The following is a 72,089-nucleotide window of genomic DNA, read 5'->3' as shown; positions in this document are numbered from 1 at the left end:
CGGGGAACAATAGGTTCTTTACCTCGGCCACATCATCCATGGGCAGGGTGTAACAGTTGATAGTTCCAAGATTAGGCTATAACAGAATGGCCCAAACCTCAATCTGCCAAGGCCTTACGCGGGTTCCTCGGTTTAACGGGTTGCTACCGCAAATTTGTACAGAACTAGTGTTGGCAGCCTTGTTAACCAACCTGTTGAAGAGAAACTCCTTCCGGTGGGACGACGCAGCTGATGAAGCTTTTCTATCACTGCGAAATGCACTGTCTTCAACCCCTGTCCTGCAATTACCTAATTTCGTCCTCGAATTTACAGTCGAGTGCGATGCTTCCGGAGTAGGTATCGGGGCCGTACTACAGTAGCAAGGGCACCCGATCGCTTTCTTCAGCCGCAGATTGGCCAACCGGCATCTGAAGCTTCTAGCCTATGAGCGCGAACTAATCGGCCTTGCCCGAGCCATCCAGCACTAGAGGCCGTATTTGTGGGGGCGGTCGTTCATCATCAAAACTGATCATTACAGCCTCAAATACCTGTTAGAGCAGCATCTCACCACTTCCCCTCAGCAACATTGGGTTAGCAAACTGCTTGGGTTTGACTTCCGGGTGGAATATAAGGCGGGATCCTCTAATCGCGCAGCTGATGCCTTGTCTAGGCGAGAAGAAGACGCGATGGTTCTATGTAGCATTTCCCAACCTCGGATCTCTCTGTTTGACGACATTAAGAAGGCAACACCACAGTCCTCGGAATGGTCGCTCTTACTGCAGAAGATCCAGACCGGCACGGCCGACCCCGATTGGTCACTTCATGACGGGTTGGTACTGTATAAGGGACGAGTCCATCTTCCAGCAGACTTTCCGTTGATTCCCACCATCATCACCAACATCCATAACTCCACCCATGAGGGCATTCAAAAAACACTACACCGTGTCCGGACTGATTTCCATTGGCGAGGTATGAAGACTTCTATTCAAGATTTTGTCCATAATTGCTCCACATGCCAACAGCACAAATGGGAAAACCTACACCCGGCATGCCTCCTTTAGCCCCTTTCCATCCCATCGCAGATCTGGGCCGACATCTCCATGGACTTCATTGAGGGACTTCCCAAGGTAGGGGGCAAATCAGTTCTCTTTGTGGTAGTTGACCGCTTCTCTAAATGCGCGCACTTCATTCCTCTATCACACCCGTACAGTGCCACTTCGGTTGCCCTCGCCTTCTTTACACATATCTTTCGCTTACATGGGTTGCCGGAATCCATCGTCAGCGATAGAGACCCGGTCTTCACTAGTGCCTTCTGGAAAGAGTTATTTCGACTACACGGCACCACCCTGGCCTACTCATCAGCTTACCGGCCACAAACCGACGGTCAGACGGAAGTGGTTAACCGCACTATCGAGATGCATCTCCGCTGTTTTGTAGGCGATCAACCTCGATGGTGGTTGGAATGGCTTCCTTGGGCCGAGTACTGCTACAACACAGCCTACCATTCCTCCCTCGGCATGACTCCCTTTCGCGTCGTTTACGGCAGGGATCCTCCCTGCTTGCTGTCCTACGAGCCCGGATCTACTCGCTTGGACGCAATCGATCACTCCTTACAGGACCGCGACGCCCTCCTCGCCGACATCCGCATTCGCTTTCAGCAGGCCCAGCTTCGCATGAAGCTCCACTATGATAAGCACCACCGGGAACTGTCGTTCGATCCAGGACAATTTGTTTGGTTGAAGCTCCAGCCCTACCAGCAGCGCTCCTTGTGCCACAAGGCTGCCCCGAAGCTGGCCCCTAAGTTCTATGGGCCCTACAAGGTTTTGCGACGGATTGGCAGTGTGGCCTACCAGTTGGAATTGCCAGAGACTAGCCGAATTCATGATGTCTTCCACATCTCCTTGCTGAAACATTTACGGGTGTTCCCCCGGGCCAAGTTCCCTCCCTGCCACCCTTGAAAGATGGCAAACTGGTCCCCCAGCCTAAAACTGTCACCCGCTCTCGTTTCAATCGTGGAATCCTTGAAGTCTTGGTGGAATGGTGTGATCTACCACCAACAGAAGCCACATGGATCCCATTGGCAGAGTTCCAAGGCACATATCCAGCTTTCGAGCTTGAGGACAAGCTTGTAGTCTAGGAGAGGAGTAATGTTATGGACGCCTTCCTCGGGAAGACGTACCATCGCCGCCGGCAGCAACAGGCCCCGGGCCCACCGCTAGCAGCAGCAAGGATTCAGTGATGCTCATCCTACCCAGTTCGGCAACAACAGCCTTATCTAGATTAGATTAGCTCATTTTGCTTGTTCTTATCTTATCTTGTTAGTAGCTTATCAGATTAGGATTAGCTTATCTTATCTTATCTTGTTAGTAGCTTATCAGATTAGGATTAGCTTATCTTATCCTTAGCAAGATAGAACTGGAAGTCTCCCTATTCAGCAAGGAGACTCCCTTTGATTAGGACTCTTGTAATCTCCTATTTAAGGAGACCCCATTATTGAATGAGATATCAAATTATTCAGTCAAGAGTGAGGTAGGAGAGTTGGTGATCTCTTGGACAAATCACCGAAGGCGCCAAGATAGGTTCATCACGAGCAAGAAGGAACAAGGGAAAACAGGAGGTTTTCCCCGTGGACCGACCCGTGGCGAGATCCTATTCCCGGGCCCTCAACAGTGTGTGTGTGTGTGTGTAATATAACTATGTGTATATATTATATACAACTTTATAAAGTTTATAACTGATAAATTTAATACTTTATACTTATATACATTTATTATACATGTAGAAGTTAAAAGTAATTAGATTTTATAACTTTTTTGTCATTTTAAACACAATAAGATGGATGCGGATTAAATCCAAATCCGATGTCAGGATCCAAAGGTTTGATAGTTGGACCGGATGAGGATGTAGCTGGATCCAATCAGAATCCGATCCAATTACAGTCCTATAAACCAACATTCGCCCTTAACTAGATCAAATTCAAATTCAGGTTCAAACAAACAGATTCCTTTTGCAGCCATTTAGCAATTTGTTGGTTGAACTAGTAGACTTTCATTTTCCATATCTGATTTTCCTTTCCCTAACGGATTTTGAATCTGTGAGCCTGGATCATTTGGTTTTCTTATTTCAAAGTTTTTCTTTTAGAAATAATGTGCATACTTCTCTTTGAAAAATGAAGGGAAATGTATATTTGCCCACCTGACTTGTCAATATTCAACTGGTAGGGCTACATCAGGAATAAGTAGCCTAATTAGCATAACAACTATAATACCTGGATATGGAAAGGACATGGATGGACAAAGTCTTGGACATGGAACTTACATTGAATATGGAAGTGTCTGATATGATATAGCACTCATCTAGAAATATCTGGGGCTATCATAACATAACAATCCCTTTTATAAAATATACTTGACCTTTTCTTTGAAAAAAGAATTAATAGTGTGTTTTCTGTAACATCTTCTTGCCAATGTTATTTCACTTGTATTGCTTTTATTCATCCAAGTTTCTTTCCCTCTTTCCTCTGACATAAGCCAATTTGTATAATTGTTTTAAGAACTCATCCTAACTGCTGATGACGTGGGTGATATGGGGCAATACATAATGGCCATGCATATAATGTTAAGGTCACAACTTTTGTCATGTTGCTATCTTCAGATATGTAATTCAGTAAACAGTGATTTATCATTTCACTCCATCTTCCATCAGAAATTATAGTTCGGAATTCAAAAATCTCAACTGGTCATTTGTTGTTTGGATTATTACACAGCATGATGTTTTCTTGATATTCAGCAATGCCATGCGTTTTAATTCCTCAACAACCATATTCTTCAGACAGGTATGCTCATCAACTCCCTGCTAAGTGGGGTATAATGAAAATAAATAGAAGTTTAAGCTACAAAGAAAAAATCTTACTTTATGGCACATAACCTTGTATATTTAGGCTCTTGCCATACAAGAATTGGCCAAGAAAGTATTTCAAGCTCTGAAAATTGATCCTGAGAACTTTGCGATGGAATTCTTGGTTATGAGACGAAGACATGGTAGAAAGCCTCATCATGGCACCAGATGTTCAAATCTTAATGCAGATAAAGTGAGGCCTAATAGTATGACCATTGATGTTCCATTAGATGGTAGGCCCTGTTTCTTACATGGTCCATCAAGTCACAGGAAAAGCTTCCAAACATACCGTGGGTCCTCCAGTGCAAATCACATTGATAGAAGAGATTATGAAAAACAATCTGGTATGAACTGGAAAGAGATCTACTACTTGCTTTTTGACATGTTCTCTCTTGCATTTTCTAGATTGGACATCAATGCCAGCATTTAATAAATTTTCTATATAGGAAACATATACAATGTGTTTGTTGTATGTTTGTCTCACTTTATAAGATGAAATACAATCCTCCATGACTTGTATATCTTTTAGATACACAAGCAAATGGTTCAGATTTTATAAAGCATAAATAAGAAAAAAGGGGCCCTATACAAGGCACTTACATAAGAGAAACCATTTATGAAATGTGCACGTATGGGCCTTTGTGTATCAAAGGTGATGTCAACACACCAAATTGCCTCTTTATGTACATGTATAATAACATATTACTAAGTTTTTTTTTGTTGATAAAACAAAGAAATGTAGTTTAGTACATGTTCCGATGCCTGTTAATTTTCACATATAATTATGAATTAAATGGTTACATTTGTTCTTATAAGATCTTCCACTCTGTTAATTTTCACATAAAATTATGAATCTGTTTATATCACCACAGACATATAGCCTCAACACTTGTTTAAATGCATCTTAATCCTCAATAGGATACACACATTGTTAGAAATTGCAAGCTATCATCCAAAAAATATATCTTTCTGTTACTCTAACCAACCAATCACTTTATTTGCTTTTGGATAGGGGATAAGGTAACAGGAGTATCTTAGACAAATGGTTAAGCTCATCCTATTGGTATGACTACCAGGATACAACCCTTGGTAGTTTATCCAGCTACAGTGCAGCAATAAATGCCCCACTGTAAATTCAAATATCTGGTTAATATCTGCCTTAAGCAGGAGTTCATTTCACATATGGATATACGCATATAATATCACTGCTTTCTTATCATATCTTGGTTTACTGCAATACTGTTGCTACTTACATGATCAGATTATTATTTTGTTTGCCTGTTTCATCTTGGGTTTCTAGAATGCTGATTTATTTATCTCATTTTTTTCTCAGTTTCAATATCAGAACCCCGATGTACATATAGCCCTTGGACATCTTTCCTTAATGAGAACGAATCTATAGCTTCAACAATTTATTATAGCTCAAAACAACTAATGCAGGTAAATTGTTCATATTTATCTTTTAATTTTCTTTTGTTTTCCTATTTTTCTGGAGTTTCTAATGCACTTTGTCATTTTATGCTGTTTCTTAAAATGTGATTAAACTTTTGCTGGAGTCTAATTTCTAAATTTAATGTGGTTTTGTGCACATGTAAATTACAAAGTACACACTCGCTTTATCTAGATATTGTTTATGCTAAGAAGCATATTTTGTATCTTAGAAGGAAAGGGAAGAAACAGAAAGATCAACTTGTCATAGTGTTGTACAGAGATTGGCCCACTAGTTGTTCAGTTACCCCTTCTAGATCTACTTAAAAAATTGCCTCATTGCTTCTACACTTTGTTCTAGAGTTATTCCTTTTTAACTATGCAGTAAAGTTCACCTGATCATTCTTAGTTAGTAGATAAGTGTTGGGCGTGAACACAACTTTTCACTATGTGACATAAAGGAAGTTTGCTTGAGTGTCTCATCTGTTTTCAGTACTTAGTTCCATTTTGTTTAGTAGTACTTTCTAAGATGTTATGTCTTCTTTTGGATGATTCTGGACTCTGAGGCAGCTGAATGACTTAAGGAGGCAAATAGAGAATCAAGGAAAGCCAGAAAATCCTTTCTTTTGTTCTTTTAAAACTGAGTAATGATTTTTTTCCTGTCCTGATTGAATCAAGTTTAATCATTGTTCTTTTGGATGATTCAGTACTTGGTGCGCATTAAACTAGGGCCATTGACATCTTCGTTCAATATGCATAAAATCAGAAAATCTCCAGGAATATGTTTTCCTAGTCAAAATTTTTGTCAGTATTCCTGTTATTGATAAAAAAATTGTCAGTATTTCTACTTTACTATTACATTTCTCTTTATTAGCGTCTTTCTGTGCCCAAGGAAAATATTCATCAATCCAAATTGTCCAATAATAGGGTCCAAGTTGGTCCATTGGCCAATGTTAAGTTGATTGGATGACTTAACCATCCGATAAATGGTTCCATATGTTTTTGGAAGTTTCATTGGGCAGATGTAGAAACTGAGAATCGAGGATTCATATTTTGGTACTGGATTCATATTTTACCAAAATGGATTGAGGATCAGCTGGTGAAAACTGAGAATTAAGGATCAGCTGGATTCATTTATTCATCAATCCAAATCCAGCACCATTTGTTCACTACTGGTAATGGATTCATATTTTGGAATGATGTAGAAACTGAGAATTGAGGATCAGCTGGTGAAAACATGGGGTTAAATTGAATTTACCAATCTTATATAAAACCCTCAAATTTATGACACTTTAGACAGAAAATATTATATGGGAGGAACTCAATCTTTGATCTCTATTTTACAAATTCTTAGATGCTTATGATCATATGGATTAAATTTTCTTGATTTTGCAGGTCAATCATAGAGGTCTTGGATACAGGGAGAGTTTAAAGAGGTTCATCAAAGATTTGGGACCAACAGCTCAGAAGGTGGCCAATCAGAAATTGCAAGAATGTCAAGTTCGGAGTAGAAATTATCAGGTTCTAGCACAGACTTCAGTGTGCCAGAATCTGAGTCTGAAAGATCAGGTTCCAGGAACATATTTGCAACAGGAACCCATTTCAAATGGTGAGACCAAGAGTTCCATGTCTTGGAATATCCTTGACAAGTTTTCTGAACGTCCAACTGTCCTTGCTGATGCTAGGGAAAGAAGCCATCTTCTTGGTGCCATCAGAGGAAAAGTGGCGCATGAGAATCAACCAACTGAGATTAAATTGGGATCACATTTCCCTGTCACTTGTGTTGCGGCTCCAAGATTTCTATCTATCGGTGAAACCCACCATAGCAATCAGTATTCACGTATGGTGTCAGACTCTAACCAGTTGGGTAAAGGGGTCCAGCCAGCTGATTTGGCTTCAACGTCTCCCCAGTCAATGCTGGCTAATCAGAATGACATTACTGAGCTTCATTCGGGTTTGCATTTCCCTGCTGGTAATTTTAGAGCTCCAAAAATTCTAACTATTGGTGATACCAACTCTAGCAATCAGTACTCAACTATGATGGACTCCAAGTTGGATAAAGGGGTCCAGCCAGCTGAAATAGCATCTGTACCTTCCCAGTCAAGAATGGATAATCAGAATGAGACGACTGGGCTTCAATCAAATTCGCATTTCCCTGTTGTTAGTTTTGGAACTGCGGAATTTCCAGCTTCTAGGATCACAAACTCCTTCAACGAACATTCAACCATGATATTGGATGCCATCAAGTCTGATAAATGGGTCCAGCCAGGTCATTTGGGTTCTGAGCATTCCCAGTCAAGGTTGGCTCATCAGAACCCAATAACTGAGATTCAACTGGGTACATTCTCTATCGCTGATTACAGAGCACTGAAATTTCAACCTTTTGAGGTCACAAACCCTGGAAATGGGTACTCAGCTTTGATGGTGGACTCTAGTTCAAATAAACAGGTTAAGCCAGCTGAATTAGGTTCAACAAATTCTCAGTCAACAAGAACGTCTCATTTGATCACAAACACCAGCAGTGAGCACCCAGCCACAATGGCAGACCTCACCAGTTCAGATAAACGGGTCTATGTGGCTAAGCTCGGTTCAGAGTATTCTCAGGCAAGGTTTCTTGGCTTTTTATCTACAAACAACAACATTACTGTTCCATCTCCATGGTATTCAGAATTCATTAACGTATCTAGTTCAAGCCAAGCTGCTGACCCTGTCCATGGCTTCCTGTTAGATTATTTGGATGGAGAGAATCATTCCATGGGTTCTCCAAGCCACAATTTGAGCTCATCTCAGGGAGGCCCATTTCCAGGATATAGTCAACTTGGATGTGGAGAGAATCAAGCCATAACTGCACCAAACAATAATTTATGTTTGGTTATGGAAGAGCAACTTGCAGAACGTTGTCAGCCTAGGTCATGGGGCCAGCAAGTTGCTTTTGATGCTTCATGCTTGCAGTCGAGTCTCAGTCAGCTGAACGTTAATTCATTGAGCAAGGATGCTTTCATGCAGCCAACAGGCCAGGATGTATTTGCACAGCCGGATTTGCAGCTGGGTTTGGGTCCTGAGGAAGTGTTCGTTGATGCAGCAGCGAGGTTTAACAGGGTTTCAATAAGCAGCCATCAAACAGAACAAAGTAGTCAAGTATTTATTGACAATCGGCAAATGACCTTATTGGATAATCACCAGCTTGATTTGGCTCTTCAGCTATAAGCAAAGTACTTCTTTTTGGTGCTCATTCTTTAAAGTTTAAATATAAAAACCAAAGGAAAGGAAAAAAGAAACTATTAATATACAATATCAATATTGCTTTGTTTTTCTCCCCTTAAAAGTTAAAACTGTTCTCATTCTTGCCTCGAGCAAACTAGTTGTCAACTTGTCATTGTTTTCGTGTCCCTTCTAAATGTTTCATTAATCATAGAAGAAATTAAAGTATCATTTTTCAGATTAAAACTTTCAGTTCTATAATTTTTACTTTTTTCAATTTTAAGCACGGCTGTGACTAAGCTGGCAAACAAGGTATTTTCAAACTATTATGGCAGAATTAAATAAAAATGGCAATGGAATGATGCTAAAATTTTCATATTAACATTGACATTCACATGAGAATAAAAGTTGTGGGGATATGTTACACTAAGTTTTTGCCTTTTAATTTGAAATTATGATGCATACTTTTTTTTTTTTTTGTAATTGTAATGGGCTACACAAGAGGGGCAACCCCTAAAATGCTGTATGTATGTATGTATGTATGTATGTATGTATGTATGTATGTATGTATGTATGTATGTGTGTATATGTATATACACATGCAAATATGGAGATATGTCACGCTGGGGTAGTCCGGGTTGCCCAAGGACTCAATCAAAAGTCAAGTAGAGTTCATGTTTTTTCGATCCTAACCCCAACTAACACAAAGCTAATTTGGATTCATGCTGTTTGGATTGGGTTTGGCATAACCTCGCCCAAATTACAATTGGAAAAGTATGGACAGGTCCATTGCAGATTTCTGAATTCCACTGTAGATCTATAAAAATTCAAAATGTTAAATACCCCCACTCTATACACCAATTTCCTCCTATGAATTGGCATCAATTCTGAGTTGACACCTACCCCAACTATACTTTGGGCCTAAGAATTCTGACCTTGGGCTGAATTGTCATCCTCCCAATTACAATCCTACTCGACCACTTGGCTAAAGGTGAAGTTAATTATGCTAAAATGACTAATTGGTTTAGTTGGAACTAAAAACAAAACAACCATATTGTAAAACACCCTAAGAGTGCCATTTGTCAAGTTTTAAATTCTTCAAATTGGACAACTCTTTTTGCACAGAGACCGGATCTAATAGACACAACATAAATAAGCATGTTAAATGAGCACTTGATAAATATTTTGACAACTTCCAAAAGTGGGTTTTAATCTTTTTCAAGGGTGGGCTGAGGGTATTTTAAGGGATTGGTGTAAAAAAAAATCAAGTGCACATTAAACGAGCTTACAATGTTGTACTTACTTGATCCAATCTGTCTTGCACATAGGAGGGGGATGATGTATACATAGGGGTGCAAATGGATCGGATCATGATCCAATCTGATTCTCTTTGGTCAAATTCGGATCGCCCCCCCTATTTGGATCTTTGGATCAGATTCGGATCACTCCTATTCGGTCCGAGAGTATCCAATCCGATGTATATTATATATTTATAATATAAATATATATACATGTTATTTATTTATAAATTTTATTATATTTATTTTTTTATAAAAAACATGTATATGTATGATGAAAATAATTAAAAAATACTTGTATTTTTTGTTTTTACTTTATTTAAATTAGTATATTTTATTTTTCTTTTAATAATTTATTAATTTTTAAAGAAAACAAGCCATCGGATCAGATCCGAAGATCTGACTTATCGATAGATTTGAATTCAAATTGAATCCTAATATATCTGACATGAACGGTGTCAGATCGGATTCAAACCCGATCTATTTGCATCCCTAGGTATATAAGGTGGAGGTGAATAATCTCTAGAGACTTAGAGGCCAAATTAGAACCCCAATCTCGTGCAAGAAAAGAAAAAAACTCTATTCACATAGCATTCAATCACACAGTGGGGAGAGATATTCTCAATGTACGATGGGAATCCTATACTTTCAGAGTGTATGCACAGAAATTTTGATAGAAGGAAATCCCATCTCGCCAAATTATAGGTCATTATCTTGTTTGCATCTCTGCCCATATGATGAGAATTTTCATCAAATAGACTGCAAAGGTTTCAGACTTGGGCGATCAGAGATATGATAGGCCAATCACGAGATCAGAGATCAAATCAGACCCAGACAAGACTGCTCCCTACAACGTCTCAAATACATCCCCATCATGTATTGGGAACATCTTCCAATGATAATATCGGAAATGATGATGGCATCATTTGGAGATATTCCCAATACACAGCAGAGATATGCTGGTGGGGCAGTCTTATGGGGAACTGATTTGAACTCGTGAAATATCCAATGAAACAGGACTACAAACTTACAAGAATAATTTTTTAAGGAATTTATGGACGTGTATAATACGGATGTATAACAACGTCCACGGTTGACTCATTGGCTCGTGATAATCTCATTTTTCCTTGGGTAATTGGAGTCCCGATCTGCTCCTCATATAGCACGCCTCACTTATATTTATTATTCATGGGAGATAATATTCCAGATTTAGGGTAGGATGTGGTTGTAAGGTGCACTGTCAGGAGAAGATTTCAATTCGGATAATTGGTGCTTCTTCTAAAGTTATTGGTTGTTGACCTGTTGTTGAAACCTCCCCTAAATTTTGATAATTGCAATTATCTCTTTTGAACCGACATAATTGTTAGTAGATCGTTAGTTAAAATTCTCTAAAAAGATGTATGAAAATTTCAAAATGCTCAGTTATTTTTTTAGAAAAATTTCAAATTAGTACTCTATACTTTGGGATTATTGTCATTTTGGTCCCCAAACTTTAAAAGTGTCAATCCAGTACCTAAATTTTTCAAAATGTATCAATTTAGTCTATATTACTAATTAACCATTAAGACTGTTGTGAAGAGACACAAACACCCTTCAGATATCATCTAATTTTCTTTATCAACCATTTGTTCCTTCAAGAGCATGATTGTTGGAATTGCTGGATCCTGTCCTGAATTGGCACCATGGACCTTATTTCCCCTCGATTGGGGCAAGCGTGGGTGAAGAGAAAAGATTTTCCCTGGTTTCCACCTTTCACGAAGGAGGAAGATGGTGCGCCATGGGCCATCTCTGTTCATGAAATGCATCCATTCGTCATCATTCCCCTCATTAATCAGTTTGAGGCTGGATGCAGTGATGTAGCCAATTGAGCCCCTCGGAGGAGCAAACACACACCGAATGTAAAACTACAGACAACACAAGAAAACCAGAAAAGCTGCTGCATTTGTTGATCAGATTATGGGTATAAAAAAAGGTTCTTGCGACTTGAACCACTTGGAGGAGATTATTCATGTTTTACAGATGAACCACAATTATTTTATAAATAAAATGCATGTTTAAAATACGTTGATCAGATTATTGATGTGTGTGTTTGTTTACTACTTGAACCCCTCGGTGAAGCTTTTTTTGAGCTCGTCGTTAGTTATCTTCCGTTTTCTGGGATTCTATTTCATCGAAGATGATAAATAATGTTTTATTTTGGAGGATAATTTTGATATTTTCAAAAGTTTTAAGTTGTATGTATCATCATGTGATATGATAATTGATGGATTATTAATAATAATGGCAAAATTGACAGGTTTTAAAAGTTTAAGTACTAAATTGACATGTTTTGAAGTCCAATGACCAAAGTGACACTAAGCTCACACTACATGGTACTAATCTAGAATTTTCCCTTTTATTTGGTATTAATCACCATCTGACAACAACAGTACATGGTTGCTACATCACATTAACAACTCTTTTTTCTCACAGAGATGATAATAGTGGAATTGGAAACGGCACCACCAATTGGGACAATTCATCCATATAGTTATTTTAATCAAAATGTTTATTTTACAAGTTTTCTTTACATATGACTCGTTACTCCAAACCCGTTCGACCTCTTCTCTGAAATTGATTTATTTTTCAAATTTGCCTTCATATGAATCAATCATAGGTAAAAATGCAACTTTTGATTCTCTCTTTTTTTTTTTAATTTTCATAAAATTTACATTGTATTTTTCCTAGAAAACCAGCCTCACTAGTAATTGTATGGGCATTTTGAATACTTTTATGCCTTTTTTACATGATTGTACCAGAGGAGTCTCTGTAATTGTATCAGAAAGTTCAAAGGAGATAAATGCAATTATCAAAATTTAGGAGAAGTTTAAGCAAAAGTCCAAAATTTCAAGGGAGGTTTTAACAATTTACCCTTTTTCCTTTAAGAGAGAGAGAGAGAGAGATTTTCAACGTCTCGGAAGTCGGAAGCAAAATTATTTCCGTCATCTTTCCCTCCCTAAACGCCAAAAAGCAGGAGTTTCAGAGTGGGGTATTAACAAGCACATTTCTACCTCCTCCAAAACAAATCGTGCTTTGAAAACCCTAGAAAGTCTAAGGTGCGTTTTTCATGGATATCTTCTCTCTATTGTTTACCTCTTTTTTTGGAATTTCATTTTCCGCTCAAATTCGTCAATTATTTCGATGCAATTGCGGTTCAACTTCATACATATCCTTGAAAGTCTGTAATTCTCTGTAGATTCTTTGCTGTGTTCTGATCTTCTGTTTCTTCTGATCATGGTGTCTACGAAAATCTCATTTACTGCTAATTTTCTTGTTTTTATCTTCAGTTGATCTGTTTTATTCTGGACTAGTTTGACGAAAAACAGTTGGTGAATTGTTTGCTTGTTTTCTGCTCCATTATTGTTATAGTTCGCGCATGTTTGCTTTAATACTTTGGTTGTCTTCGTGGAAATTTCTACAGTTTTAGCACAAAATCTCTGTTCAGTTTATGAGATCAATGTTTTCATTCCAATGCACTGAAGAAATATGCACATTAATTTTATTTACCTTCGTAAGTTCTGGTACTTTGGTCCCATTTGATGTAACTTCTCGGCGAAATGGCTCCGTATGTCCCGGGATGATGTTAATACCGGTAGAATAATTGTTGTTCTGCTGAAAATTTCAGCACATCATAGATGGAATCATTTGCTTGCTGTCAGCCCCTGTTGAGCTTCTTTTGGTCATGGCTTTTGTTGGCCACCTATCTTTTTGTTTCATTCTTTTAAGATAAAATGCAAGTTTCTCTTTCTTCTTTAGCTCGGTTCGTCTAAATGTAGAAGGGGCGGACAATTTTCCAATCTGAAATATTTCAGCTGTTTCCTTTGGTCCTTTTGCAACAAAATAATTTGTTCTGCCCTTTTTACAACAAAACAATAATGGCCTTAGAAAAAGAAAGAGAATGATGGGAAAGCACAAGCAACCCTAGCGAGCGGGTCAAAGAATATCTTGCTTCAACTGACATCAGCTAGGAACGTGAAACTCTATGCATAATAAAAAGATACCATCCCTTGGGGAGAAAATGCTGTCTCTTTGTTAACAAGGTGGCTTTGGAAAGAAAGATATCTTGATTATCTTCTACCATAATGATAGATTTATTGGAACCATGGATACATTATACAGAACTTATATTAAACTTTTTCTTTTATTTAATACTCTGCAGCTTTGTTATTTCATGTTTTTGAGCATGTGAGAGAAGATAGTACATATATTTAATTCCAGCAGCCTAAACATATTGCATATTTTATCAGTCTCAAACACATTGCATATTGGGCACAATGACATGATTATTGTGTCTAAATGATTTGAAGAATGTTTTCAATCTTAGTAATGTAAATTCTTGCAGTATTTCTTGGGAATAGATATAGATTTTCCTTGATATTTCTAAATAATATTCAGTTTCCTCCTTTAACTTTGGTTTTATGGTTTCATTAGAGATTTTCTTTTTTTATTCTGTCATATTTTTTTATCAAATATAAGAGAGCCTTTTGATGTTTATATGATATATTGTGATCCAAAGTTGGCCAGATATTGACTTTGTTAGATTCTTATCCCTTATTCTTAGTTCTAGGCCATACTTTTTTTTGTTAGAAAATTTTTGGCCATACTGATGCTATTATTTCCTTTTTCTTTGAACATCCTTGGAACTTCCTACCAAATAAAGGTTGGGTTATCAATAGTACATGATTTATTTTTAGTGTACAAATAATAGAAGAAGAGTAAATTCAATAAAAATTCAAGAGGAAAAGGAGGGTGATTAGCTTTTAATAATGCTTGCATTTTGTGATCTTTTCATGTATTATAGCTGTGTGTGTATATGTGTTTGTGTATAGACCTGCTGCATTCTTATAGCACTGAAGGGTCTATTTAGTACTTCATTCTTTTACCTGTTTCTGTATCTATGAATGATCTTTCATGTGCAATGTTGTCATTACTAGTTCAATCTCACTAAAAGAACCTCCTGACAAACTGGAGGTTTCTTTTTACCAGTGATGTGAGGGAACAACACTGCTGGGGGAAAGGGATCTCTGAAACCTTTCGTTCATTTGTCATCTTTTTTAACTTTGTTTTGCAAAGAAAAACTCCTGAAATAATTGGGTTATTTATCAGTTTCGGTTGTTTTTCTTGAGCTAGTTAAATTTCAAATATAATTTACTAATAAAAAAAATTCATATAGGACTTTGTAGAGCTGATGTTATGTTAAAAATTTGGATTTCTTGGTGTTCTATAGCTTTTGATTGCTTCCAGTTCTGCTGACTTCTTGCTCAACCTCCATGAGTTCAATGATTTCATCATCTCGAGGAATACATCCTCCTGCAAGACTTGTCTCATGTGAATCCCCACATATGCGGCCTTCAGGCCCTTTGGATCATTCTGAACCAGAGTTCAACGACAGTGATGAAGCAGAGTTACTGTCTGTGTCATGGAATCAGGACTATGGATGCTTTGCTGCTGGAACAAGCCATGGTTTTCGAATTTATAATTGTGATCCTTTTAAGGAAACTTTTAGACGGGATTTGAAGAGTGGGGGTTTTGGAATTGTTGAGATGCTTTTCCGATGCAACATTCTTGCACTTGTTGGTGGTGGGGCTAATCCCCAGTATCCCCCTAACAAAGTGATGATTTGGGATGATCACCAGAGTCGGTGTATTGGTGAATTTTCATTTAGATCTGAAGTTCGTGCAGTGCGATTAAGACGGGACTGCATAGTTGTGGTACTTGAACACAAGATATATGTCTACAGCTTCATGGATCTGAAACTTCTTCATCAGATAGAAACTTTGGCAAATCCAAGAGGACTTTGTTGCCTTTCTCATCATTCAAATACCTCTGTATTGGCTTGCCCGGGTCTTCACCGGGGACAGGTTCGTATTGAACATTTTGGCTTGAAGGTGACAAAGCTCATTAATGCTCATGATAATCACATTGCGTGCCTCACATTAACAATGGATGGGCTTCTTCTTGCAACTGCTAGTACAAAAGGAACTTTGATTAGGATTTTCAACACAATGGATGGGACCCGCTTACAAGAGGTATTTTGGTTCTCACCACTATGGTTTTCAACACAAAGTGAACTTTTACTTACCAAACTATTCATTGATGAAGTAGAACAATAATTTATTTATATAGGAAATTATGAACACGCAACCCAAAGAGCCATTTGGCATTTGGTAACTTTTATGAGAATATTCGTGATGATACTTTTCTGCACAATTTATGATAAAATCTATTTTGGTATGAAAAGTTCAAATTAGGATAGGGATGATCATGGGCTGGGCCATACTGGATTTTTTACAGGGTATTAACCAAGGTTCATAATTTTGATACGTATTGGGTGGTATCGGCCAATATGTATCGTATCAGGGAGCTTCCCAATACGCCCCTATAGGGGGTGTTTTGGGGTTTAACCCGGTTCAGGGGGTAGACAGGCCTTAAACCTACTGACCCCTCTGAACCAGGTTTTTAAAAAAAAAACTAAAAAAAATAGGAGAGCAAGCCCCGATACAGTCCGATACGCCCCTACTGGCTTATCGGGCTGTATCGATATTTTGAACCTTGGTATTAACAAACAGTATATTGAGCTGCTTGGGTCTGTCCTATACCTCTGGCCTGATAATATATGTCTGGGCCTGGGCCCGGGCCCGGCCCCTGGTCGGGCATCTGGACTTGCCTTTATAAATTAATAAAATTACATTTTTGGCAAAATAAAATTTTAATCTAAGGTTATATTTAAAATTACAGAAAATAAATAAAATTTTATTATGCTTATATTAATATACTACTTTACATATGCATATATACTATATTATTTATATAAAACATATCCCACAATTTTGTTTTTTTTTGACAGGAAACAATAACTTTCATTAATTAATAAAGGAAGAATTACAAAGGCTAACACTCAACAGGTTTTTCCCAACAATCTCAAACAAACCCTTACAAAGCCGCCCAAAAAAGTCCCCCCTCCCCCTCCCTTGTTTAGTTAAGGTATCTGCCATGCCATTTGCGATCTCCTAACCCTTGTATAGACAACACCAATCTCCCTTGCTAAACATGAGATCTCCCTCATAACCCCTGTCTATGAGCGCGAGTTGCCAAATTATTCATTTGAATGAAACCAAACTCGCACTAAGACATCAGAAGCAAATAGGCTCCAACAAAGCTCAAACAAATCTTCAATCTCTCCAAACTCTTTCCAATCTCCTTCCTCATCCCATATTTCTCCTCCTAGTGCTTCAGAAACTTTCCTCATATTTTCTTCCTTCCTCTTCCTTTCAAAGGCTTCAAAAGCTTTCCTAGAAAAACTCTCCCCTAAAAGAGTAATCTCAATGACTTACCAACTTCTACCTCTCTATCAACTAATCTCTTGAAACCCAAGCTTCCTTTCTTTATCTCCTCTGGCATCACAACAGAAGAAACCTCAAAGCTTTCATTTTCATCCCTACAAGCCATTATCTCTAACATGTCAACTTTCTTCAACTCTTTACCATGAGAATTTGTTGGATGAGTCTCCCTTCCGCCTCCATCCTGCAGAGAACGCCCACCACATGGGGATTCTCAATACTAGTAGTTCTAGACTTAGCTCATCTTTTTTTTTTTTGATCAATAACAGAATGTTTTATTAGATTATAAAAATTGTGAAACTTTGAGTACAAGAGAGGGGAGGTAAAATATCTTAACTCCCCCACAACAGAGAACAAGAAGGAAAGCTAAAAAGTGGCCCAAAACAAAGAATCCTTAAGCACCCCTTGCTTGGCTAACCCATCAGCCATGGAATTAGCACTTCTCTTCACCTAACTGTACTTCACCTCAATTTCCCTACTCAGCCATTTAAATTTTTTCTTTTCATTTCTGTAGCTCCACAAACCATTGCTGTCTTCCTTCAACCACCTAATTACCATCTCTGAGTCCCCTTCAATGATCAAGCATCGAATGTTTAATTCTCTTGCTCTTTTGATTCCTTCCAAAGCTGCTAAAATCTCTGCCCTAAGAGAGTCACCCTCACCAATAGGGCCAGAGAACATAGCAAAAATAATCCCAGCCTCATTTCTGAAAACTCCCCCAATCCCAGAAGGTCTAGGATTCCTTAAACTACAACCATCAAAATTCAGTTTCATGAATCCTGAAGGAGGGGGGACCAAGAAGGTCTAGAGGTCCTTTTGCACTGAGCCGAGGTAGCAACTTCTTTCCACTTTCTCAAAAGATCAGCCATGGAGAACTCTGAAAAAAGCTCCAAAGATTTCAGCCAATGACTGACCCTTAAGTGTATCAATTCAGTTAAATTCTCCATAGATCTTTCCTTGTCTGAAAAAAGTCTAGAGTTCCTCTCTTCCCATACGAACCAGCACACAGCTGCTCTAATGCTTCTCCACATGATCTTCCCTCTTTTCTTTATTTAGCTCATCTTTTGTAAATTCTTTTGTATTTGTTGGTCAGCCCTGTCCCTACCAGGCCATCTTTCAATCTCGAAAAAACCTTTGTAACATGAACAGCGTTGGTCTTACTTGAAGCTCTGGGTTTTTTTAGAATCTCCAAAGCATCACTCATATTGACCAAAACATTCTTCTTCCCTTTGCGACCCAAGTCAACTCCCAGCCACTTCAGAAACTGAAGAATCACTTTCCCTAATTTAACAGCATGAAACAAATTTTCAACAGAGCTCACTTTCTTATCCTTTCCTCCTTCTATGCCACCTCCCTCCTCCCTGTTCACCACCTCTTTCACCGCTTCCACTGCCTCCACCCCAGTTCCACACTCCTCCCCATCTCCCAAATATTAATCTGCTGAAACTCCCCCATTCAAAACTGCAATTGCAACCCTATTCTCCTGGCATAACACTGGAGGAACAAAAGTACTCGTACCTCACTCACCATTGACAGAGTCAAAAGACCTGAATCAGCTCACCAAAGGGAATGTCCTCGGACCTCGATGAGTCTTCATGATTCACTGAGCCATTACCACCTGCAGAATCTCCAGTAGCAGTAACCTCCAGCAAATTGGAGCTCACACTTACCAGACGCTTATGAGAACTCACCAAACTGGAAGCTGCCTGTTGCCTGCCCTATTCTCTTCTCTCTCAAAATCCAATATCTTAGCCTCTCCTAGAACCGGGATTCCTAGGAAAATTAGCTATAGAAATGGAAACAAACAACTCAATGGATGGGTGTTTGAAATTAGATATAGCAGGCAGTCTAGGAAATAATTGCCAAAAGGGAGTGGCTCCCTGCCAAAGGTCCGTCCAAAATTTAACACAATCCCCATGAATTGGGTCATATCTGATGAACTGCAAGATAGACTCCAATAGTGACTATTGAGACAATTATAGGGGTGTGTAGAACCATCAACCCCCACACTTAAGTGCCTTATATTTATTAAAGATAAGTTTTGTATGTACAATTACCAAATTTCCCCACTGGGCCAAAGAAGTAAGAAGACACCTATTGTAAAGTGCTATAGCTGTGTATTTTTTGATGAATGATAATAAATTTATTAATTCAGAAGCAGATTTAGAGTGAGTTCATACAACATCCCAGGGAGAGGTGCGAGCTGCAGCCCCTCCTTGAATCTTACAAGTAAACTGGAAAAGAAAAGTAAGAATCACAACTGAGCCCAAAACAATTCTTCTCTATTTACCCCTTGCTTAGCTTAACACATATGACAAAGTATTTGCTGATCTCCTCACCCACTGTACAATGACCAACATATTCTTTGTCAACCAACTAAATTTCTTCATTTCATTCTTGTAACGCCACATGGCCTCTTCAGGATTTTTCAACCAACCCACCACCACTTTGGAATCCCCCTCGATTGTTAGGTGTTGTACCCTCAGCTGGTTTGCAAATTGCACCCCTTGTACAACAGCTGAAAGTTCTGCCCTGATGGAGTCCCCAATTCCCAAGGGACCCGAGTAGGGCAACAAAATCTCTCCCTTCTCGTTTCTCAAAGCACCCCCCATTCCGGATAATCCTAGATTACCCATGCTACTTCCATCAAAGTTCAACTTCAATGAGCCTTCGGATGGAGGAGACCAGCTTGCAATTGATTTGTCCTTTAGAGATGAACACCTCGCTACTGCTAACCAATTTCTCCAAAGGTCATTAAAGGAGAATTGATGAAAGATTTCCAAAGTCTTCATCCAAGTCATTGCCCTATTTAACACACAGTCTTTCAATTCCTGACTGCTCCTTTCCTTCTCTTGAAAAATTCTAATATTCCTTTCTTCCCAAAGAGTCCAAATCAAGGCAGCACGAGCACATCTCCACATAATTCTCCCTATTGTTATAGGCCAATAAAAGGTAGAATGGTTGAAGAGCATGTGAACTTCTGCTGGTAGACTCCAACTACTCCCAAACAACGAAAGTGGCGAAGCCCAAAGGTTTGCAGAAAAGGGACAAGATATTAATAGGTGGTAACAATCCTCACCGTGAGCTCTACAGAGGATACACCAATTAAGAGAGATACAGATGAAAGGTCTTCTCTTTTGTAGGTTATCTAGAGTGTTTACTTTCCCATGGAACACTTCCCAACAAAACGCCATAATTTTTTGGGGAACTGGCTTGCACCAAATTTCTTTTGACGGAAAGGGTTGGTGAGTAGAAAGTTGAGAGATGGACTTGAAGAAAGAAGCACAAGTGAAGGTTCCATTGGGTCTAGGAGTCCATACCCTCTTATCTGGCTTGGAGGGATCCAAACAAACCTGATTAAGACAACCATGCAAAACAGAAAGAGATTCAATTTCATCATCCCTAAGTCCTCTACGAAACCCAAAATCCCAAGTAGGATCTAAGGGTGTTCCCAAAGGTGAGACAAATTTTGACACCACCTCTTTTTTGTACAAAGAAACAGAAAATAGCGAAGGGAACAAATCCTTTAAAGGTGTATCTCCTACCCAAATATCCTCCAAAAAATGAACATTGTTGCCAGAACAAACTTCATACCTGATAAAATTGAGGAATTGAGGAAGGGTGTTGTGAATGGCCTTTCAAGGTGCTGCTAGGTTAGCTTGCCTTGATACACCAGCATCCCATCCATTCTCTGACCTCCCATGAATGCTTCCCACCATCTCATGCCACAATCTCTCTCTTTCCAATGGCCATCACCACAACCATTTCCCTAACAGAGCCTGATTTTTTCTAGTTACCCTCCGAAGTCCCAAACCCCCCTCTTCTTTACTTCTGCACACAATTTCCCAATTAACCAAGTGATCATTTTTTTCTTGTCTCGGCTCCAATAAGAAATCTCTCATCAACTTTTCTAGTTTCCTAGTTTCCCTAACTGGTATCCTAAAAACAGACAAAAAATAGGTAGGTAAGTTAGCCAAGGTAGCTCTTATTAGGGTAATTCTCCCTCCTAAAGAGACATAATTCCTCTTCCATGAGGCTAATCTCTTCTCAAACTTTTCTATCACCGGGGTCCAAAATCTACTCTCCCTAGGATTTGCCCCTAAAGGAAGCCCTAAATATGACATAGGCCAAGCAGAGGTGGAACACTCAAGACACTCCGCAATAGCCTCGACCTCCCCTACCTCCAAATTTATACCCGCTATGCAGCTCTTTTCCAAATTTATTCTCAAATTAGAAATACTTTCAAAACCTTTTATTAGCTCTTTTAGGTTTGCTACCTTTTCGCTAAAACCTCCTTCACAAAAGATCATTAGGTCATCTGCAAACTGAAGGTGGGTGACAGGGACTTGGTGTCTCCCTATTCTCCAACCCCTAATGGCATCTTCACTGTCAGCCTTAGTAATGATCCTACTAATCACATCAGCTACTAAGGTAAAAAGGAAGGGTGAGAGTGGATCCCCTTGCCTGACACCCCTATAAGCTGGAAAAAAGTCCCTCACCATACCATTTACCAGAATAGAGTAGTGACAAGTACTGATACACCCAAAAATCCAACTACACCACTTGTCCCCAAATCCACAGTTTCGCATAACCTCTAATAGAAACTTCCAGTCCACCAAATCATAGGCCTTTTCAAGATCCAATTTACAAATGAAACCTCTCTTGCTAGACCTTTTCATTTCCTCCACACACTCATTCGCAATTAAGATCTGATATGTTATTTGTCGCCCTTGAATGAAAGCCCCCTGGGTTTCACTAATGATAGAAGGGAGGACTGTTTTGATCCTCAACGAGAGCACTTTAGCTAGAATTTTATAGATGCTTGTCACCAGACTAATAGGCCTATAATCTTTTGGGTGGTTGGCATCATTCTTCTTAGGTATCAAGGCCAAAAAGGTGGCATTAATTCCAGGGCTTATAATGTGATTGTCTGCAAATTCCTTAAAGACATCAACTAAATCCTCTTTCAACACCTCCCAACAGTCTTGATAAAAACCCAATGTAAAGCCATCTGGATCTGGAGCCTTGGATCTATCCATTAGAAAGACAACTTTCTTAATCTCTTTTTCCTCGAAATCCCTTTCTAGCCACCTTGCCACTCTGTCATCAATTCTTGGCCATTCCACCCCTTCCACGACTGCTCTCTCACCCAAAGGTCTTCTATAAATCGATTTGAAGTGGTCCACAAATTTTCTGGCTATGTCATCCTGGTTGGTAATCACCTCCTCTCCTATCTCTAGCTTGGTCACAAGATTCTTTCTTCGTCTCCCATTTGCCAAATCATGGAAAAATCTAGTGTTCCCATCGCCTTCCTTAATCCACTTGTGTCTAGCTTTTTGTCTCCAACTGATTTATTCCCTTAGTAACACCTCTTCCAAATCCTTTTTCAATTGTCTCCTTAACACTCTGTCCTCCTTGGTCAACCCATTTTGAGATTCCTTTACATCCAAGTTTTCTATTCGAGAGATTAGGCACTATTTTTGCTCCTCAATTCTACCAAAATGATCTCTATTCCACTCTTTTATTTTGTCTCTCAACCTTTTTAATTTCTTATGAAACTTGATCCCCTTCCATCTTACCCCCCTCTCCTCCTCACCCCACCATTCCTTCACTTTTCTCACAAAATCTGGATGGGTAAGCCACATATTTCCGAATCTAAAAGGTTTGGGTCCTATAGGAAAAAACTCAGTACCTATCTGGATAGGACAGTGATCGGAGGTGACCCTGGGTAATGCTCTAGCAACCAAGTTTTCCAAACTATTCTCTCAGGCAAGGTTAAATAAGAACTTGTCCAACTTCGAACACAAAGGGGTTTCCTGAAGGTTGGACCAAGTGTAACTAGCTTGCAGCAGAGGTATTTTCTTCAGTTCACATTCTTCAATAAAACCATTAAATTTCCTCATGCTTGTTGTAATTACCTGTTGGGGATTACTGGTTTCATCAGAGAATCTAATGACATTAAAATCCCCGCCCAGGCACCAAGGGCCATCCCATAGCCCCTTGATTGCATAAAGTTCCTCCCACATCTCATTCCTCTCTCTATAGGAATTAGGGCCATAAACATTGGTTAAGACCCATACACACCCATTCTCTACATTCTTACACTTAATGGAAACTGAGAATCTGCCTATCAGTTCTTCCACTACTTCCACCACATCCTCCCTCCACAGTGTTATGATCCCCCCCGAGGCTCCCCAAGAAGGAGACGAGCTCCAACCTAAACCTCTAGACCTCCAAAAACTCCTCACCCATCTCCCATCTAATTCCATCATTTTGGATTCTTGTAACAACACAATATCGGGTTTTTCCCTTCGGAGTAGGTCTTTGATCACCCTTCTCTTTCTTGCACTCCCTAACCCTCTTACATTCCAGCTAATAATTTTCATCGAGACAAAATAGCAAAAAAAAACCCATGAAAAGGCCATAATCTCCTCATTTTAGGCCCTTCCTCCTATCCCCTCTACCACTAAATTCTAAATCCCCCTCAATGTCTGGGATTAGCCTTTCCACTTCAGATCTTTTTTTCTTCTTTGTTCCTTCCCCCCCCCCCCCCCCTTCCTAATACAACAAACATCCTTTTTCTTTTCTCCATCCTTTCCAGCCAATGTCTGAGGAAGAATTTTACCCTGCTCACACTTATTTTGGCTACAACATCTCTCTAAGAATCCTTCCTTTTTTTTTAGTTCCTCCATCATTGTACAGATCAACTCCCAAATTCTGTCCGCCTCCCCCTTACTACTTCCTTCCATCACCCTCTCTCCTCCTTCCACTATCACCCTCTCTTTTGCATAAGAATCTCTTGGATGGGACGCTGGAATATCTGTTACAGGCATAGCAGACAAGTCAGTACCTAAAAAAGAATTGACACCCATACCTAGTAGGACGGGCGTAGGACTAGAATCACTGGAATTGAGTTGCTGACAGGCGACAAATGGTTTTAAGGCCTTTCCCCTTTTTGGACAAAGTTGTGAAGTAGACATAGTGAAAGAATCACTTCCTGACGACCTACCCACTTGGAAAACCTTTCTCTGTGTTTCTGATACTGGAATACCCACATCCATCCTCCCGGCCGATTCTTGTCCCTCTCCACCAACATCCTGTAATTCATTAGACTCAGGGTCAGCTCCCTCGACGAAGGGAAGAGGAGTTTTCATAGCTTTGGGACCATTTTCTTCGCCATTTCTAGTCTTCCCGCCACCTGCCTCTTCAATCTCTTCCTCTAAAAACAACAACTCTGTATGCAAACTTTCTATTTCAAGTAAATCATTGTTGCTTTTCGGAGACAAACTTCCCAAACTTAAAGTTTCGTCTCTATCAGAATCGTCACTGCTGTTTTGTTCACTCAACCAATCTTCAAACCCTGTTCTGTTCAAATCACTAGGCTTCAGGTATCTCGGGTTGCGCCTATCTGGTGAGAGACGGTTCGCCAGGTTGGATGGGACCCACTGTAGAGAGCCTCGAGACTGAGAGTCTTGAGATTTTGTGCCTGAACTGTTCGATCGAAATGAGGGATTCGGGGTAGAAGAAGATAGAGGCTTAATCTCGTCTATTAGCTCATCCCTCCTCCCAGTCACATGCTTACTTAAAGGGTCCCTTGGCCCATCTGTCTTGTAATGGGCCTTGGGCTCAAAACTTGTAATATAAGAACCCAACTTTAAAGCCTTTACTTGAGTTGCCTTCTCCAGCCCACCAGAAAAGGGATCCACTCGACTGGGCCCATTTTCTAAGTCTTTTCCTCCCATGTGACCTCTTAACAAATCACGCCCCCTTGTTTTAATGGTCGAACCAGCAACCCTCCCTGTCTGAGGTTGCTGGTTCAACCCTCTCCCTTTAGACACTGGTAAATTTTTGTCTATTTCCCCTGACACCACCTACGCAAAAGATCTGCCATTTGTCATAGCCTTTTCTTGCTTTCTACAGTTTTGACCTTCCATCTGCCCTACAGCTTTTTGGCTTCCCAAAATTTGTTGGCCCTTTTTAGTGAAACATTCCTTCCCATTTGAATTAACCAATCTCACAAGTCCACGTAATGCTTTTTCTTCCTCCTTTTTTTTGATCAATAACACTTTCATTAATTCATCAGTAGAAAATTTACAAGTGGAAGACAAACACACTTATCTTCCAAGAGTCACAAAGAGCTTCAAGAAAGGAAAGAAGAAAAAGACACTAACGTTACAGCTTAGCCCAAAACAATGAATCCCTTTCTGCCCTTTGTTTAGCTAAACCGTCAGCTAGGGAATTAGCCGATCTTTTAATCCAACATGTCTTAACTTCCATCTCCCGCACCAGCCACTTGAATTTCCTCCTCTCATTATTGTACTTCCATAAATCATTTTGATCTTTAGTGGGCCACCCTATCACCACCTCTGAATCCCCTTCAATTATGAGTTTCTTGATGTTCAATTCCTTAGCTTTCCGGACTCCTTCCATAACTGCAAAGATCTCAGCTCTAAGGGAGTCACCCACTCCAATTGGGCCTGAGAACATAGCAGAGATGACCCCATTTTCATCCCTAAAAACACCCCTGATCCCCGATTGTCCTGGGTTTCCCCTACTACACCCATCAAAGTTTAATTTCAAGAATCTACTAGGTGGGGGGGGGGGGTCCAAGCCACACTCATTACTGACTTGGTCTATGTGCAATTTGCAATTTCACCCCACTTCCTCAACATGTCATCCGCAGTGTAATCTGTGAATAGTTCCAAAGATTTCAGCCACTGTACCGCCCTAATATGTATGATAGCCCTCAGATCTGCTGCTCCTTTCTGAGTTTCTGAGAATATCCTGGAGTTTCTTTCTTCCCATAGTGTCCAACATACTGCAGCCCTTAGTCTTCTCCACATTGTCCTTCCCCTTTTCATCCGCCACCTGAAAAAGGAAGGGGAGAAAAGGCCCTGCAAGTCTGATAGGGGATTCCAGCTGCATCCAAATAAGGAGAAAGCCCAATCCCAAATTGACCTCGTGAAGTGGCAAGACCCAGTAGGTGAAAACCAGTCTCCCCATCTGCTTTACATAGAACACACCACTGAGGTGACAAGCAAGTATTGGGTCTCTTCTTTTGGAGTAGATCACCAGTGTTGATTCTTTCCAGATAGGCTTCCCAACAAAAACTACCAACCCTAGGGGGTATAGCTCTGCACCAAACCTCACCAACAGGGAAAGGGGGAAGGGTAGGATTGGTGGACTGACTTAAGACTTTGAAGAATGAAGCACAAGAGAAAATGCCATTGAGGTTAGGTGTCCAAATTCTAGAATTCGCCCTAGTGGGGTCTAAGACAATGTTATCAAGAAATGCAATAAGGTTCGAAATACTGTCGAAGTCTGAGTCCCTCAAATCCCTTCTAAGACCCAAGTTCCACCCAATCCTAGAAGTGGAAGAGGACGGGGTGGTGAAAGACGAGATCGGCTCATTTTTCAAATCAGAAAGAGCATACAAAGATGAAAACTGATCCTTTAGAGGGGCGCTCCCCACCCAGGTTTGTTCCCAAAATTTTATGGAGTTACCGGAATTCAAGTCATACTTGATATTAGGGAAGAAAACTGGTAGCAGGTCATGAATGGCTTTCCAAGGAGAATTGCTTGTGGTCCTAGCTCTGATTCCAACGTCTCATCCATTGTGCTCCAGCCCATGTATACTTGCCACTATTCTAGCCCATAGCTTTTCCTTCTCCATAGGAAACCTCCACAACCACTTCCCCAACAGAGTCATATTCCTTCTCCTAATACTCCCAAGCCCCAAACCACCACACGACTTACTCCTACACACTATCTCCCAGCTAACTCTATGATCCCTCTTCTCTTCTCCCGGCTCCCACAGGAAATCTCTCATTAGCTTCTCTTTAACTGTTAGCGATCTTCACTGGGATTTTAAACACCAACATGACAAAGATGGGTAAGTTAGCACGCATGGCCTTAATTAGTGTAATTCTCCCACCAAGAGAGAGGTAATTCTTTTTCCAGGATACCAGTCTTTTTTAAAACTTTCCATCACCAGGTTCCAAAAACTCTCTCTTGGGATTATCACCTAATGGCAACCCTAAGTAGTTCAAAGGCCACCCCGAAACTTCACACCCCAGCACTTCAGCACTTTCCCTGATCTCTCCCTCCAAATTCACCCCCACTGCACAACTTTTCCCAAGGTTAACCTTCAAATTGGACATTTGCTCAAACAGTTGTATCACCGACTTTAAGTTCCTGATAAACCTCACATTACCGCCTTCACAAAACAGAATCGTGTCATCATCAAACTGTAAGTGAGTGAGGGGGGTTTCCATCCTCCCAACTCTCCAGCCTCTAATGAGCCCCCTAGAATCTGCTCTGTGAATCAGTTTCCCCAAAACCTTCACAATTGGCAGTACCTTCTTCAGCCTCAAAGACAACACTTTTGCAATGATCTTATACAAGCTATTAACCAAGCTAATTGGCCTAAAATCCTTCGGGTGGGATGTATTTTTCTTTTTTGGAATTAAGGCTATAAATGTAGAGTTCACACCCGGATTGGCAATTCCTCTCCTGAAAAACTCCTTAAACATCCGCAAGAGATCATCTTTCAAGATATCCCAACAATCCTGATAAAAAGCCATTGTGAACCCATCCGGCCCTGGAGCTTTTGTTCTATCCATAGAAAACACAACCTCCTTGATCTCTTCTAGATTAAAGCTTCTTTCCAACCTTCTCCTGTTCTCCACCCCTACATCTGGCCAATCCAAACCTTCTATCCACACCCTTCTACTCACAGGCCCTGGCAATCTCCTCTTGTTGTACTAACTCAACTCCATCTACTACCAATTTAGAAATAAAGTTCTTCCTTCTCCTGCCATTTGCTAGAGAGTGGAAATACCTAGTGTTTCTGTCTCCCTCTTGCAACCATTTACACCGAGATTTTTGCCTCCAGCTAATTTCCTCGTGTAGGTAGTCCTCTAACTGTCTTCTCAAGTCTCTCTTGAGGTCATTGTCTTCCTCTCCAAATTCTCCCATTTCCTCTTTAGAGTCAACGCTTTCAATCTTATCCATCAGGTCTCCCTTTCTTTCTTCTTTCCTCCCAAACTCGATCAAATTCCACTCCTTGATTCTTGCTTTCAAGAATTGTAGTTTCTTATGGAATCTCATCCCCTCCCACTCCACCAGTGGGTTACACTCATGCCACCACTCCCTCACTTTGTTAGGAAACCCTAGATGAAGTAATCACATATTTTCAAATCTAAAGGGGGTAGGACCTCCACACCTTCTTTCCTCCTTACATAACACTATGGGCCAGTGATCCGAGGTCACCCTTGGGAGAGCTCTAGAAGCCAAGGTTCCCCAATGTTCTTCCCAATCCAAAGAGAACAGGAATCTATCAAGCTTAGAGCAAATGGGTCTAGATTGGAGATTTGACCATGTAAATGCCTTATGTGCTAGGGGAATCTCTTTAAGCTCAAAGGCATCCATAAAACTGTTTAACTTCCTCATGCTTTTTGTCACCCTCTAGTAATCTTATTGGACTCCTCCGAGAATCTAATCACATTGAAATCCCCACCCATGCACCAAGGCCCATCCCACAACCCTCTAACATCAGCCAGTTCCTCCCATAGCTTCTTTCTCTCTCTGTAGTCATTCGGTCCGTAAAATTTGTGAGCACCCACATATAATCATCCTCTTGTTGCTTAAAATTCATGGAAACCGTGTACTTTCCGATCAACTCCTCCAGACCTTCAACCACATCCCTCTTCAACATTGTTACAATCCCCCCGGAAGCACCCCACGATGGAGCCGCCACCCAGCTAATCCCCCTGGCTTTCCATACACTCCTTGCCCACTTGTCATTAAACTCCATTCTCTTAGACTCTTGCAACAACACAATGTCTGGGTCATACCATCTTATTACCTCTTTTATTGTTGCTCTCTTCTTTGCACTCCCAATTCCCCTCACATTCCAACTAAGAATCTTCATTCCGCTTCTTTTTTAAAACCCCTTGCCACCTACCCACTACTTTCCCCCTTTCTTTCTATCTCCTTTTACCTCGAGCTTCTTGTCTCCTTCTACATCTCTCTTCAATCTCTCTACTTCACTCAATCTCATCTTCTTTGTTATGATCTGCTTCTTCCTCTTCTGTAAACTTTCTTTCAACTCATTCAAATCTTCCAGCCTACAACCCAACTTCCCTACAAATTCTGCTATCGTGTCTTCTCTCACCGAGTCTTCCACCCCTACCCTTCCTACAGAATCCCCTCCATCTTTGTCCACCTGCCCTTCCTTCCTCTCCTCTGGTCCCACCTCTGTTCTTTCCTCTCCATCCTTCCTCCCTTTCATGTTACCTCCCTCCTTCTCTGCTCTCTCCCCGTAATCCTCTCCATCTCTACCCTCATTCCTTTCCCTCCTCTCCACTAACCCCTCCTCTCTTCCTTCCTCCCCTTCCCTCCTCCAGATCAGCTTCCCTTCCACTTCCTTAAACACTCTTTCAATGATTTCCCACACTTTTCCACTCCTATACCTTTCTTCCTGCACCTTCCCACATTCCTTCCTTCCCCTCTCCCCCTCCTCGGAGAGCCCGCCTGCTTGCTCGGCTGCATATTCATGGGCTACAGGACATGGAACAGAAACGGAATCTGAAACCAAAGGCACAGGAGACACATTAGTAGCACAAACCGAAATCACATGGTTACCTGGGACTGATGGACAAGCTAGAAAAGGACTGCTCCCGGCCTCCCTCTCTTGTTCCAGAGGTTGGTAAACATTTATCTCCCTGAGTTGGTTGGGAAGTCCTTTGGTCAACCTGGTGATCTTTCCACTCTACCCCTGGTTCACCCCTAGATGGCGTGTTCTTGCTCTGCTTCCGGTTCTCCCGGTTTGCCCCTTTTGATAATCCTTGCACACTCTGTAGTCTTGGGAATGAGATAAGCCGATTGCAATCTTCACCCTGAAATAAGCTTGCAATATTCCACCCATCCATGTCACCTTCAGCACAACTACCTTCGTCGTTTACACTGCCCACGCTAGTGCCATCAACAGAAAGGTCCTCCGATTCATCATTGCCTTCACTGCCCTGCACCCAGCCTTCAATCTTCTCTTTTTTCTCTTCAGTTCTTCTCCTAGAGACTTGGGTTCAGCCTCTCTGAGGAGTGTCGCAAGGGGCTAAGCTCCTTCAGACTTTGTCAGGAAACCCACTGTAAAGCCCGCTTCTTCTCTGGTTTCCGGTGCTGCGCACATTCCCCCCTGTCTCGCAACTGGGGACGATGATAGACCGTTAACGTTGTCTATCTTAGTCGAAACCCCTGTCACGTGGTTCATTAAAGGCTCACACACCTTTTTAACAAACTGGGTTGGGCCCGCTGACCTGTTTGGGCCTTTAATAAGACCACTAACAGTCCGCATGGGCTTTTGCTTTGGTCCATTCTTAAACACCCGCAAGCTCACGTAACTTTTAAGAAGGTCACGCATGTCCAACCCCGGGCTCAGTTTGGTTGTATCAGGTCTAGGTTCGGTTCTTCCTTGAACCAACCCCTTTTCCTTGTTCAAAAAAGTCAGATTGGTGCCAGTTACAACCTGTGCAAAGGACCTGCCACCCTCCAGACTGTTCACTGCTTCCACACACGAAAATCCCACCCCCTGAATGCTACCCTTTTGTTTCTCCAGCATTTGTTTTTCCATTTTAGTGAAAGAGCTTTTCTTGTTTGAATCTTCCAACCCTTTCTTGCCACGCAGTTCTTCTTCTTCAACCTTCTCATCTCCCTCCCTACGAGCCTCTTTCCAGAGCACCGATTCAATGGATGAAGCCAGCCACACTGAGTAGCATTGACCTTCAACTAGCACCTCTATCTTCCGAGGAATCTCCTCAGGTTTTACTCCATTCAATAAAATGGAAGCTGAACAAAGGTCTCCCCAAAAGGCACCTCCTAGTGATCCTCCACACATCAAAGCAATGGCTTCAGCAGTTTCTTGCTTCCACAAGTGAAAGGGAAGACCTAAGAGACGCACCAGCACTCCATCTTCAACAAAGAAATATTTTGGAGTTTGATCCCGGACACCATCTTGATACTGTGAAGTTTCCAAGTTTATCTTGGATATTTAAAGCCTCAACTTCTACTCTATTCTCAAGCAGATCCAGCAAAGCCTTGTCCTTCTCAAAAGGTGTTAAAATAAATGTGCTCTTCAACTTTAAACTTGCTGCTAACAGATCTGCAACTTTCCTCCAGTCTAGAATGTGAGCTGAAGCTTTAACTATCAGTTTACTTTCCCAATCACCTCTCTGTATGTTTACTCCCATTCTGTATTTACCTGCCCCAGCTATCACTAAAAGAGTCTCTTGCTTATTATTGCTCACCATACTATTAGAACTGCTTATCTTCCTTTTTACTATTACTTCTCTTTTAGCACCCAAGCGTTGCAGCAGTTCACATAAGGCGCCCCCGACTCTTCCTTCCTTCTGGGAAGCAGACCATCTGCTTTCTACCCTTGCCAAAAAATTCTGTCAAAGAAATAAAATAACCTTTAAGGTTTCTCTTACACTCTACAACAAACCTTCTTCCAGTTTCTGAGAGAAGCTCTTTCCAACTATTTTGTTTGGCTTTGTTACTTGCACACAAACTCCTTGAACCCTTCAATTACCCCTCAAACCTTCTAACAGCACCATCCCTCTCTTTGCTTCCCTGATTTTCAAGCTCAGCTGACCATTTAATCTCAGTTCCTCAAATAGGAGCTCCTTAGATTCAATCTTCAAAGCTTTTTTCCAACGGGCTACCTCCACAAATTCTCCCATCTTCACCAAATAGGGGGTTCAACTAATCACCATTTTTCTTCCTCCTTCTCCCCTCCTACCATACGAGCCTCCTTCCACAGCCTTGCTTCAATGGAGGATGCTAGCCACACAGAGACAAAACTCCCCTCTGTTCGTACCTCTACCTTTCGTGGAATTTCTTCTGGCTTCACACCACTTAGCAGGATTGCTACTGAATAAAGATCGCCCCAGAAAGCTCCTTTCAAGATTCCTCCACACAATACTGCTATAGACTCTGCTACTTCTTGTTTCCAAAGATGAAATGGCAAGCCTATTACATGCACCACCACACCATCTTTGACAAATAAATCCTTGGAGTTGGATGTTGGATTCCATTTAAAGACTGTGAATGATCCGAAATCAGCCTGAACATTGATAGCTGATATTTCCAATTCATTCTCTTTTGAATCTAGGAGGGCTTTACAGTAATCGAAGGGGGTTATTATGAAGACACTCTTCAGCTTCAACCTGGTTGCCAGTAAGTCAGCTATCCTCCTCCAATTGTTAACCTTTTCCTTGGCTTGTATCACAAACTTACTATCCCACTCTTCTCTCTCTAGACCTCTCACCATTCTGCACTGGCCTTTTGTTTTTGCCATGACCACTGGCCCTTGTTCTACCCTGCTGTTGCTGAGATATGCCTTCTCCTCCCTTATGGAGGCTTTTTTATCATTTGCTACTCTTTGAGCTAAAAACTCTTTGAACAACCAGTCAACTTCCCCCCATCCTTGGTTCTGTTTTCCTGCTGGTAGACACACCAGTTGCCTTCGTCCCTTGCCAAAAAATTCAGCCAAAGCTATGAAGAAGCCTTTTCTATTCCTCTTACATTCAACAACATATCTTCTCCCTTCTAATGTACTAAAATCCTGCTAGTTTATCTGCTTACCTTTTGAACAGGCTCCAGCTATGAACTCTCTTAGCCACTCGATCACTTCTATTCCTTCCAGCAATATTGTACCCTTTTTCGCTTCCGTTACCTTCAGGCTTACCTTCCCTTTGATTCTCATCTCTTCGAACAGGAAATTTTTTGCTTCTATCTTCAAGGATCTCCTCCACTGACCTGCCTGCGCGAACTCCATTTTTAAGAGCTTGTTTCCTTATTTCTGAAACACTATCAGTACCATGTTCTTAGTAGTCTACTGCTACACGAAGAGATTTCGTAGTAGTCAACTACTACTGAACATGAAATAGCAGCAATGGAACACCTTCACAGAAAAAGAAATAGAAAAACACCAAGGTTTAACATGGTTCAGCTTGGTAGCCTACATCTACTGGAGGAGAGGAAAAATATCCACTATGAGAACAAGAGATACAACTCTCTCTCTCTCTCTCACTCTTCGTCTATAGCTGTGTATTACTGAGTATATGTTTTGCATGTTTGTAGTATTCAGATACTGGTATCTCAAACTTTGCTGATAAAGATATCTAACATGCATGCTGTATCTATTTTTTTGTATGTATTTTTACTACAAATTATGCTTTACTTTAGTATATTTCAAATCTAGTCGTTGTTCAACAACTTGAAGCTGATAAAAGAAACTGCTCAACAATTTGAACCAACCCTGAAAAAATCTCTAAGTACTCTGTTTAATGCTACTTTGTGCAGGTCCGCAGGGGGGTGGATAAAGCTGAAATTTATAGTATTGCTCTCTCTCCCAATGTTCAGTGGTTGGCAGTGTCTAGTGACAAGGGTACAGTCCATATATTCAGTCTTAGGGTTAGAGTGGTGGGTGAGGACTCATCAAATCATTCCATTACTACTCAAGGGCCAGCACTGGTTTACCAGAATTCTTCAACTTCTCTTGATGCCTTCATATGTCCAAACACCGGTGCCAATCCTGGCTCATCATTGTCTTTTATGAAAGGTAGGAGAGGCTTATCACTGTTCAAACCTCCTGAAAAGTTGGAGAAAAATTATTATGCTTGGATTAGTTTGCACTTTTGCATTATAGTTATGTCCAGTTATTGCAGCCATACAGGGTTGGCTTAGAGTCTGCATACTAATTTCCTGTAATAATCCATGCAAACTCAAACAGACGTACTTTTAAAAACTTTTAGGAGTTCAAACTTTTAAAAAATAAAAGTGAAAAGACTAATGCAAAAATAATTTGTAAAACTAAACAGCATAAGAAATTACACAAAAAAACAGCCAAGTACTAACCTCACAAGGTGTATTATTATTTTTTTATTTAAAGAGGCGATGCCTTCTTTAAAGGACACCACCAAATTGTTGACCTTTACTGGAACTTGGTAGTTGAGGCCTCTAGATGTGACCAAATTAAGAAATGTTTCCACCACATTATTTGTTTCATTGATGTTGTATCATTTGGAAGCTTTTACATGGACATGGCTTGGACAGGTGTGTAACATGGAATTTACACTAAAAGTTGAAGTGTCTGACAGAGATATCACCCATTGTTAAGTGCCCATGAAACATGGGTTGGAAGAACTGATCATTTTTTCTTCCTTCTTTATGCTTAATGCGTCCTCTCTAAATGGCCAGGGATGTTACCAAAGTATTTTAGCTCGGAATGGTCCTTTGCTCAGTTCCATTTGCCAGAAGACACTCGTTTCCTTGTTGCATTTGGATCCCAGAACACAGTCATGATTATTGGCATGGATGGGAGGTACGAGGCTGTTTTTGTTGTTCTTTTTGCTTCTTGTTTTACCTTTTTTTAAAGATTATTTCCCATCTTTTTTTATTGTTTTTTTTTGGGTAGATTCCATCTTTCTGTTTAAGCTCTATTTTAGTTGTGCAGAAATGCTTTACTTATATTATTTGCCTCAACTTAAAGAATTTAGATTAGGGTTGTAGTTTAATTGGGTTATTTTTGCAGGATATCCTAGTTGGCTTAAACCGTAGTCATAACATGTTAATGAGTAGAAGATAATGATATTGTGCTGAACCATATTATACCAATGTTTTAAAACGTGGAGGTGTGACACGAGGCGTTCCACTACCTAGAGGCGTGAGGCGTAAGCCTCCCGAACACAAGGAGGTGTAAGCCTCCTTAAGAGGAGGGGGGTTAGGAGGAGGATGAAGAGGAAGGGGGGATCTCACTTTTTCTTTATTTTTAATAAAAATCTTTTATGTCAAGAAGAGCAAAGATGTATAACATTAGTTGAAAGGGGGGGGTCTTGTCGAGCGAGCGAAGCGAGCTTGCCGTCTCAGAGGTGTCAGCGCCTCTAACATACGCCTCAGGGCGTTTTGGGAGCGCCTCGCCTGGAGGCCTCCAGGCGTCCAGGCGTACGCCTCCCACACCTTTTAAAACACTGTATTTATACAAGTTAACTTTCCCTTGAACACTTGTCAGTCAGAATCTTAGGAGTTATATGTGGAATCCTCACTTTAAATTATATTGATTTTTTAACTTCATTTTTTGTAAAATGGTAATTACAAGATTCACACTCAAAGAAAATAGAGTGAGAAATTATTTATAAAAAAAATAGAATGAGAAATCTGCCAACCCCCCCTTTTAGCAACATAAAGAAAGAATTATTTCTCTGCATCTTATGTTTGATATAAGAGAAACTCTGAAGTTCTGGTCCACAAAAAGACTAAAAGGTAGGTCCTGTTGCAACTCGTTTCCAAAGGGGCAGGGGAAAAACAACTCATTTCATGGTCCAGTTTGGTTCGGTTTGGACAAGATCTCAGACCAAACCAGCTAATTATGGTTTGAGAATTTCTCAAACCAAATCGAACCATTTTAGTATAGAAACCAAAGCAGATTTCTAATATGGTTTGGGCCATTCTATTGGGCTTAACCCAATTAGAAAGCCCAAATAACATGCATACCTACATAAACAAATATAATTCAAATACTAAATCGAATTGTTAACAAGTGCCACCTATTACTATTATATAAATTATATTCATACCTTTTCAAGCATAAACAGCTCCTTGGGAATCAAATTACAAGTTAAAAATTGAAACAAACAACAATAATGTTAAACATGTATTAAATATATGAAATGTCAAATAAATATATACAAACATATGTATTATATATTATATACATTAATAAATATATTATTGATAATTTGATTTACGGTTTGGTCTGGTTACTAAAATTTAGAAAACCAGACTAAACTACTAATTTTGGTTTGGTTTGGTTTGGTTCGGTGAGGTTTGGTGGTCTAGATCATATAATGAACCATCTCTATTTACATATCATAAAAAAATGAAAAAGAGGGAAGAAAAACAAAATAAATTAATTTGAGTTTCTTTTCTCCAGTTTCTACAGGTGCAGTTTTGATCTTTTAAATGGAGGGGAGATGGAGCAGCAGGAATACGTCCGTTTCCTGAGAACGGATGATCACCCAAGATCAAGCACGATCTGAAAGATCACAAGACCATTATATATTCTTCCATCCCTCTTTCTGTAGATATGAGACCTGAAAATCTATGTAAATACTATAATGTGATATAATATATTACGTAAATATATCTGTATATACTTTCTAGAAATGTGTAAAACCAAAAAAGAAAAAAAAGATTGATCCCTGTTGTTAACCTGTGGCAATGGATGACTCGATAAATGTAACATATGGTGGTAGTTTTTTGTTTAACTTGGTTGCCCTTGTTTGGTTCTTAATACAGTATGGCATGCTTCTAAGGTTGTGAAGTCCCTCTTTAATAATTAATACAAAGATCCTAAATCAATTTTCTAGGCGTCCGCGAGGATTAATTTAACTTGGGGTTTCGTCATTCCTCATTAGAAGAGGATTAATGTTAGATCCAGTCCCATCTTTGGTAGCTCATTCTCCATTCATTGAAGTTTTAGTGGCGTATTTTTAATCTTATTAGAGTTTTCTTTCCACAGTTTTTTTTTTTTATCCACCGAAGCACATATTTTACTTAAAGATTTTACATTGCACAAAAAAACTTGATTTATATAAGATGATACTCTGGAAATTCCCTTTCCAAGTCTTTGTTGCATTTTGTTCTCGAGGCAGACTAACCCAAATGATAGAGCGTTCCATAGAGACATGCTCAAATGAGGTATGCATTGGATGCTGATGATCAACCGTCCTCCATTTCTTCACATGCATACTCCCCCATGGTGCATAGAGTAGAATCACCGGCTCTATTAGTATTATCTCTCCCCCGCTTCTTTGCCATGCTTATTGGGTCTCTCGGCGCAGATCAATCATGGTTCAAAATATCAACTTGACAAGTCTGATACACGGCATATTGTATCCGTGAAGAATTAAAAAAGAATATCGTATGATATAACCAATTAAAAATTAGGAGGAAAGCTCATGTTTAGTAGTAGTCGTTGATATCCTTCTTAGGCCGTATTTTCCATTTCTTATACTAAAGAATTATCTCCTTTTTTATGGTTATGAATGCTGAGTTTTTAATAAATCCGAATGCCAAATGCAGCTTTAGGCGATGTATATATTGATGTGCAACAAAATGATTGATCCCACCGCGGCCTGAGTTCAGATCTGTGCCTCACAATGTCTACATCCCCACCATATATTGAGAACATTTTCCAATGATAGTACCAGAATCGATGATCATCATCGAGAGATGTTCCCAATATATAGAGGAGATGTGCTGTGAGACATTGTGGGGCACAGATGTGAATTTTGGCCGCCCGTAACACAATTATCAAATTCACCTAATCCATTCTCGGTTATGTGATGGCCTGATGGGGGAGTTCTTGGAGATCATCGTTATTCGGGAAGGTCAGGCAGCCTGTTACGGTTTGTCTTGTATAGTTCGTGTTGGTGAGACTGGATCTGTTCCTCACACAGGGCGCTTCACATGAACAATCTTATCACGCATTGGAAACATCTTTTATACTTATAAGTAATTATTCAAGGGAGACGTGTCTGTAAGGCGCCCATGTGTGAGGAGCAGATTCCGTTCCTGTGTTGGGTCTTCGTCTTCGGACAAAACTGCCACGTATTTGTCCTTTGCGTAATGGGCTCCACCCGGACAGGACAGCATATCAACAGTGCTTTATGTAATAACCTGTAAATTCCAGAAGTCCAGTCCAGATTGGCTTTCACCCCCCCCCCAAAAAAAAAAGAAGCTTCAGTCGATGGCTTGGCTTTTGAAAAGTAAAAGTAGTTCAACCATCTGACCTCTCTCCCAAGAATCGAGACTCAAAACGGGTCCTCAGAAGTCAGAAGGTGCAGATCGGGGTTCACCATTAGGCTTCAGACGAGTTTAAGTCAAGACTCAAGATACCATAAATTTTGATCACGTAAATAACTGACCAATAAATCGCCGTAGTGAGTAGGACTGGGATCTGTGGTACCGTAAAGACAATATTTATAGCCAGAAAACTTCAACCAATCAGACTCCTTTATAAATAAAGTAACCAATCAGAAATACTATGCCGGTTTAGTTGAAGCCCGAAGGATTGATTGGTTTGGTACCGTACCTTTTTCCTTATCTACATTTGCTTGTTGGGAATCGCCGGCTTCTCTCTACTTATAAAGACGAAAATGAGAATCCGGAATAATCTCCACCTCTTTTCCAGTTCTAGCCAACATTCTGCTGGAATTGGAAAGCCTGGACTAAACTAAACTCCGGCAAAATCATTAATATTGCCTTAAAAATCAATTATTCTAGTAAAAATTGACGGGAAATAACTCGATTATCCGTCTGTTGGAACCACTCTTTTCTCGTTGCCGTTGGATCCCAAGATTTTCAACAGTTCAACCACTATCTCTTCTCGCAGAAGATGAGTCTAGGGTTTCACCGGTTCTTTTGCCTTGCCCCTCCACCTCCACAGCATAACTCGAGGTTCGCCGGCAGTGAACTTGTCGTTTTCCACAAGTATCCGGCGAAACCCGGCTTCGGTTCTCCAAGGACGAAGCTAGAATTACACCTGAGAGCTGCTTCGATCACCGGTTCCGACGCTGGATATTCCGGTAAAAATTCACTCTCCAAGAATTTAATAGTTTATTTACGCTTGTATAGTTGGTAAATAATCTTGACAGGCAGCTTTTGATCTTGCTATCGCAAGATTACATTTGGTCTATGTAGAACGAACCTCTTTTTCTGTCAATTGGAAGACGTGGAATATAACTTCGACTTAAAAGCTATGAACTTCTCTAGTTTTTAGTTAAATTGACTGAATTCAGAACCACTAATATTTCATAAAACCAATATTCTTTGCCCCAAGGTTTGAACAACGTTCACACTTATGTGTGCGTAAGGTGGTCACTTCTTTCAGATATTGTTCTATAAGCATCTCGAGCATTTAGACTTTTCTGGATTTCTAAGGAATAGTTAATCCATTCTTTTTTTTTTTTCTTCAGAGCAATTACCGGATAGCGAAAAGAAGCGGACAACACAGAAAATAGCTGGCATTGATCAGGATGAATTATTGGATCCAATGGTCTTAGCTGATCGAGACAGTTTTTTTTGTGAGTTTAAAGGGGTGCATATACATCATAAGATATGTGAGGAAAATGATCAAACAGAGCACTCGTTACACAGTCATGCTGATTCTCAACTTACCTACCAGACTAAAAAGATTGGCATGCCCATTATTCTACTACATGGTTTTGGAGCCTCTGTGTTTTCATGGGAACGAGCCATGAAGCCTTTGGCACAGGTCACTGGTGGGAAAGTTCTTGCTTTTGACAGGCCAGCCTTTGGGCTAACATCAAGGGTGAATTACTCCGGTGCTAGTGATGATTCAAAACCTTTAAATCCGTACTCCCTGGCATTTTCTGTGCTAGCGACCCTGTCTTTCATTGACATCTTAGCCGCTGAGAAGGCAATACTTATAGGGTATGTAAGTTTTGAATTTCACATTATTGTTCATCGTTGTCATCTCATATAAAATCTAGCCGTGCCTATTGGAATGATATCTAGTTGATATGACATTTTGCACGGAAAGCATCCCAGGTGGATGAACCCACCAAGGAGATCTTCAGTTAAAAAATTGGATTTGATTAGATTGTAGTAAATATCAGAGCTTAGTCAACATGTTTCCTGCAACAAACTTAATTTGTTAGTAGAACTCAAATCTTTCTCCTCTCCTGCAACCTTTCAATTCTGACAGCTAAAATCTGTCCAACCTGGAAATATGAGCTCCCAGGCACTCAGCCGGTTCTCTTGTAGCTGTTGATACGTATTTCGAGGCTCCTGAGCGTGTTGCTGCTCTGATCCTTGTTGCCCCAGCAATTCTGGCCCCATATGTTTTACCTAAAGGTGTCAAAGGAAACCAAATGAGAAGAGAAAACCAGAACCAAGATAACAGATCGAGTTCAAATATCATTGAGAATTCATTTATCAGGATTGGAAGGACTTTGTCAAAGTTCTTTGTGTACATTGCTCAAGGGATAATGCAGATGCTAAAAGGGATGGTTGATATGATCAGTTCTGTGTATAAGAAAGCCTTAAAAGCAGTTCTGTGTTCGGCCTTTGGGGTAATGTTGGTAAGTGAGTTTATTATTATCTTCTTTGGTTAGTTTCTATAGTTAATACATGTGGATTTAACTGTAAGATCTACTTGTCTTCATGTTTTAGACCTACTCAACTAAATGTGTGTCACTTGGTCAACTAGTATGCCTAAAGCATCCCTCCACACTGTATGTATCCTGATTTTGCACAATCACCATTTCTTCCAATTAAGCATGACTCAACTAAGCTATTACTAGTGTATTCTGAGAGGCTTGGCTGTTGCCACTAGTGTATTTTGACGGTGTTAACTACAGCTTGGATGTGTTCATATTCCAAAATTTCCTTTCTATGCTCTTTTTTCAAACTTCAAAGCCTGACAAGTATTATTGACGCTTAAAATCCTTTCTAGGAGGCTTGCTTGTTGCCACTAGTGTATTCTGACAACCTTAACTACAACTTGGATGGTTTCCTATTCTTATTTTCCTTTCTATCTTGCTTTAAACTTCAAATCCAGACAATTATTCTCGGTGCTTTAAAACCTTTTCTTTTCTTTTTCTTATTTAATTGGAGAAAGAACAAAAGACTGGTTCTGGTGGTGATTATTCAAATCATCTAGGGGCCAAGATGCTTTCCTGTTGCCACTAGTGTCTTCTGACTGCCTTAACTACAATTTGGATAGGTTCATATTCCTAATTCCTTTCTATTCTTTCTTCTTCGAACTTCAAAGCTAGATAAGTATTCCCTATGTTGTAATTTTTTTTATTTTTTTCTTATTTAATTGGAGAAAGAAGAAAAGTCTTGTCAAGGTGGTGATTATTCAAATCACCATAGGGCCAAGAGGCTTGCTAGTTGCCACTAGTTTATTCTGACGATCGTAAGTACAATTTGGATGGTTTCTATTCCCAATTTCCTTTCTCTCCCGCTTCTTCAATCTTCAAAGCCAAACATGTATTGTTGATGCTTTAAAACCTTTTCTTTTATTTTCTTATTTAATTGGAGAAACAATAAAAAACTGGTCAGGTGGCGATTATTCAAATCACCCAGGGGCCAAGAGTCTTGTTAGTTGCCATTAGCACAAGATGACAACCTTAACTACAATCTGAATGGGTTCATATTCCTAATTTCCTTCATATCCTACTTGTTCAAACTTTGAATTCAAACATTTACTTCTATCTTGCTTCTTCAAACTTCAAAGCCATACAAGCTTTCCTGACTCTTTAAAATCTTTTTTTTTTCTTATTTAATTGGAGAAAGAATAAAAGACTGGTTGTGGTGGTGGTGGTTATTCAAATCATTCAAGGGCCAGGAGGCTTGCTAGTTGCCACTAGTGTGTTGTGATAACCTTAACTACACTTTGAATGGGTTCTTATTCCTAATTTCCTTTCTATTCTTTCTTCTTCAAATTTCAAAACAATACATGTATTCCTGACTCTTTAGAACTTTTCTTTTCCTTTTTTTCTTATTTAATTGGAAAAAGAAGAAAAGACTAATGAGGACTGTTTCAAATCACCCAAGGTGAAGAGGCTTGCTAGTTGCTACTAGTGTATTCAATCAATTGTAACTACAATTTGGATCGGTTCCTATGCATAATTTCCTTTCTATCCTACTTCTTCAAACTTCATACCTAGACAAGTTATCATGATGCTTTAAAACCTTTTTTTTTTCTTATTTAATTGGAAAAAGAAGAAAAGATTGGTTGGGGTGGTAATTACTCAATTCACCCAGGGGCCAGGAGGGTTGCCTATTTCCACTAGCATATTTTCGACAACCTTAATTACAATTTGGATTGTTTCCTATTTCTATTTCCCTATCAACATATGGGTATTGTTTATATTTGCATCAGTGATTTAAAAGGCATGCCTAGGCGCTTAGGCGAGGCGCATTTTAGGGTGGGCACCTCGCCCAAGTCCTAGGTGCAGCCCATTCAAAAGGCGCACACCTGGTGTGCCTAGGCGTGCGCCTGGTGCGCCTTGTGCCTTAGCCCAAGTGTGTGCCTTTTGAAAATTTGCCGCTTTTTCCCTTTTTTTGAGTTTGGTCGCTGGGCCGGGGGCGTTCGCTCGCTCACCAAAGCTTCAAGAACCCCCTATTTGGTAATGTTTTCCATTCATTCATCTTAATAAAATATCTTCTTAAAAGCAATTAAAACTATAAAATTATTAGTTTTCGTGTGAAATCAAAGAATTTAAGATCCTAACATGGACTTGTTTGGGCTTGCCTCGAGGGGCGTGGCACAAAGGCGGTTCGTAGAATTAGGAATGTAATATATCACATTAGCTACTTGATGCAATTGAGAAAAAAAAAGAGATTGTTGGTTTTATATGCTTGAAAATGTTTTATATGTTTGATTTCATTTTTAAATTCTCATTTGAATATGCTTTACATATTATATTTATGTATTTTAATTTTAGATAATAGGTTTTTTAAAACTTGAGTTAATATTTTTATTAATATTATGTTTTATAATTTTTTGCTTTTTTTTTGCATTTTTTTTCGAATTTTTTTTGCATTTTTTTAAAAGTGTGTGCCTTGCCTAAAAAAGGCGCCCACCTCGCCTTGCACTTTTAAAACACTGATTTGCATGGAAGGGAGAGGAATGATGGTTTAGGAGTAGAGGAGGAGGCTAGTGAGTTTGGTAGTTCTGGAGCTGAGGATTCAAAGGGAGAGGATTATAAAGATTAGAGGGTTCAAATATGGAGAAGTGGTGTTATAAAAGTGGGGAAATTGGTATGGAGAATTGGGAGCTCAAGAAATTGATGGGGGAGTGGGGCGCTGAAGATATTTATACAGATGGGAGACAAACAATTTAAAAATTATGCATTTAGGGTCTGGAGATAATAGCATTTTTCCAAGTTGAGATCCTTGGTTTGACTGCTAGTGGCTATTGCTTTATTTGTCTCGTCTTGTTCTGTTCATTGATTTTGAATTGGCTTGATTTTTGGGTTTGGGATTGTTGTTAGAGCTTTGTGATTTGTCTTACTGTTTTCTCAATGCTTTTGCATTGTATTTTGATGGTTGCATTTTTCTTTTTACAAAATTCCTTTTAGTTACTTTAAAAAGTGCATGGGCATCTAAAACAGCATTTCTTTTCCTATTTGTTTTTTGACATATTTTCATTATGTGTCTGCACTTCAATTGCTTATTTGGTTGTGCAGGTAAGAATCATAATTGACAAATTTGGTATAGCTGCCATTCGAAATTCATGGTATGATGCAACTCAAATTAGTTCTCACACTTTGTGCGGTTATACAAAGGTAATTGCCTTGTCTTTGTCGGTTATGATTCTGTAAAATACAGCATTCTGAGTTTGTTATGAGAGTATTGTATTATGAAGCATTTAGACTGTATCAATTTTATTCTAACTTCTTTTCGTTCACTGTATTTTTTCCAACACAGCCATTGAGGGTTAAAGACTGGGACAGAGCTCTTGTGGAATACACGATAGCCATGCTTACAGATGTTGAATCTGAATCAAAGCCACCACTAACAAAAAGGCTCCACGAGATCTCTTGTCCAGGTAACAATCATAAAATGCTGTTACTTTCCCACTTTATGTCAGCAAAAGAGGAAATAAGATCATGAATAATTCATTTTTGGTCTGGACCTTGGGCCAGGTGCAACATGCACAAGTTGTGCTGCCATTTCAGGGTTGTGGTCTGGACCTTGGCCTTGGACTCAAATCTTCGGCTTTTCCCAAACTTGAGCTGGGATTGGGTGATCCAACTATGTATGTGTAGAAAATATGTTATATCTTGTACGCATGCATTTATTTACATATCACTCTTTCTTTAGAATTTATGGCAACTGATGAAAAAGTTTTAAGTTGCATACTATGCATGGTAAACGCAGCCAATATTATTAAAAACCTCTTTATTCCCATGATATAGAAGGGGATAGCTGGCCTTCCTACAAAAGTTTGGCAAGTGACGACAGTGGGTGGATGCTCTAAAAAGTAAGGGACACATGAAGAGAACTAGAATAATGATAGGATTTGTAGTTAGGAGTAGGGACTTGGAAGATGGGGTTAGGTCTAAGGAGGGGTTTAGGATGGATGTTTAAATTTAAGATTACAAATGATGGCTCTAAGGCCTCTAGCATGATGGAAAATAATCTAAAACTCTGCATACAAGAATTTTTGAGAGTGGGAAAGATGTGGAACCCTTTGTAGTAAAAGGAGATAGTGGTGAAAACACTAGGCTAATTGAAGATGTTTATGTAATGGTGGTCAGTGCTGCAGAGTTGATTTTCTTGCAACATTGAGAAGTTGTTTGACCATACAAGGGGAATTGCTCTATCATACTTAATTGCATCCCTTGCTGAGATTCAATGCAGGACCATGGCTACGTTATTGTGCTAGTTGGGCAGGAATAGGGCTGCAAATGGTATCAATTTGCCCAAATTCGAAATTAAATCCAGTTCAGTTAAGGCAATCCAAGTTCAATACTTTTATAATTGGATCAATAATGGATCCACCCGAATTGGACCTGATATGATCAGATCCAATAATATTGAAACATAAATGCTTATATCTATATAAAATTAATGTTTGTTTGTTTTCCATGGGCCATTAGTTAAAGTCCAAGTCATATTATTCACGATACACAATATCAAATTCATTTTGTTAATAAAATATATTTTTCAAATCATTTTTAGTTTACTTTATCAATGGTATTCAATATCTGAATTTGATTTGAGCCTGATTTGAATTTGATGGATATGGTGAATCCACTTATTAATGGATCAAATTTCTTTTTGCTAAGTATTAGTGGATCAAATTTTCAAAAAGAAAAATTAATGGATCAAATTTGGATCTAGGTATATCCATTTCAATCCAATCTGTTTGCAGCCCTAGGTATGAAATGAGCCACTTGCTAACCTGGTAAGTGTTAACAGCATCCTAAACCCTGAGGGTAGGGTAGGTAATATGTTGGATGCTAAAGGTGCATGGAATCTGAACTGCAATAGTGCAATGATAATTATCTTTTGATAATACCCTTCCTGATTCCTGAATCAACTCCTCATTATTAAATGTTTTTTTCATCAATACAGATCCACTCTTAAACAAGGATGAAGACATTTAAAATCTACTTGACATTCAGTTTTACACCCTAGGATGTCAAACCATGCTTGGAAGGCTTTGAAAAGAAAGCTGCCTACTGGCAGGAATTTTATGCTTGATCTCAAATTGGCATCCAAGCTATGTTACCCAGATATGGTAAGGACAAAGGATGGACAACTCTCAAATATTGAGTTTACATTAAAAATTGAAGTATCCCCATGAAACAATTTTACAAGGTATCTTGGTGTCATATCTGGGTAAAGTGGATGATGTCAATCATCTCCAATAGAAGTTATTTTGCAGAGGAAGTTCAGACAATGCTCAGCCCTTTTCTCAAGATGCAATCAAATCTGGAATTAGAACGTTGAAGAGAGATGCTTAATTTGCTTCAGACAAGTATCTGGCAGGAATCAATTTACTATACTTCTTTGGCATAGTCCCTATTATAGGATTGTGGGAGATATAACTTAGTGAACTTCATAAGGTATGACGATGCATGACAGCATCCTTCTTTTGCAGTTAAATGCATACTTAGTATATAAAGGATGTTGAAAACTTACTCCAATCCAATCCTCAGTGTAAATAGCCTGAAGGCATCCTCTCCACAGTCCAAAGATGCTGCACTATCGGGTTATTATACTTGGATGGTGGACCAAACTGAACTCAGGGCAGAGAACCCATGAGCAAGTAGATGGGGTGGATGCATAAGAGATTGGACAGGAAGCTTATGGGCATGGTTTGAACAACACAGTTGAAGCCAGAGCTTGTTTCAACGAAATACATTTCTGGATCCATCTCCAAATGCAAACTAGAATCCATATTGAATGTGATCTTACAATTCTACTTGAAGCCATTTATGGTTGAATAAACCCACCATGGAATCATGGATGATAAGACTGGGTTAGTAGGATAGTCAACCTTCTGCAGCAAATAGACTGATAGTAAGCATGAAGTTGGTGAGTGTAACCGAGTGGCCAATGGTCTAGCCAAGTTAGATGGAGATCCACGTTAGAGGATGGTCTTTTGACATATTTGGATAACATTCATGAGAAATTAGAGGAATTATGGTTGTCAATAGATCTGGTACTTCAAATATTTTTTTTTTATAATTAGTACTTCAAATATATTGCACCTTGTAGATCGAGTCCTTTAAATTTTCTGGCATAAAATTCTATGTTCCCACCCTCTAATCTAACTGTTAGCTTCCTACTTTTGGTCAGGTGGGAAACCTACAGTTCTATATCAGAACTACACCTACCACCCTCTTGTAGGTTGTATATATATAATGCCAATACTTGCCTTGGCTTCACGTCCAGACCACCCACCATGTGTAAAATCTAATCCATTTATTTTCCTCTATCTGCAGTCTACTCGTTTCTCTCTCTATTTTCCTCTCTTCTCTTGCATGGGCACTTCTACATGCCACTATAATTTAGTTTCCCAACTTGAACAAAAAACCATTACAAAGGCTTTCAAGACAATATTGATGTAGGTCCCATTCTTCTAGGTTGAGTGTATTGTTTAATTACAAATGAAACCTAATTTAGTCTCCTAAATCAAATAAAAAGCCAAGCCTAGATGCTTCAAGTGTCAAGACCTACTGGGTGGATGGTGGGATCTAAACAAAATGGGCATGCATAGTTGCCCCATACTGAGTACTGGATCATTAACCAGTTTTAATAAAATTTAAGGGTCTGGCCAGGGAATTCTATTTGGCTCATATATCTGTGTGTGTTTCCTCATACTGACCAATGAGATGAGCGATTCATGTCAGATTTAAGAAAGAAACTTCAACTGTGAAACGAAGTCCAATCAAACCTTGACAGAGGTTCTGTTTCCTTATTCTGACATGTTTCAGCCTTTGATGTGGAATCATCTTATTGGTAAACACTCAAAAGTATGAGCCAAAGCGAACTTGTCCTTGCATGAATCCATGAAGGGTAATTACCCAATGTTGGTCCAAGCTATCTGGGGTCTTGGGAAGAGTGGATTGGATACAGACCTAACCTTTGGCACTTTTTGCATAAGGTGGTTTCTCTCAGACTTGAATCTGTTTTCCCATGATTGTTAGCCTGATATTTTACCATTGCACCATGTAATGTCCCCTTACCCTGGATGAACCCCAGGTTAAAATAAAAAGAAAAAAAAAAAGGTGAAGTGCAATACAAGTAGGAATTGTTATCAACCTTCCAAGTGCAACGATGAAGATGAAGTATGACCAGTGAAAGAACCTTGAATTATATTGTCCTTGTAAACACTAAATAAAATGCTTCGTAATGAGTTTTTGCAAGTATGATACTTTCTGTTGATTCTTGTCTCCATTTGCTTATCTAATGCAGTGTTGATTGTCACTGGTGATACCGATCGGCTTGTCCCCTACTGGAATTCTGAGAGGCTATCAGAAGCTATACCTGGCTCCTGCCTTGAAGTAATTAAGAACTGTGGCCACTTACCACATGAAGAGAGGGTTGAGGAGTTCATTGCAGTTGTCCAGAATTTTCTTCAGAGAGTTTTTGGAGCTTCTAAGGAGCAGCTTTTGCAAATATCAGCTTGACACTTTATAATGGTTATTCTCCGTAGGTTTTCATATATTTATCTTTTTATTTCCTTTCTTTTTTAGTTGTCGGGTTTACATGGATGGAAGAAAAAAAGAAAAAAGAACGAATGCAACATATAATATAAAATGTATGGTAGCGCAGGCTCCACCAGTCATTGAAGATGGTATCACGACACCTTGATGAAGAAAATCTTAGGGTAGGGATCTTCATTATTTCATTAAATAAAAGGGTAAAGAATAGTCTCGTTCACTAGGGTGATCTGTAGAAGGGGAGAAGTCTTCATCATCTCATTTAGCTTGATTATTGTTGTTTGTAGCTTTCTCTTGGAATGGAAACCGTGCACTGCATGGATAAGAATCATGAGATGAGAATGGAGATTTCTTATTGTTGTTGTCGTTTGATAGCAAACAGGTTCTATATTCTAAATACTTAATCTGCCTCTATGAGCATGAGCCCCATCTTTCTCCATGTGATGGGATATTGAAAGGGATGTGGATTGGTGGCAATCCACTGGAGCTCATGTTTGTCCTTGGGAGCGGCTAAGGCCCACCTAAAACTCTGATTCAAACCTAACTCTCCATGTATGATCGGTATTCAGCTCATATATATTAACCCAGGATAAAAGTTAATTAAAATATCTCCTACTTGCCTAACTGGGTGGGAGGAATTCTTTCCCTCTCTCCTCAGGGATCCCTAGCCCGGAAAGAAATATCAATTGGTATTCCTTTTTTGCTGTAATTGGAAGCTCCCGTCCCGACCTGGCTTTGAAACGTCCGATCAAGTTTTCATCTACTTCCTCAACAGTTTTTTATTTTTTTCATGTGAAGGGTTGTTCCCTGAGGCTTCTCTCTAGGGAAAAACGGGCTCCCCTTGCAACTTTGAGTGTGAATCGTCTATCAAGGCTCAGCTTTGTTTTCCAGCGGCATCTATTCTGGTCTAGCGCAGTATTTGTTGTTGAGGCCCTGAGGTCATCCCCTCGACAGCAAATCACTGGAGTTTCCATACCGACAATACAATATTGTGTAAAGAGATAAGACAGGCCTCAACCAGGCGTATTGGACAGAGAAGAATTGAAGAAACAGACAAAAAGCGAAATTGCATTACCTGACCTTTGACTTCATGATGAGAAAATTCTCGAGAAAAGGCCACAACTTATAAATCTCAAGGCTCAGTTTGGGAGGAATGCAATACAAATATTTACAGTATAAAATCTTGTTTATTTTATTGTATATGTAAACCTTGTTTTGTACAGTATATATCATGGTTTTTAAAATCGGATTAGACCGAATGGACAGACCAAAAAACAGGAAATTGATCGTTTTTCACCAAAATTAGATTTTTACAAAGAAAAATGTTGATTTGGTCAACAAACCGCTAACCGGGCATTCAAACCGTTCAGCGATTTTAACCATTTTTTTATTTTTTTAATTTTTTTTATCAGAATGAGTCATTCTACCCAGAACCAGACTCCTGACCGGTTCATTATCCAAATCGATTTTAAAAAACTTGTTACATATTTCGATTTTAAAAAACTTGTTACAAAAGCAGGAACATTTCGATGAAGCCGTTAAGCAAGCTCCAGTAGACGTCTGTTCAGATTTATCGTCCTTCGTGGGCGTAAAACACTGTAAACAGGTGATTGGAGGAATCTGATTTGACAACTTAGTCAATATAAGCGTGTAATGTACCTCCTCGTCATCCGAGAAATTAATGAGGTTTTGTTCAAGACCATTAGTGGAAAATCAGTTTAAACTGATTGAGCTCAATGCAGGAATAGGATGAGACCTTTCTGCAGGAAGGTTGGTTTTGCATTTACTACTCAGAAAATTTGGCATATTTATGATATATGGTGATCAATTTATTCAACTGTAATTGTCATCTGAAGGTGGAATCTAAATAGGCCCACATATTTTCTCTCTTGAACAAAAAGAACCATAATGGAAAAAACAAATAAATAATGGTCAAAGAATATATCCTTCGTTCATGGTTTTTAAAACTGATTCGGAGACTAAATCGGTCAGGGTCCGGTTACTGGGTCGAACGGTCCGATCATTTAAATCAAACGGTTGGCTCGTTTTAACAAAAAATTTAAAAAATAAAATAAAAAACGGTTAAAACCATTCAAATGATTAATCATCCGAATCAATCGTTTATTGACCAAAATCAATGATTTTTTGAAAAAATCCAATTTTGAAAAAAACCAGAACCGATCACCTGACCAGTTCCCAGTTTTTTTCCGGTCCGATCCGATTTTCAAAACCATGCCTTCGTTAGTTCATCACAAAACAGAAAGGATGTAAAGCTTTTTTCGATTTTTCAGGGTTAATATTCCATTACCTTTTTCTAAAGCACAATTTTCGGAAATATTACTTTTAACTGTTAAAGGACGTAATGGTTTTCTTTAATATTGCACATTATTTGCACCTGTGATGGGAGACAAGAGACCTGGATTATATGAGTGCAGAATCAGTTATTTCATAAAAAAAAAAAAAAAAAAAACAAAAAACAAAAAAAAACAAAAAAACAAAAAAAACAAAGAATCAGTTACGTTTAACCACAAAAGACCTGGATTATAAGACAATGACCATTTTAGTCATAAAAATCTATTATTAAAAGGGACATTTTTATTTCATCTAAGGGAGCATTCTTTTTTGGACTTTGGGAGAGGAAAAATTGGTCAATAGGATTTTGGTTAATCCCATGTTCTTTTTTCAGATTTATGTGGGGACTAGGAAAAGTTTATTTTCCTGGGTATCACTTACCCGGAATCTCACGGTGTTGTCTCATCTCTACTTGAGCCTTCAAAATGTCTGAAGTTAGTAATGCAACTTAAGTATTTATATGCATACAATCTAATTAAATTGAAGAATATATACTTCTCTGGAGCTGGACACTATATGTTATTTTTATTTTAATTCTTACACAAATAAACTCGATATATATCATCTTTAATGGACTAATGGTATACCCACCCAAAAGTAGATCAACATCATGAGAAAGCTAAACCAAGATGTTATTGTAAGATGTAAAGTCGTCATACTTAGAGCAAAGGTGTCATATTTCAAATAGAAGGAAATGTGAATCCAGTAGAGAGATGGGTGACCATAGCTCGCACTGTTCTCTACTTAATTACATGTGATCCACCCCCAACTGGCCCTTGCATGACTCAACTAGCAGCCAAATAGTAGCCCCTGAATTTATAGCAGTTTGATGATATTGTTAGAATATGTAATAATTATATCAAGAGGTATATTGGTATTGGTAAACTTTTCTTTCCTCTAAATTCTTGGATGCAAAGAATGTTGTTCTAAATTTTGAAAGTTGTCAAATGTCTATTTTGATTTCATATATAATAATTTTTGTTTGTCTATGTAATTCAAAAAAAATATTATTAAAAATTATTATGATGATTAATAATTATTGTTAATTAATAGTTATTATTTAATTAATAATTAAATAATATTAAATTAAATTCAAATTTATAACTAATACTAATTATTATAATTATTAATTAGTTATTAGTTATTAATTAACTTTTAATTGTAATAATAATAATTAATAATAATTGTTATTGCATATGAGGCCCTTGAGTCATAACGAAAGAGAAGTGTTTGTATTTTGGGGGTATCATTGAAAAATGAAAAAAAAAATATACGAGATTCCTCTTTAAGAGATAAGAGGAAACGAACAGCCATTTTCCTCTTAAAGTTGTAAGAATCATCTTAAGAAGTAAGAGTTAAGAGGAAACCAACAAGCCCTTTAGTCTCATGTAAACCCACCCACTAGTAAAGTAAAATGCAGGTTTACAGAACTAAGGGTGTCAATGGATTAGTTTTGAGTTGGACCCCGTCCAGTCCAAAATCAATTTGGACGGATTGGACAAACCGATAAGACATTGGACTGGACCAATCCGGTCCAAAATATTTATTAGATTGGATTGGACCCGGTCTTTCCATCACAAATTAATATTGGATTAGGTTGAAACCAATCTAAAATCAAAATGAATTTGAACAGATTGGATGGTCTAAACATTGAATTAGACTGGTCTAAATTGGTCCAAAACATTCATTGAATTGGATTGGACCTGGTCCATTTATAATGAACTCACATTGGACTGGATCGGATTGGACCAAATCCAATCCAATTGACACCCCCAGTTAGAACAGTAATAAGAGTCCTTTCTTTTAAATATCTGAATTACTAATTACAACTTTCTTGTTGCATCTATGGCCTGTAAAATCTTTTAATAAATTAAAGATGATTTGAGGATTTTAATATTAGGTGAACATAAATACATAGGATTTAGTTACACCATTGATCAATGTAAAGTTGTATGGGGGATTTACGCGTTTGGCTAGTTTTGTTTCATCTATTATTGTCATACTGTCTTTCTATCAGAAGCGTCGCTTTGGCCGAGTGGTTAAGGCGTGTGCCTGCTAAGTACATGGGGTTTCCCCGCGAGAGTTCGAATCTCTCAGGCGACGTTTACATAAACCTTTCAACATAAATGTTTTGTATAAAAATAGGATAAAATATTTAAACAGAGTTTCATAAATAGCAAATTATTTTGTCCCTCTCTTCAACAAAGTTGGAGTTAGAAATGAGATGGAACCACAGATAGAATTGACAAAATTCCAGCCTCCACATTTTGAGCATCTAAGGCTCCGTTTGTTTTGTGGGAAGATTTGGGTGTGGGAAAAGTGTAAAAATTTTATTTTCCATTGTTTGGTTTTACATGGAAAAATAGTAGGAAAATTATCTTACACAAAACAGAGATCTCGGAGGTTCAATGTGCAAAGATCAATCTGCCCTCAACGCCGGTGAATGCCTTGGTGAGGATCGTCATCAATGGTGTTGTTACCTTGTGAGAAATTAGAATCGGCAGATTCCTCCGATCTAGGTTCTACCGTAGCAGCAAATTCCTCTTGCTTACTTTATGCATATGCTTTTAATAGGTTGAGATGGCCAATGACTGTATCGGTGAGGAAGTCGAGAAGCTGGTGGTTGCAATCCCAAAAGGAGGTGTTCTACTCCTTGAGAATGTTAGGTTTTACAAGGAGGAAGAGAATAACGACCCTGAGTTTGACTTGTATGTCAATTATGCATTTGGCACAGCTCATAGAGCCCATGCTTCCAACAGAAGGGGTTACAAAGTTCCTGAAACCATCTGTTGTCGGTTTTCTTATGCAGAAGGTAGAAGATAGAAAGGTGGCGGCAATTACCAGCAACAGTGCTGGCGACAGCATCGAGAAGGGCAAAGGCGATTACCAACAGTGATGGTGGCGGCAAAAGGTAGAAGGGAAACAGTGATTACCAATGGTGACGAGGGTGAAGACAAAACTTGATTTTTCTTGAGGTTTTTCACCGATGACGCACGATTTTGGCATGACCCTGATTACACAATTTTGAGATCTCGCAACCTACTTTTTTTTTTCCATCTCATCCCCCTATTTCCCTTAAAATAAACGAGAAAAAAAAATATTTTTAAAATATTCCCTTTTTCTGGTCCCATCTCAGAGGTTATGTTGACGTAAGGTGACTTTTTGGGGTTTTAATAACGTTTAAACATGAGACATAATAACCTTTTTCCGTAGCTAAATGACTGACCCCTAGCTCTCTATCTAACGATCGAATCACAAGACTGACCAGAACATGACGGTTCCCTAGTTCTCGTGACCTACCTACGTTGGCCAACCAGTTTTCCGAGCAAGATATTGGCTTCCCTAAACACATGCAAAATCTGCGAATAACATAAAAAGATGGGATACATTCAGACCATTGATGGAGTATGTACGAATTAATATCTTTAATGCAATAGGATGTTACCCCCTGCAAAGCTATCAACTATAATACTATATATATACCAACCGCACCAAGATGAGCTTTCTCTTTTATTTCTTCACGCATTGAAATTGATTTTTTTTATTTTTATTTTTTTACTTCATTCATTACTCTTCCCGTCTTACGCAGCAGCACATCCACTCCATTACTGTATGTATATTTATTCAACCAGATATCCATGTGCGGCTTGGTACGTCTATGGCCGGTGAAGGAATATATGATTTTCAAAGTACATTTTTTCTATATCTTAATTTCAAAAACCACATTACTTTTTTTTTTTATTCAAATGATAATATTTTCATATTTCATAATTAACATATTGATGAATATCTTCCTGGTACATGGACGGAAATGTGATTTTATCTCCCCAAAGGCCCAAACCCAAATCAATCCTGTGGACAAATTGTAGGAAAAATGAGATTTTACTAAAACTTGGAAGAAAAACTCTTAAACCGCGTTTGAAGACACTATGTCAATGTCACTACCTACATATACCATACAAATATACGCTGAGTTGTAGTGGTTACATGAGATAAAGATGAGACATAAGAGCATTCCTTTGGTCACTACGTACATACAAGTCACTACGTAATTAATTTTCATTTCTGCTCTGCCATCCTGGCTTGTGTCCGCGTCAGTCACGGCCAGAGGGCAGAGGTATCGTCGGTCTTCTCCCTGTCCAACAGTAACCGCCCGGATATTGGCGCTGTCCACATCGAAAAAACCATAGAATAGAAAGGTGACGGGGGTAGGTCACAATCACATCACGCCATATGATGCGATAATTGTTTCCCTTCTTAATTATTTATTCCTTTCAATACCCATATCATCTTCATACTTTCCCAGACGCAACTCCCAAGATCAAGGCTGAAACAACAATTTGGGAGTGGGAATTGGGAAGGGGAAAGCCCCACGCTCCCTCTGTGGCCATGACCATCATCCACGTCCAATAACTCGTAATGAATGAAAGCGGCCGGACGGCGGAAGGCGGACGGCCATTAATCAAATCAACCGGTAGAAGAGTTGTATGTATGACCATGAATGTCTAGCATACAACTAGAAGCTGCAGGTATCCAAAGCCAAATGATCGATCCCATCTACCGACCCCATTTGTAAGGACTTAAATTCACTGCAAATCCTTCATTTCTTATTATTTTTTTCTTTCCTTTTTCCAAGGGTGGGTAGCTAGGAGCATTTTGTTTCAATTCTAGCTTTTCATTTGCTTCTCTCTCTCTTTAAAAACATGTCAGAAGGATCGCTTCCAAACCAGAAACCAATACAAAATAAAAGACTCTAGATTCAAGAATGAAAACATTATTCAAAAGAATAATAAAGAGTTGAGCTTTTCAGCCCATCACGTAGATGGGGGGGCAGCTTTGTCTTTACGAGGTGAATAAAATATCCCGACTTTAAACAGAAGCTTAGGGATTTTTTCTCTTTTTTTTTTTTTTTGATGGATTTGAAACTTGCACTTTGGTTTGCAAACTTGGACTGTGGCCCTTTTCTTAATGAATGAACTCTTCTCGCAAACAATCTTTCTCTTCAACCACAGCAACTCCAAAGTTCAGAGGTGGAAAGAATCAATTCACCCTGGGCTTTACATGTTAGCACGGCAAATCATATGATGTCAAATTGTTGATCTTCTTTGCATGGAAGATGGAACAAGGTAGAACATTGCAAGTGTAACAACAAACACCCAGAGACAAAAAAAGGAATCATCTACAGGAGCATTTAGAAAGGGCCTCATCGATCTTCCCTCTCTCTCACGCTTGTCTCGTACAAACAAGTTATTACTGCATGGTTTTGAATGAAGGGAAAATAAATTAAAGAAACAGAAATGAGCTGGTTTCTTAAAGAAATGGCAAACCCAGCATCAATTCAATCAAAAAGCAACGTATCAAATTTAAAAGCTAGCCAATGTTTGCAGAAGAGTGCTTTAATTTGTCAAAAAGACGACTGAAACGTTTGCAGATGAAATGATATATATATTTAACCACCATGAACAAGTGTCAATCCACAAATCCTAAACCTTTTTTGAATTTCTTTCATCACCTCCACCTCCTAACCTTATTTCTATAAAAGGTAATTCAGCCATACAGGTCCCCATGTCCATATTTAGCAAAACAAATGTTTAAACAGAACCCCCTACTCAATCCCTCGAATAAAATATGGATTAAAAAAACTCGTTAAATTTTGAACAGAAAAAAAGGGAAAATAGCATGTTGTATATAGCACCACAAGAACCGCATCATGAAGGGAAATAACCACACAACTACATAAAATAACCATCAAGTTCAGAGGTTGGCACGCCTTGAGATGAGTAAAAGAATTAAACTAAATACAAATAAAACAAATAGAGAGTAGAAAAAACAGGCTTGAGTGTACTTGGACTCTCGATCAACACAAACAACTGAGCTTTTTAAGTCTTTTCATATTAGTACTTTATACAGACAAGCAGATTAAAGTGGGTTTATTTTAATAATCGCATAGTCAAGAAAAGAAGTGAAGTATGTGGTGTTTATGACTTTGTTGCTGTAACGACCGTACATTTATCTCATTTCGAGGTGTGTGAACTGAATGGTGCTTGCGTGTCTTATTTGTTGGTTGTTCGGCAAGCTGCTCCTTTTTACGAATAAAAAAATACAACCTCTCGTTGTGTGATTTCAAGGACATAAGCCCAAAAATGTCAACAAACATACATCATATATTAGCTCCAACTTTCAAACCTCTGTTAGCCTATAGCAGTCGAGGTTTGTGGAAACAGACCCAAGTTGAATTTTATTGCAGCAGCTTGACATGTGTTTATTCCACAGATTTTTACAATAAAATACATAAAATTAAAGCAACCCAAATGAAAATGGTTTCTTCTCTTCTCCTCTACGCAGTTGCAACTTCGAATGACCAATCATCCAACAAAACATATAATTACTTAAAATTAAGAAAGAAATATATAGTAAACAGGTGAAGATAATAACTAGTCAGGTCTTATTGTAAGGACTGAGAATCCGATCTCCTTCCACTCTTACTCTTACCAGTGTATTCAGCAAAATAAAAATTAAAAAAAAAAACCTTACCTGTACAGACTTCCAACCTGTAACAACGTGAGTGCGAGTATGATCGAATTTTTTGTATAACGAGTGTCACATTTTAACGTGGCTGCCAGGTCCAATCTCCATAAGAAAAGATTACCAAAAAAATCTCCATAAGAAAATCTTCTTTATAGATGGTATTAACAGAAAACGAAAATGGAAACGAACGGTAGCTCAGTTATAATTAAGAGATGCCTCTGGCAAAGAAAATAAACAGATAATTAACTTTAGAAGCAGTGCAGATGATAAGAAACTGGATGAGGCCGCGGCGGGGGCAGCGGAACCGACAGCGGCAGCTTGTGAAGCTTGAAAGTTGAAACTACGGAAAAGTGTAAAGATCATTCAAGTAGATAACCTAACTGAAGAAATCAAGAAACAGACAAGTGTCAAAAGATTTTCCGGTTAGATAAGAAGCTCAGAGAGAGAGGAATGAAAGAAACAGAAAAAGGGAGCTCCCTTCAGTCCAAGCATAGAGGAGGAAGAATGGCAATTATCTCCCGCATCATTCACACATTCACAGTAGTAAAAAATATCCCCTTTCTACTGAGTGTTTGAATGAATGAGTCGGCAGCTAATTCAACACCTTAGCCCATCCATGAGTGGACTGAAGAAAGCTCTCTCAAGCCGTTTCTCAGTGCTGCATACTACTCTTAAGTCTTTCTTACATGAAGGGTTCATCTGTCCAGAAAAACAAATACACACCATTAACTTGATAATCCAGAAGAGAAAATCAACACACAATGGAACTTTTTTTTAAAAGATGATTTTTATTTTGTAACAAGGGAAAATCAAATGATCATGGTAATTATTTCCTAATCGTATAGACAAGGAAAATCCAACTCCAGCCATTAAAATACAAATGGAAAGAAAGTTACAAGATTAGAACCTTGCTACCAAAAGAGAAGAAAAAGAACGAAGGGAGCAACAATTTAAGAACTTACATGGTGCATTTTCTAAAGCAGCAAAACTTGGTAAACCTATCAGTGCAACCCCAACCAAAAAAAATCAACAACATCGTGTATCAAAGCATGAACAAATAATCACCATAGTTAACTTATTATATCTACCACTGCTGATAATATTCCATTTCCTAGGTTTGAAGCTTATATCATCATCACCATCATTATTTTGAGAAGTGCTTGAGTCATTATTTCTACTTTCCTCTCAGAGTTAAAATATTAAACAGAAGAAACATAAGAAAAAAAAAAAAGCTTCGATTTTCTTCTTATGAGCACTGATCTAAATACCAATCCAAGCTTCAGAAATAAATCAAGACCACAGAATGGCCTCTTATGCAATCAAAACGATTTACAAGCATCATATTTCCAGCGAAAGGGGGGAAAAGAAGTATATCACCTTGTCATCCTCCCCTTCTTTGAAGATCACCTTGTAAGAATTTCAAACATCAAAGATAACTATCATGTATGTTGTATATTCTGGACTCTGATGCAATCAAATCTAATATTTTCAGTAGGAGAGGAACATCACGAGTAATCTTAAATTATTTGCAAATCCTCAAACATTAACTAAAACTGATGATCCATTTTGAAGGCCCTAATACAGTATCTGTGTTAAAATAAGCTAAAGGATGTTGTCATGAACCCTAACCCTAATTTATGTAAACCTCAATCCAAATAAAGACATCTTACTTAGCAAAGAAAACTATGAGAACTTCTTTATATCACAATTAAACGAAAAATAAATAAATAAACAAAGTTGGAAAAAAAAAAAGAAACCTATTACTCATTTGAACATTGGTTAACAATCACCGGATCAAATCCACCGCCATCACACCCTCCCAAAACAAAAGCAAAGAAAACACTCAAAAGAAAAGAATGGTAACAGAAAGAAATCAGATCGAATCACGCAGATCTATAAGAACCGAAGTCACGTAAAACCAACCAAGGGAAATCGTTTCCCCTCTAACCAATAACAAAAGAAAAAGAGGGAGTAGTGTGATCTCAACCAAAACCCAAAAGGACGAAGAAAAACTATCACGTAGAAGGCGTTACTAGAATCGAAGCCCAAACAAACAAATAGATTTAAGCAAAATATTAGGAAAAGAAACGAAGAAAGAAGAAGGAAAAACAGCAAAAGAAAACCAGATCAAGGTGAAAATGAAAAAAGAAAAGAACTTTACGTAAATTCTTCTCATAGGGCAACTCGGAAAAGAGAAAAGAAGAAAGAAGGAGAGAGGAGTAACGGTGGCTTACATCTCGTGCTGCTAGTGTTTCCAGTTATAGAAACCCTAATTCTCGACTGATGATGATGCCCAAAATTCCACCTTTACAAACCCAAATTCCTATTTGTTCACTTTTTGCCCTTACCTGCACTAGATGGGTGAAGACAGATCCACATTGAACAAAAGATGGTGCATAAGAATAGCACTAATGGTATAAGAAAATTTATTTAAAAAATAAATAAAAAGAGACTTGCACAAATCACGGAAGAGAAGTTGTTTTAAACAGAGGGCGAGGATGTGTCATTTTCGTCATGAGAGTCAGAGACAGGACAACGACTGAATATTTCTACAAATCTAGCAAATCAGAGAGAGAGAAAGAGAGAGAGAGAGATATTTTCTTTTCTTTCCGCAGGAGATCTTTCAGATGTTGCAAAGAGGGGATATGAGTGGATCTGTTTAAATAGGGCACTCTTCCCTCTCACAACTCTCTCTTGTCCACAGAGTCCAAACTGCACCTATAGGGAGAAACAGGCTGTGTGGTTTAACTTTAAGCATTAATGCTTTTGAGGATTAGATAGATGGAGATGTCTCTCCAGTCTCCAGTGTCCTCTCCCACACTCTCACCCTTTACCCACCAGTCATTAGTCATTACCATTATCAATGTAATAAAATAAAAAAAAACTATGAGAAAACGCGGTAGGAAACAGTTGTAGGGTAAAATCACTGAATCAGAGATAGATATATTTACATGGCATGATCATTAAGTGTCCCAAAATGCCCTCTACCTTTTTCATTAACCACAGTTTGACTCCAGTGATCAAAGTGTGAGCCTGGTTCAACTAATTAATCCGAATACCAAGCTGGGATTGGTTACAGATTCACAGTTACGTGCATTGTCCAAAAAAAGGGTTCATTATTTCATTGCCTATTCATTGAAGTACTGAGGTGGATGGAGGTGTGTGTGTGCATTTACTCAAGGGGCATATACGGTTCTCTATAGATATGGACAGGGACAGGCGCAATTACACAAGATAAGGGTGGTATGTGTCTCATTGACTGTACCACCAAGTTGGAATTTCACGTAGTGTACAGGTTTTTATGTGTCTTGACGCTTGCTGTGTTGAACAAACAAACAAAGGCAAGTGTATGTAGTAGTCTTTATATATTGCTAAAAAGTGAGTCTAATACACTGTTATCTGTACACATCCCTTGTATATATCCTCCCTGTAAGTGGAGCTGAGTTGGTATCTCTGTGGGAGAGAGAGTCGTCCACTCATCGTTAGTTAACTCTTAGTTCTAGGAAGATGTAGCTTTTCTTTTTAAGGATTCTGGGTGTTCTCCTTTATCCTACAAATCATGCTGTCTTTCCTACCAATTTTCTTTCGTAGACACATTTACCAGACCAGAGTCCAATCAGCGCACACAGCTAAGCGACTTGCAGCTCCATGTTGATGAATATGAAACCAATTACAAGCTTCTGAACCTCTGGAAACACCACTATCTATATGATATATTGCTACCTAATTACCTGTCTTCCAGTGTGCATATGCATTATGTGTTTGTGCGCTTCAGGACGACCGACCCGTTCTTGGCTGGGGTTCTCAGTCATCCTTTGCCATCATATTGTTTGTGTTGATCATCAAGTACTGTAAATGGGGCCATGCAAGACAAAGGCCACATGGAGCGTGCAAAACGCCAATTATAATGCTCTCTAGCCTGTAACGACATTGTTACTAACTTTTATCGTCTCTTTTTTTCAGCCAATGGAGGAGTATCAAGTATCAACACAAATACGTTTTGTATTTTATTTTCACTCTATGGCTCAGTTTGGAAGGTACAGTGCAAATGTATATAAAATAATATAAAATGTAAGTTTTTGTATTCTACAAGTACTCTTTCTAAACAGAACATAACCTATTTTTCTAGATGAACTAATCAAGTATATGTTTGGTATCAATGATGCAGATATAGAGAAATTTAAACAGTGCTAATGTGTGGATTGGAAGCACCATTTTCATTTTTTGGTTTGGAAATGTTGTTGCCCCGATAGAACGTTTCCTGGAGTAATAGCAACAACTTCTGTTTGGTATTAGTGCTTCATATCTGTTTTCAGCACTGATTTTTATTATAGGAAGTCCATGTCATATCTTTATTGCTTTTGCAGCAATAAGCTTCAATTTGAGAAAACGCCAAATTTAGAATTTAGCGTTGCTCCAGATTATGCCTTCTCAATTTCTAAAACATTATTTAGAGTACAGTTTTTTCAATTCTAAATATATTAGCATTTACTGAAACACTGTTTTTTCCAACATGACATGATGTATCACCATTTTCTGAAACGACGGCATCAATGTCAAACAAACGCTAAAGGGTTTCAATCCATTCATCACTTTGATGAATTGAGTGAGGAAATATACTGAAGCTAGATAGGCTTTCAGCCTTTAATGTTATCTCTTCTGTTAAGATAGAACTGTTCCCTCGTGTCAGGCGCCCTGATTCAACAAAAGTCCTTATTTTCTAAATTAAAACATTTGAAACCTCAATCACTTCACTTGTGTGGAGTCATGGAGATGGAGTGGCCTTAAAAATCACACACACAGAAACAACTAACGTGGCCAGCCAAAAAAAAAAAGTCGTATTCTGCTGTATTACGTCAGTGACAAGAACTGGCCAAGTCATTCCTCTCATATGAATGAAACTGGAATCCTGGACAAGTCCTTTTCGGAAGAACTGTAGATGACCCATTTGGATAAACTTTTCTTGTATGAACATCTGATCAGGTTGCTCACACTCCCAGTAATATGCGAGTTAATTAATAAAAACAAAACAGTAAAAGGTGGTTGAGGGGGGTTTGTCCTCTGATTTACGTCCTCGTAGTCTCGAACTGCCTCTTACTATAGATGCAAAGTTTTATTTTTTTTACTTTTTAGTCCTTAAGAATTAATACTTCAGTTAAAGGCATTGGCAAAGCAAGCTCACGTTAGCTAGGTAGGTTTTTGTGATGAAGATAGAACCCGGCAGTCAGCGTCAAGTAAAGAATAGCTGTTCCCAATTGGTGAAGCATGGTTCAGACATGATGGGCCATTTCTTTAAATGCTCCTGAATGCACGGCTGAATCATGCAAAACTGCCAAAATGAAAACAAATATATAGAGAGTGAGAGAGGGTTTTATTTTTTTTTTCTCATGAAAATGAAATAGCATAATTAATTATCATTGTTAAAGTAAAACCCGTGGTTAGCCATTTTATCCAAATTAACGCTTGCAAATAAGTAAAAACGAAATCCGATTAAAAGGAGATGGCATAAGATGTTTATGTTGGGCTGGTCTATACCTTAATCCTTAAGCTAATTTCCTTTCTTTCCTTTAATCAATTAATTGTTTTAAGGGATAACGGTAATTTTTCAGTCCTAATATCAATAAAAATAATTTTTAAAATGGGTTAATTTTTTTTTAAATATATCAAAAAGAGGAAAAAATAATGTTCATCTTCTTTCTCCTCTAAGCCACCTCAGCCCTGCAAACTTCAATGACCACCACCCACTAGTGCCACCACGCCACTGCCTCCCTCAGAGAATTGCCAACAAGAAGGGTCATCACACCATTAACAATGACGACAATGTAGAACCCAGATTGGGGTTCGGGACTGGAGGCGACAAACTTGGCTTGGTGAGATCCCAATAGATTTCAACATTCTTCTTCATTGGATCGTTGATGTGGAGTCTCTTTGAACTATATTTCCTCCAAAAGAAAAATGGTTTCATGTGGAGGCGGTAAGAGGGGAAGAGATCTTCATCTTCTTGGTCATCGAAGCGAAAGGTCGACTTAGAGATCTTGACTGATGACGTTGCGACACCAGGTGGGGGCAAAGACCCAAAGGTTAGTGTAGTAGAGGCATGTCATCAGATTGGCATTGCTAGAGGTGGGCGGAAACGTGGTGGCACTGGTGGATGGTGGTCACTGAAATTCACGGGGCTAGGATAGTTTGGAGGAGAAAGAAGATGGACAATGTTTTTGCTCATTTTTTATATATATTTTTTAAAAAAATTAACCTATTTTAAAAGTTATATTAAAAATATTATTTTTATTGATATTAGAAATCAAAAATTGCGCTTATCAACCATAATCCCTTGTTATTTTAATTTTATGTCTGAATTTATTTCTGATCATTTTCATGCAAACTACGGTGTATGTTAATAATATAAAAATGGGTGAAGATCAAGTTTCTTGGAGATAGATAGGATGCATTCTTGGTAGGCGAAACCAATAATTTATAAATTTATTATAATTGTTTTGGCAAAATTATAAGAAAAGATTTTTACGCATTTCCATCCCCGGCCAGTCTCTAACTCTTTCAATTGTGTCGACAGGATCAAAACCCAGGTCTCGTGGACGACAAATTGAGACTTTACCAAGTAGCCTAGGGCTCTAGGCTGGCCTAGCTTCCATTAAATATATTTTCTTGGCATCAAAGTACTGCCACCAATATTCAAGCCTTCTTCTCAAAACAAACAAAAGTTCACCATATCGCTTTGTCTCTCGCGGCAACCAAGGAAAGAAAAATATCTGCAGCACATAAACCTTCTTATTAGGGGTGTAAGCCAGCCGAGCTTGACTTGAACGGAGTAGTTAATTGAGCCAAGCTTGAGCGTTATGATACTCGGCTTTAGTATTTCGTAAGTTCTAAAAAATAATCCTAAAAATTAAAATGCAATGTTTTATGCTGGTTTCATTTATATATACCAAATATGAAACAAATTATTAACAATATATATATATAGAAAATTAGGGTCTATTTCATTTGAGAGAATAGGGGTTTAGGATCAATTCTAACTATTTAGTTGGGGAATCAGAATCTCATTCCAATTCTTGGTTGGAGGGAATAGTCAATCCCTCTTCCCTTCCTGAGAATGAGAATCCATTCCAATCAATTTTAATTTCAATTCTTTTTAGTCTGAACCAAATGACTAAAGGGAATTGATCATTCCTATTCCAATTCTAAAGAATCCAGACTCTGACTGGAAGCTTAAATGGACTAATGCAAGACTAGCTAAAAATAAATATTTTTTTTTCTTTTTTTGATCGATAACAGACGCTAAAAAAGATGGAACTAGATATGAAACATTGGAAAAAAGTATTAGCCCGATTGACAAATTGATCAAGAAATTTTGATTGAAATGATTTTGTCATGTGTTGTTTAGACATTCAATGACTACAACTTAAATGGTCCTCCCTTCCTTTGGGAGAGGCCTTAAATTTTGATATATTCACTGAATAGTATTAATGAATGACTTTATGCCTGAAAGCGTAAAAAAAAAAATGTAAACTGAATGACTTTATGCTTGTAGAAGAGGAAGAGTACAAAAAAAAAAAAAAAAGTGGGATTAAGTGGAATTACCACATAACCAAGGTTTTGCTTATGACACAGGATAATAATTCACAGAGATAAATATTTCTTTTATAAAACCAGTAAATTGATATCTTTTTCTTTCATTTATATTTTTCACTAACTGGCCCAAAAGCACATACATAAAATTTGAAAAAAAAAATAATAATAATAACTGAATTAAGATATCCATCTAACTAGATAATCGTTAAGAAAAAAGAAACCACCATAAAGCATGAATTTCATAGCCCTATTACCGTCATATAATCAAGTCTAAAGTCAATGAAAAATTAGTTTTTGGGTCTCGATAAGAAAGTTAGTTAGGTCATAATCAGGCCCATGGATGATCCTAGTTCCCAAATAGTCACATTCTTTTTCTCTTCGAGTGGCTAAAGTTAAAGATAGGGTCAAAAGTTAATAAAGCAATATGATTAGAATCATTTGGTCCAACCAATTTCGTGCATAAAAAGGTATTCTAAGTGGGTCTTTTGATTAAAATAATGCAAATTGAAGAGGATTTATGTTGTTTACCTAGATAATATTATTGACCAAAAACTAATAAAAATATGGCAGGATCAATACTACCTAGAAAATTCTTCTATGTTTTTCTAATTTTATCTGTTTAGCTCAAAATGAATATTTTTTTCTGACACCTATATTTTTATGAACAATGTTTACATATTGGCCGATATGTATCATTTTGGGACTCTTTCGATAATGCCCCTATAGTGGGTGTATCGGGGGTCTGACCAGTTCAGGGGTGGAGGGGTCCTATAATGGCTCCCCTGAACCAGTTTTGAAAAAAAAAAAATAAAAAACAAGTATTGAAACGCCCGTTATACCCCTACTGGTGTATCTGGTGTATCAATATTTTGAACCTTGATGTGAACATTATAAGAAAAAAAAAACAAGATTCCTTCGCACTTGCCATGTATGTCATCATAAAAGGTTAAAACTCACAAGTTACAATCAAATGGGCTAGTTTAAGATTTTAAATGTAGAATGGGGAAAGCAAGAAAAGTAACTTTTAACCATGGCAAATGTTAGTACGTGGAAATTTATAATATGAGAATGAATTGTAACCACATAAACATAACCCCCTTGGATATTGGCATGTGTTCCCATAATGATACCTGACCTCAAATGGGTCCCATGTAGTTTGTAGCCAAGGTTTCTCACTTTTAAGAGAGTGATTTATTTCCACATATAATAACATGACCCTTTAACCATTTGATTCTGATTTCTTTGTTTTCTTTTGTTTTTTTTTATTTCTTTTTTTTTTGAAAGAAAATTTCCATTTCAATCCATCCATCAATTAAGAATGCTTCCGAAATAATCGTATGATCATATTGATCAATTTTGGTGTAGCCAATTTTAACATAGGATTAATCTAAGGGTGTCAATGGACCGGTTTTGGATTGGACTCCGTCCACTCTAAAATCAATTTGGACGGATTGGACGGACCAACAAGACATATTGGATTAGACCAATTCGGTCCAAAATATTTATTAGATTGGATTGAACCTGGCCTGTCCGTAATAAATTTATATTGGATTGGGTTGGATTAAGCCAATATCTGATCCACTGATATAAGATAAGAATATAGGTGTCAATGGACCAGATTTGGATTGAAATCAATCTAAATCAAAATAAATTTGAATAGATTGGATGGTCCAGACATTGAATTGTACTAGTCCAAAATATTCATTGAATTAGATTAGACCTGATTCATTTATAATGGACTCACATTGGATTGGATCGGATTGGACCAAATCCAATCCAATTGACACCCTAGATTAATTCCATGGTGTATAACCGTCATAAAGGGGCGCAGGCAGCTTTGTGCCCTTTAAATGAAGGAACCTTCATTAAGACCTTATAAGACAGTTCTTGTTTAGCAGTCTTCCTATTGGGTATAGCCGTATAGGGCCAAGTTTGGAAATGTTTATTTGAAAAATAAGTGTTTATTGAATAAATATTTATTTTAATAAATACTTATAAGTATTTGGTGAAAAAGCATTTATTTTAAACAATAATAATATAGGCATTTTAAAATGATGTGGTGGGTCAAAATAGGCAAAAAAAGAAATAAGTAATTATTCGAATAAGCATATACTTTTAAGCACTCCCAAGCTTAGCATTGACAGTTTGGGCCTGTTGCCTTGCCTCCCATTGCTAGCATTGATAGTGAATAATTTGTGGATTTCATCATTTTTTTTTATAAATTCCACTAATTTTATGATTTTTTTTCAGAACTGTGACAAAAAAATCAATAATTATTTGGGAATGTGAATAAGGTCAAAAATAAGGAATTTTTTGTTTTATTATGTATTTATTTATATAATTTATATATAAATAGTTACATATATATATACATAAATTTAATAAATCGCAGAACAAATTATCCATTAAAAAGGTTAACTTTTCATTTTGAATTTTTAAAATAAGTGGATTATACTAGAACACGTATTTTACCGTTTTTTATACTTTGAAGTTTGAATTATTTTGTCAGAAATTCTGACTGGATCTTTTATTGTTGAGAGCGAATTAAACATGTACTTCCCCCACACTGACTGTTTTGCCACCAAATTGCAAACAGGTCTCCCTATAACTTTCCACCTTGTCCTTTAAGTTGGACTTGAATATTGTTCCTATGGCTGTATTTGGTCGCAGTACAAGTGCAAATAAAAAGAAAAATATAAATTATCGTTTAATTTTATTTTGGGCTTGCTTCATGTCTTAATTTATTTTATTTGTATTATAGTTAAACAATATAAGTTAAATTTTAAAACAAAGATAGGTGAGAATTTACACTCAAATCATTTACACTACTATAGTTTTGCATCAGTGCAAATTTATTTATATTACAACCAAATACAGCTTATATATATAGCATGCACCTGATTTTAGTACATCTATTGTTCTACAGCATACAATCAACTCTCAATCATAAGGTCAAAATCATCTAACATGCTGATTTTGGCCCAAAAAGTACAGCTGGCAAGTTGTATATGGGCCATGGACCATCTGTTGATCAATTCGGTGATCCTAGACCCAAGACATTGCAGGCCCATTTGGCAAGTATTTTTTAGAAGATCTTGTAGCTCTGACAATCAATAGACGCATTGAGCTTTTGACATAAGATCTAGGCAGCTCGAAGACCGTTTGGCAGATGCGTGTCTTTCCGTGCGTCATTTCGGGTCTTTCTGCACGATATTAAAACGTGAAAGACGCAAGAAGCTTCATTTGGAGCTTCCCGAAATCAGCCCAAAATGGGCTTCGCGCGTTTTTTGGCAGCTAGATCTTCCGCGTGCCAAACAGGAATAGACTGATTTTTGGTTTTTTTGGCTTGTAAGCAGTTGAAAGACCACACAAAAAGACATGCCAAACAGTACATGCATTTTCTGTAGGCAGCATTTGGCATGTTTTTTCTGACTTTCTATGCAGTCTTCTAGGCTTAGACCGGAAATGGTATTTTTCCATTTCTTAAGAGAAAATCAAGAGAACTGAAGGACGTGCGCTTAGAAAGACTTGGGTGTTGTTTGGCAAGTCTTTGTTAAAAGATCTAACAGCCAAAAGATGTAGTGGATTTTCATATAAAGACCTTGGCAGCGCATAATTCATTTGGTTGGAAGCATGTCTTTTCGTGCATCTTTCCACATGAAAAACAAAATGAAATAAGTTTAAAATTAAGCTCCATTCGGAACTTCTTGAAATAGCCCGAAATGGGCTTCTCGAATCTTTTCGAGCCTGCATCTTTTAACAGTTAGATCTATGGTTTTTAAAAATGACCCGGAGACCAAACCGGTCAAGGGTCCGATTACCAGGTCAAACGGTCAGCCCGTTATGACAAAAAAAATAAAAACGGTCAAAACCATTTGAATGCCCGGGTCAACAGTTTGCTAACCAAAATCAATGGTTTTGAAAAAAACCGAAACCGGTCACCTGACCAATTCTCGGTTTTTTTTATCTGACTGTTCGATCCAGTCTGATTTTAAAAACCATGGTTAGATCTTTTCCCAACCAAAAAAGAAAAAGACGAAAACATGGGCTTTCGAATTTCTGAAAATCTGATAACCTACACACCAAACAAGACGTTGAAAAAATTAAAATCATCAAGAAGCTTTTGAGCTTTTCCGTGTGGTAAATAGCTAGTAAATGAGATTTTATAAATCGTCCTGTAGACCAAACCGCTCACCAAACTGTCTTGATCCTTTAAAAAAAACTGAGTTTTTCAAATTCCTTTGTAACCACACTAAACCAGCCCATGAGAAAGCTTTTTAAATGGGGATGAAGATTATTTTGTTTGGCTCAACCCCCCAAGCTGGCTGGATTTAACTGTTTGTAATTATGTTGCTTGTTAGTGTTAATCTATATTTTTATCTATAAAAAGAAAGTAATTTGTAACTTCTTAAAGTCATCAATTCAAATATTTGGCAGTTACTGCATGAATTAGATGATGGGCTAAATATTATTTATTTATCACTCTTCGAGATCTATCTGATCTAGATTTCTTCAAAGAACATCCCAACCTATATATTTTATAGTATATTTTTCCTTAAAAAGAGATATGATAACTATATTTAATTAAGATTGCTGACTCAAAAGTTAACTAAGCTGAGGGATCAATTATGTCTATGTCTAATCAAACACTCATGTGCTTCCATGCAAAGAAATTGCCCCATCAAAAGGAGCTCTCGCTTAGCCTTCTTCAGTGCATGGCCATCGGCCGGTTGACAACAATACGTCATCCATGTTCCTCCCACCATGCCGGGTGGCTGTTGGGACCTGACTGGTACGTTTTGTGTGGTTCACCGATTCATGTTCATGTTTTGGTTATTAGTAAAAGTAAATTAATCTATAATTATTAATTTATCTATTTCCATGATAACGTGGCATTCTCAGAAGTTCTCTCAACAGCATAGGCCGTTGGCGCCCAATAGTTAAAAGTTTTTCTACCATGATGCGTTGTGACTTGTGAGATAGGCATATTTAGCTCATAACAATAGGGGTTTGGAATGATTTGAATCGGAATGTAGTTGATTGTAACTGTTTGGTTGGATAGAATTAGAATCCCATTTTCATTCGACAAAAAAAAAAAAAGATCAAAACCGTTCAATCGATTACTGCCCAGTTCTGCTGTTTGTTGATTAAAATCAACAGTTTTGAGGGAAAATCCAATTTTTTGGAAAAATTGACAGATTCTCAGTTTTTCTGATCCAGTTATGAAAACCATGATTCCAACTGCAAATCAAATGTACCCTAAATATTTCAATAAAAAAAAAAACGTATTCTCCGTATTGGCTTCAACATCAGTTTCCAGCCCATTGTTGAAGTCTTTCTCCAGAATAATTTATAATTCAAATGAAGTGATGATATGGTTAACAGAGGGCTTTCTATTGCCATACCACACCCTGGGAATTATTTGGGATCAATATAAAAGAAGTTGGAATCTTCTATCTTGCTCAGAGATATATACGAGCTTTAGTTTCATTGCGACTGATGCACTACATTAAAAAAATAAATAAATAAATAAATAAAAGGTGACACAATTGGACTGGAGATGTAGTATTTTTTTTTACTTTTAATTTGTTCAAACAAATTTTATATTATTGGAAATGGTATCGTGACTATCGTCCTTCATTTTGTATTGGGATGTTTGTAGGTACACAACATCAGTACTTAACTGACTGAGTGATTGTGTGAACAAGACATAATTTTGCGTCAAACCCTGAGTTGAGCCTTCCAAAGTTATTCCTTTCTTTGGGCATATCCTTCTTGATCATCATATAGGCATGGGCCGGATGATCTGCTGATAATCCAAAGATTTGGGTGATGTTTGCATGTTGCATACTTGCATCCATGCTGATTTTCCAAAAATTGGCATCAAGTGGAGACACATGAAATAAAGAAGAATAAGTGATTTTCAATCTCCAGTTTGATTGGTCGATTTCCGTGATTAGGATCATTATTTTTTAGTGGTTCTCCGATTTTTAGGTGATTCTGATTTTTGAAGGATATGGTATGATATGATATTCGGCATGTTTTCAGATTTCAAGAAAAAATAATCATCCTTAAGAATTAGTACAATAGTACTAAATAAACTGCTTATATGACATAAGTGATACCAAACAATAAATTTTGGTAATTTTTCAAAAATCACTAATTCCTAGATACATTATCGATGCCAAACATGTCACCTTGGAGTCTGAAGAATACAGTAAACCTGGTTATCTAGGGTTAAGAATTTAAGATCCATTCTGAGTTTAAACTACGGAAATATTATAGTTCATTTCTGCAGCTATCAATATATAAGGCTAAACCAACTTTGTCTCCATTAATTGGCAGATTAGGACTGTTTGACCCGATCATTTGATGAACGTCTTGAATTTTGAGAACATGTTGAAAAATAAATTTACATTTTTGAGCCATTAAAGCCTCTTTTTTTTTTTTCTTAGTTGCAATATTTTAAGGGGAGCTGTTAAGTCACAGATTGCATTTAGAAAAAAAGGCTAAACGAGTCAAGCAAAACGCAAGGATTGCATGGTATTGAAAGTGCTTCAGCCCCTATTGAAAGTGATCCCTGCCGATTGTCGAAATGAAAGGATTAATCAAAGACGTCAAAGGATTAAATCCTTTACCCCATGAGATAGATGATAATTAGGGTGCGTTCTTTTTCTAGATTTGAAGAGGGGGAAGTTGGTCAATTTCATATTCTTTTTTTCAGATTTATGTGGGGGCTAGGAAAAGTTTATTTTCCTGTGTACCATTTACCTGGACAAATGATAGTCATCACCTACTTGGGTAAATAACTTTTCCACCTTGGGGGAAGTTGTCAATACTTGAATGGGACAAAAATGTCCCTTTTAATAATGGAATTTTAAGACTAAAATGGTCATTGCCTTAGTTACATGAGAAATAAAAGAACATGGGTAAATGCACTTACTAAGATAATTCTTTCCTAGAAAACACTTACCTGCATAAATGCATTTACCCGGATAAATAACTTACCAAAAAGCACGAATAGGGCCTTAATATTGTGCATGTGTGTTGTCATTAATGTATTACACTAATGTTTTGTAACCCAAGGTTTTTAAAACCAACCCGGATAATGAACTGGTTAGGGTTCGGTTTCCAGGTAGAACAGTCGACCCGTTCAAACAAAAAAAAATAAAAAAAATGGTCAAAACCGTTGAATGATTCGAAAACCCGGGTCAGCAGTTTGTTAACCAAATCAACATTTTTGACAAAAATCCGATTTTAGTGAAAAACATAACCGATTCCCAGTTTTTCCAATCCGACCATCTCATATAATTCAGTTTTGAAAACCATGTTGTAACCTATTGCTCCAAAAATGTACGTAGGAACTGATGAGATTAGCTCTAGCATCATGCTATTGATTAATGTTTAGGGTTCAAGGGTAAGATATAGGGATAAGTGGTATGAGATCTCCTTGTGGGAGACCCATATTGAAGAGACTGATATGATGCTTTTCTGCATGGTTTTTAAAAATGAACTGGTGACTGAACCGGTCAGGGGTCCGATTATCGATTCGAATGATCCGACCATTCAACCCAAATGGTCGGCCCGTTCTGACAAAAAAATAATAAAATTAAATAATATATATATATTGAAAAATAGTCAAAACCGTTCGAATGGTTCAAATG

General features: G+C 38.2%; 3 protein-coding genes, 1 long non-coding RNA gene and 1 other non-coding gene across 9 annotated transcripts in view; 4 read left to right on the top strand and 1 right to left on the bottom strand.

Annotated features, from left to right (window-relative positions):
* The window catches only part of LOC104612962 (uncharacterized), a 20,158-nt gene extending 11,535 nt beyond the window's left edge, over positions 1–8,623 (top strand). Inside the window, exons 6-9 of the mRNA XM_010280633.3 lie at positions 3,746–3,814; positions 3,920–4,220; positions 5,210–5,316; positions 6,700–8,623. Coding sequence (XP_010278935.1) covers positions 3,746–3,814; positions 3,920–4,220; positions 5,210–5,316; positions 6,700–8,511 — 2,289 coding nt within the window. The 3' untranslated portion in view covers positions 8,512–8,623. The remainder of the gene's footprint in view (positions 1–3,745; positions 3,815–3,919; positions 4,221–5,209; positions 5,317–6,699) is intronic.
* Positions 8,624–12,430: 3,807 nt separating this feature from the next.
* On the top strand, positions 12,431–36,554 carry LOC104612963 (autophagy-related protein 18c-like). 4 transcript variants are annotated; one of them, XM_010280635.3, is made up of 5 exons: positions 12,431–12,898; positions 15,087–15,871; positions 33,545–33,803; positions 34,442–34,565; positions 36,174–36,554. In XM_010280635.3, exons 2-5 carry the CDS (start codon positions 15,113–15,115, stop codon positions 36,277–36,279), a joined length of 1,248 nt encoding a protein of 415 aa, XP_010278937.1. In that variant the 5' UTR covers positions 12,431–12,898; positions 15,087–15,112; the 3' UTR covers positions 36,280–36,554. The 4 variants fall into 4 exon arrangements, with proteins under 4 accessions (XP_010278937.1, XP_010278936.1, XP_010278938.1 ...); XM_010280634.3 differs by having other exon boundaries at positions 15,070–15,871; XM_010280636.3 differs by lacking the exon at positions 34,442–34,565 and having other exon boundaries at positions 15,070–15,871.
* A 1,778-nt stretch (positions 36,555–38,332) lies between these two features.
* Positions 38,333–48,297, top strand: LOC104612964 (alpha/beta-Hydrolases superfamily protein). 2 transcript variants are annotated; one of them, XM_010280638.3, is made up of 7 exons: positions 38,333–38,829; positions 39,220–39,697; positions 40,008–40,347; positions 43,465–43,563; positions 43,706–43,826; positions 43,924–44,036; positions 47,708–47,847. In XM_010280638.3, the coding sequence occupies exons 1-6, from the start codon at positions 38,640–38,642 to the stop codon at positions 44,010–44,012; spliced, it is 1,317 nt and encodes a 438-aa protein (XP_010278940.1). In that variant the 5' UTR covers positions 38,333–38,639; the 3' UTR covers positions 44,013–44,036; positions 47,708–47,847. The 2 variants fall into 2 exon arrangements, with proteins under 2 accessions (XP_010278940.1, XP_010278939.1); XM_010280637.3 differs by lacking the exon at positions 43,924–44,036 and having other exon boundaries at positions 38,347–38,829; positions 47,708–48,297.
* Positions 48,298–52,328: 4,031 nt separating this feature from the next.
* Positions 52,329–52,410, top strand: TRNAS-GCU (transfer RNA serine (anticodon GCU)). Its single transcript has one exon. It is a non-coding gene; the product is annotated as a tRNA-Ser (tRNA).
* A 4,041-nt stretch (positions 52,411–56,451) lies between these two features.
* On the bottom strand, positions 56,452–59,725 carry LOC104612966 (uncharacterized). The gene is made up of 2 exons (XR_016076680.1): positions 56,842–59,725; positions 56,452–56,658 (listed from the first exon to the last, which is right to left on the bottom strand). It is a non-coding gene; the product is annotated as an uncharacterized LOC104612966 (long non-coding RNA).
* Positions 59,726–72,089: the final 12,364 nt, after the last annotated feature.

Source organism: Nelumbo nucifera, chromosome 5, assembly GCF_055504915.1.
Source record: "Nelumbo nucifera cultivar China Antique chromosome 5, China Antique-T2T, whole genome shotgun sequence".
In the NCBI taxonomy this organism is placed as follows: Eukaryota; Viridiplantae; Streptophyta; class Magnoliopsida; order Proteales; family Nelumbonaceae; genus Nelumbo; species Nelumbo nucifera.
This window is presented reverse-complemented; position numbering and strand designations above follow the sequence as displayed.

Excerpts from the sequence above, each read along its gene's own strand:
- LOC104612963 (XM_010280635.3), top strand. The coding sequence starts at position 15,113 with ATGAGTTCAATGATTTCATCATCTCGAGGAATACATCCTCCTGCAAGA. Across the intron at positions 15,872-33,544 it reads ATGGGACCCGCTTACAAGAG|GTCCGCAGGGGGGTGGATAA; the intron begins GTATTTTGGTTC and ends TACTTTGTGCAG. Across the intron at positions 34,566-36,173 it reads ATTATTGGCATGGATGGGAG|TTTCTACAGGTGCAGTTTTG; the intron begins GTACGAGGCTGT and ends TCTTTTCTCCAG.
- LOC104612964 (XM_010280637.3), top strand. The coding sequence starts at position 38,640 with ATGAGTCTAGGGTTTCACCGGTTCTTTTGCCTTGCCCCTCCACCTCCA. Across the intron at positions 38,830-39,219 it reads TTCCGACGCTGGATATTCCG|AGCAATTACCGGATAGCGAA; the intron begins GTAAAAATTCAC and ends TTTTTTCTTCAG. Across the intron at positions 43,564-43,705 it reads CTTTGTGCGGTTATACAAAG|CCATTGAGGGTTAAAGACTG; the intron begins GTAATTGCCTTG and ends TTTCCAACACAG.